The sequence below is a fragment of the Eschrichtius robustus genome, chromosome 9 (genome assembly GCF_028021215.1).
Source record: "Eschrichtius robustus isolate mEscRob2 chromosome 9, mEscRob2.pri, whole genome shotgun sequence".
NCBI lineage: Eukaryota > Metazoa > Chordata > Mammalia > Artiodactyla > Eschrichtiidae > Eschrichtius > Eschrichtius robustus.
The window spans coordinates 26,337,600-26,409,688 of NC_090832.1; the positions used below are offsets into that span (position 1 = coordinate 26,337,600).

At 41.8% G+C, this 72,089-nt stretch overlaps 1 protein-coding gene and 1 pseudogene across 1 annotated transcript; both read right to left on the reverse strand.

The window, feature by feature from the left end:
* Nucleotides 1–16,689: 16,689 nt before the first annotated feature.
* Nucleotides 16,690–17,172, reverse strand: LOC137769347 (ubiquitin-conjugating enzyme E2 N-like; annotated as a pseudogene).
* Nucleotides 17,173–18,119: 947 nt separating this feature from the next.
* TNFAIP3 (TNF alpha induced protein 3) lies at nucleotides 18,120–33,668 on the reverse strand. The gene is made up of 9 exons (XM_068551393.1): nucleotides 33,416–33,668; nucleotides 29,716–30,025; nucleotides 26,220–26,410; nucleotides 25,426–25,573; nucleotides 25,091–25,261; nucleotides 23,806–23,986; nucleotides 21,743–22,647; nucleotides 20,894–21,075; nucleotides 18,120–20,183 (listed from the first exon to the last, which is right to left on the reverse strand). The coding sequence occupies exons 2-9, from the start codon at nucleotides 30,008–30,010 to the stop codon at nucleotides 19,899–19,901; spliced, it is 2,358 nt and encodes a 785-aa protein (XP_068407494.1). The 5' UTR covers nucleotides 30,011–30,025; nucleotides 33,416–33,668; the 3' UTR covers nucleotides 18,120–19,898.
* Between the last annotated feature and the right edge of the window lie 38,421 nt (nucleotides 33,669–72,089).

Consider the following 72,089-nt stretch of genomic DNA (forward strand, 5'->3'; position numbering starts at 1 on the left):
ACAAGCATTCTCAATATAGTACTACCTGTTAAAAAACTGAGTAAGTTAAAGTTGGGCTGGGGATAGAAGAAAACCCCTCTTTGAGTTGAGAGTGGTAAAAAAGAGAAAAAGCAGAAAAAAAAAAAACCCTCCCCATAAGGGTATCAGGATTTCCCAAAAGGGTAAGAGGAGGCTGAGATGAGAGCGCGTGGGCGCTGCCCACGTTCAGGGGTATGCCCGAAGCTAAAATTGTTTCCAAAAACCCCCGCAGAACCACAGACAGAGACGAGCTTGTCATACTTATATTTAGAAACAAAGCAATAAATACATGAAGGAATTCCATCAGATGTGATCAAATTAAAATAAAAAGCTTCTCTCAACCTTAGAAAGAAAAATAAAGTTTTATATTCTAGTCATCTTGGTGAAAACTGCCCGGAGAAAATTCCTTTTTTTTTTCCTTAAACTCAGTGGGAGCAAGTATAACAATTTCTAGGGTGGGTAATTTTGCAAAAAGTTTTCCCAGGTAGTTTTAGTGAAAATTTTAGGAAGTTTTTTGGTTCCATTTAATGATTCAAGTTTAGAGTCTTGAGACGTGTGTGTGTGTGTGTGTGTGTGTGTGTGTGAGAGAGAGAGAGAGAGAGAGAGAGGATTACAGAACAGATCAGACGCACTGTTGGTGGACGTTCATATTAGAACATAATCTCTGGAAGGCAATTCGACAATATGATTTTTTAAAAAACTTAGAATTTTGCATTCCACTTCCAGAAATTTTTCTGAGGAAATCATCACAGAACGGTGCAAAGTTATAACTATTTATAGTAGCAAAAAATTGAACACAGTATGTATGCAACAAAATAATTAATTATAACACAAATATGCACATAATTCCATGTACAATGGAATATAATATAATATACATGGAATATAACTCCATGTATAATGGAATATAATATGCATTCATCAAAAATAATATTGCAGAAGAATTTTCAGTGATGTGAAGAAAGCTACATATATTATTTATGAAATATATCAGGTTACATAATTACATGTACAATATTACCTCATTTGTGTTAAACATATGAATTTATCATTAGAAAAAGGACCAAATGAGTAGAACATCAAAAAGTTTACAGTAGTTATTCACTAGAAAGCAAAATCTTTGAAAATAGGAAATAAATAGCTGTATTTGGATACATAGTAGGTTATTAAAATATATATTGTTGAATTTTATTAAATTGTGTGGTAGAATTATGGGTGATTTTGATTTTCTTGTTATGCCTATTTTCTAAGTTTTCTCATCTAATAGATATTATTTAAAAATGAGAAAACATATCAAAATATATGCTATAGAAAGTTTATGTATATGGACAAATGATGCAATAAATATACAAAAGGACTTCAATTTTTCAGTGGTAAAATAATAGAATAATGGATACATTTTAGTCTTTAATGTATCCTTATACATGTGCGCATACACACATACACATACAACTTGAAAATCATACTTTTTAATTGAAGTATAGTTGATTTACAATATTGTGTTAGTTTCAGGTATACAGCAGAGTGATTCAGTTATACAAATATATATGTATATGTATTTACACATATATATATATATATATATATACATATATATACTTTTTTAGATTCTTTTCCATTGTAGGTTATTACAAGATACTGACTGTAGTTCCCTGTGCTCTACAGTAGGGTCCTTGTTGTTTATCTGTTTTACATAGAAAGTCACACTTCTGATGATGTAATTGTTTTCATAGAGAACACAGAAGAATCTATAGAATTTATTAAAACAGAAAATTTACACATAAAATTTACACATATATATTTTTATATAAGAGCAAACAAGTTAGAAAAAGTAACCAAATTTTTGAAAAAGTCAGTAGTCATAAAAGCAATAAAAACCATAAGGTACATGGAAATACCATTTTTCAAAAGAGGAGCACGAATGCATTGGAGAATGCTGTAACATTTTAATTATTGAATCCAGGTGGTCTTGCTTCAGACTATGTGGTTCCCTCGAATTCATGGAAAAAAAAAAATTCCTCACTATTCTTTACTATATCCCTAAAACAAATTCAGAGATATTAATTATTTAAATATGGGGAAAAAAAGCTTAAAAATGTTTAGGTGAAAATATAGGATAACATTTTTATGACCTCTGGAAAGGAAAAGATTTTGCAGGTAAGATTTTTGCTTACAAAGGGAAAAAAATTAAATTTGCCAACATTAAAACTGACTTTCTCTTTGTGAACATCAAGCCAAAAATTTAGAGAAGGTATTTGCAACATATATGTCTAATGAAAAAATAGTAATAAGAATATAAAAAGGCAACCTACAAATTAATAAGAAAATGGCAAACAGAACAACAGAAAAACATTGGGGAAATGAACAAAACATGTGAGCAGACTTGTCACAGAAGAGCAAACTCAAATGATTAGTAAGTATATGAAAAGAATTTCAAATTCATTAGTAATTGGGGAAATTAATACCAAATTCAGAATGAGCTATCATTTCACACCTACCAGACTGGCAAAAATCAAAAGCTCTTTTAATGACAGCAAGCATTGATAAGAATGTGGAACAATGGAACATCTAAAATACTATAAGTATAAATGTAAAACTTCTTTTTCAAAATATTAAAAAAATATTTGGCATCATCGTGTAAGATTGAACATTCACATAGCCTTTAACCTGCCAGTTTTACTCCTCTGTATACATATATGGCACATGTGTACCAGGAGATTTAGACAGTAACGTTATTATTATAATTTTTATAACAGCAAAACCCAGAAACAACACATGCAGATAAAGAAGAGATTGGATAAGTAAATGGGGTATATTCTTACAGCTGAATACTATGTGGCAGTGAAAATGAGGAACTGCACACCATTCTTATCAGCATAGAGCATTTTGAATGAAGAGAGCTAGTTACAAAAGACATTTTATGAAGTTCAAACCCAAGCAAAATAAAGCAATACATTGTTTGGGGATAAATTCCTATGTGGTAAAACTGGGAAGAAAAACAAAAGAATCATAAACCCATAACAAAAAGCGAAGTGCTTTTCTCAAGAAGCCTACTTTCTAACTGGGGAGATGGCTTGATACCATGAACGAAATCATCAGTCTCTGGAATGATGGAGAAAAATAGGACTGGGGAAGGGTACAAAGGACTTCAAAAGTGTTGCTAATGTCTGATTTCTTCAGCCCAGAGGTGGGTATACAATTACCCATTTTATTATTGTTCTTTAGAACATATACATATGTTGTAAATATGCTTTTTTGTATTAAATGTTTATTTAGAGTCTTTTGTTAAAGAATACAAACATTGAAAATGAGAGAAAAATATTACACATTCCTCTTAGTGTAGCATTTCTCTTTTGAGATAGATAAGCCACATTTTTAAACTTGGCCGTGTGACATTTCTGAACATCGGTTTTCTTGTTTGTCAAATGGGAATAATACTTAACTCATAATGTTTTGTTAGAATTAAATGAGATTTTCTTTTTAAGCCCAGCTCACGGACTGCCATATAATAAGTTTGCAATATGTGTGGTTTTATTTATTTATTTAATTCATTATTAAAATATATTACAAGTTCTGGGACTTCCCTGGTGGTGCAGTGGTTAAGAATCTGCCTGCCAATGCAAGGGACACGGGTTCGAGCCCTGGTCCGGGAAGATCCCACATGCTGTGGAGCAACTAAGCCCGTGCACCACAAATACTGAGCCTTCGCTCTAGAGCCTGTGAGCCACAACTACTGAGCTGGTGTGCCAGAACTACTGAAGCCCACGCGCCTATAGCCCACGCTCCACAACAAGGGAAGCCACTGCAATGAGAAGCCCACACACCACAACGAAGAGTAGCCCCCGCTCGCCACAACTAGAGAAAGCCCTCGCGCAGCAGCGAAGGCCCAATGCAACCAAAAATAAAATAAATAAATAAAATATATTACAAGTTCTTTAAAAATGGAAAAAAGTTCTCAAAAATAAACAGAAATAGAAATTTCAATCTTTTGAAATGAAATATACTGAGGTTATATTAAATTAGTGCTGCATTATTTATGATATTGTGCCCAAATTTGAGGAATATGTTTCATCCAAATAACTCAAAATAGTTGCTGCACATCATCTAAACTTTCTCACAGCCTATTTAGTAAGGGACATTTATTTACATGGCACTTACATTTTGTCCAGTATCTTAGTGACTACTGGTCACTGACTACTTCTTAGTGACTATGGGTCTTCAGAGAGCAGGCATTGAAGATCATTCATATTAATGTTCACTTCTCATCAAAAGAAGATAAAGTAGAAAAGTGAGGTGAAGTTCAAAGAGGAGACTGAAGGCGACAGGTCTGATCAGACTCCCCTGACAAGTGCCACTTTAAATTACACAAGGATTTAGAGGCAGGCTGGGACCTGGCTCCTGCAAGGTTAGGTTTTTCTTAGCAGCTCCATCTGAATGACATCATTTGATAAAGTATTTTTTACAGCCCCAGAGAGGTGGGCTTGTGGTTGCTTCCATCGCCGAAAGTCAAACATTTAAACAACAACAAAAAAGTCAAGTTGCTAAAATTTCTGAACCAATAGAAGACAGAATTTCCTCCAATCGCGAGGAACCAAGAAAAATGACACATTTCCTGACTGCCCACTCGACTTCCCACACCCCTCCCCCAGCTCCCCTTTAGCAACAGAGAAAGAAATCACAGTAGTGAATTAATAATTCTGTGAGACAGACTTTCCTTCCCCCAGTGTGATTCAGCCCTGCAGCCCGAGGAGGGGTAGGTAGCGAGTTCTTTAACTCTGCGTGCTCTGGACCAGCTTTCAGTATTAGACATCTGGAGTTTTTGAAAATTAACACTGGAACAAAAGTGACTATCATACTCCATGTCCCCTTTACCCGCCCTCGGTCAAAATTTTATTTTAGTTTCTTTAAGGTCGCTTAAAGAGAAGAAAAAAAGAAAAAGAAAGAAAGAAAGAAAAGAATGGGAAACACTATCTAGAAATGTAGAAATCAAACCATCACTGAAAGCATGTTGTAGCAACTACCACCACCTGTGATTGATTTTGCTACAAACTAAAGGAAAAAGGTGTTTTACCATAGATGACAGTCCTTCGACTCTGTAATCAGCCTCCTTCCCCTGTCTTTCCAGCATATCTATTTAATCATGCTTGACTGCAGCAAGGTGATGCAATTGTTTCAATGTAATTGCCTTATCTAGGCCTGGAATGAGAAACCTCCTGTGATTGAGGAGATGGCCGTGTGGCCCCTTGGACATTAGAAGAGCAGAGAGAGTTTTTCCACAGTGGCTTTGCAGGGACATCTGTGGCACCTGAACCTTCTGGGAAGTGCCCCCCAAGAATCCACAGACTAGACGGGAACTCCAGGGTACTGGGCTGACTTTCTTGCCCTACACATTTCTAAGATAAGAGTCTAATAATAAATTCAATTTCCGGTCCCCATGTCTGCTTTCTGGGTTTTCAAAACCTGAAAGACTTACCTAAAGCTACATACCCACCCCCAGAGGAAATCCCATTCTCCTGTAGTGGGGCTGAGGAATCTCAGATGTCCTATTGACTCTAGTTTTTCAGCCTTTCACAGACATTCTTAGGATGGCATCCACTGGTGATACGTTTCTAGTGGGCTAGCTTCCCACTAACAGGCAGTGTGCGCTCTTCCAGACCACTAGAGTAAAATCAACACTCTGTGCTAAAACCTCACAGGATGCTCTAACCTCGGTAGGGTGAATTATGGTATTGACAACACAGCTGCATAGACAATTGTACAGGATGTTTGTCTCCCCGAGCAGAGAATGAGAGAATCCTCAAAACTCGACTTTCTGCGATCACTTGAAATTCACTACTGTTATTCTCCAGCCCATGACAGAACACTCTAGAAAGTGCCCAAAGCTGTTCACTCACAAAGGAATAAAGGAGCCGCAGATATGACTTGGGGCTGAAAGGTGTTTGGACTATGGTCCTCCTCTGAGGAGGAGAGCTTGGGCCTTGGTGCCCAGAGCAGCAGTGAGAGGTCACCTCACCTCCTTCCTACCTTCTCTGGGAAACCTCTGCATTGGATTTTAACATCACAAATCAATATGACCCTATCTATCAAGTGCATTTCACTGAAGCTATGTGTAAATTACTTGGATATAGACTGTTTTCCAGTTACAAGTATGTTCCCATTGTTAAAAGAGAAAATTGGCCCCAACCTTTTCTTGATAACGTTAACATTTATTGAACAATACTTGAAGAAGAAAACTGAGATTTAATCTTTGTGCATTCCATTCTTTCCCAGCCATCCCCGGAACTGGGGTAAATGGACAAAAATGTCTTATGATTTAACATTGCATTTAAAAATACTCTATTGGACTTTGTTGATATTTATAACTTCAATACCTTTTAGGAAGGATGTATGATGGTAACAGAGTGTACTTTTATTCTGTTGAACATACGCACACTCAGAATTATAAACATAGGAGCGTAGCCTATTTATCTACTTCTTTCATTACTTCATTAGCATTTCCCAGGTTTTCTTCAAAAACAGACATTTTAGTGGCTGTATATTAAGATAATTATTAAAATGAATCCATATTAAAGTCCCTGTGAATACCAGAGAGAAATTTTCATTGTTTTTTAGGTGAGTAGCTCATGTTTGAAAAGTCAGTACGACAATACATTAATGTATATCTTTACTTCCTGTTAAGTTTCAGGCACCTGCCAGTTCTTAGCTCCATCCTAGTCCTGACCCGGCTGGCCTGACCAAGCCAGGTGGCTCAACTCTACCCAAAGGTGCCATCTTGAATTTCTGTTGGAGCCAAGCCATTGTGCATGGGGTGGGCTCCCACATCTTTAGCCCACTGAACTGCATCCCTTCTCTTCCTTCTGGCCAGCATTGAGCTTGATCATCCCATGTCACTGGGCAGCACATCCTGATTAACACTGATATTCCCCATATGGGTCTGGAGCCAGGTTATGAACTGGATTCGGCTTTTCTGGGACCTTGGCAACATGCTTTCCTATTGCCAGATATTTATTCATTTATTCTATTAGTCAGTTGGTCAAGATGATAAAAATATATTGAATGCTTACTCTGTGCCAAGCTAGTGTGGGTGATACTACTGCCTGGACTTTGTGCTACTGCTGTGATATCATTCCAGAACAGATAGAGCCCAGTCAACCCTGCCAAGCACCTGATTCTGAAAATCACCACTGCTTAGAGTCCTATTTTGCCGCAAATTGGACCTCCTAGATATTGATACCATATCAAATTTACTATATCCTTTTGGACAGTATAACTTGAAAATCTGGCCACCCATCTTCGGATCCAGTTCTATAGCCAGGTGAGTCCCCATCAATTCCGGCTTCCTCTCCTGTCTTCATCTCCCCTTTGCCAAGGTCCTGGCAGACTTTTCAGTAAGCCTTGTTGGGTTCTGACCTTCACAACATTTATAGTTTACAAAAATATCTTCCCATCCATTTCCCCATTCTAGTTTTAAATCTTAAAATAACTCTATGAGGTAGGATGGGAGACTTGCTAAATTTCTGTTTCATGAAGAAGAAATTGACTTTAAGAAGTCAAATGACTTCTTTATATTTACATAGTTAATAAATGGCCTCTTTAGGACTTGAACACAGACCTTTTGTCTTTTATTTCAGTGTTCTTTCCACATGACAGGGCTGACAATGACTAACCTCCACTTTGAACTGACCTTACAATTCATCTCAGGAGGCAGCCAACTTTCCACTATGAAAGATTAATATATTAAGCCTTTTAGGACAACACTTTAACCTCCAAATAATTACTCAAAAGATAAAAATGTCAGATACAGTACAGTTAGAAGGATAAAAACCAATGAATGTGAAGGGCCTTTGAGAACCATCCTTTAAATTTCTCCTGCTCTAGGGCCATGTGAAAATATGGCTCCTACTAAACACAGATCTATCAAGCGGAAAGCTCTGTACTGCATTTCTGCAGGTCTAAGATGACTTGGCTATTTCAGAGTAGAGACGTTATCGCAATACATAGTGTATGGGTAGTGTCAGTTGCTACCATCTTTGCTGGCCCTTCCAAGCTTTCTTTTCTATATAGGGCCTGAAGGCCTAGAAATGACATTTCCCAGCCTATCTTGCCAGCAAGTTTCTTATTTAGAGTGCCCCTCTGAGAGGAACTCAATAAAGATTTAAAAGCAAAAGAAAAGGAGAAATCCTCTGGTGATAGGTGTAAGTAGTAGATACAGGCAGAACGCAAATGCAATTTTTGCATCTTCCCACTTTTTGAAAGTCAACAGCGATTTTTTCTGATCTTCTCTCCCCCAGCTATCCTATCAGTTTTGTTAGTATCACATTTCCTATATTAACTCCCTTCTGGCTTAGAATTTCTAGAGTGGTAATTTTTTCCCCCTAATCAAATGTTGACTGATTACAGCACTTTCTCTATGGTGCTGTAATTTTGGTGTCCAGGTTTGTTTCTTTCTCTGGATGGGAGCTCTTGAAGACATGGATTTGTCTTATTCATCTTTGTAACTCAATGCTTGCAATATGGAAGGTGCCGTTTTGTTAAAATGTTGTTAAAAGAGTACACAAAGAATAAATTTGAGTGGGGAGAAGGTGAGATATTTTGGAATAAGCCGAGAAATGTATATCCTGAGTAGGGAAAAAAAAACAAATCTTCAAACTGTTACTCTTTAACTTCAGGCTTGTTTTGTATGGGTCAACTACTTAATTCACACTTAGAGCACTACCTTGATTAAGAAATTCTATGCAATAAAAGTCTCTTTTGAACACAGTTGGACCACTTAAGAAATCACAAAAATATTTGTACATCCCGTAAATTGGCATTGACATCCTTGTTAGGGTTCAACTCAATGGTGATGTGTCTTCTCATGGAGGGTCATTAATGGTGATCATGACAAGCGAAGCTGCATATATTTTATTTTTTTCATTTTTTGGCTTATGGTTGAAGGTACAGAGGGCTGGTCCCAGGCAAAATATGAAGTTCTGATCTCTAATAAACAAATTAGACCTCAAATACTGTCTCGATATTTGTTTCTAAGAGAAAGTCCAAACTCTGTGGGACACAGAAAAAGAAAGTTTCTTTACTTTAAGAAATTCACATTGATGATAAGTTAACCAATAAGTACAAAGTAGTGACAGAAAGTGCATAGAGTTTAATGGGAACACCTAGGAAAAGCAGCTAACTCAAACTGGAGAGTGCAAGACAGAAGGCATTTCTTTGATTATGGAACTCTGGAGTTGAGTCCTGAGGGCTGCATAGGAGTTGGCTGGGGAACAAGAGTGGGGTGGGTAGTGGGAATGGCAGGGGCAGGCTGTAGGCTCATGGCACGTGGGATTCTATATGGGTGTGCACGTGTGCAGAGAGTCACGGGCCCAAATCACAAAGGGCCTTGTGGGCCATGCGAAGGAGCTCGGACTTAGCTGAAAGCCCGTGGAGGGCCATATAAAACCAATCCTACAGTTGAGTGAAATTCTGCTGAGAGTTCAGGGACTCCGAGCTTCATTCAAGTCCTTGTCCCTAAAATCCTCCTGGTCTAGGGTGTTGCACAGGCCCCAAGGGGGGCAACATGATTAGATGGACATTTACAAAGACCCCACTGGCTTCACTGTATAGAATGGTTTGCAGGGGCCCTAATTGAAAGCAAGCGGTCCATTTACCAAGCTGGTACAATGGTCCAGGTGAAGAGCAATCTGTTGATGAGCATGGGAGCCTAGAAGAGCTGATAGATTCCACATGAACAGACTTTAACCCTTCTTCTCCTCTTAAAAAAAATTTTTTTTAATTAAAAAAATTTCTGCTTCATTTTATTGTTATTAAGTAATATTTTAAAATATCATCCTCTATTTACCTAATGGTTTGGAACATATGCCTACCATATTATTATGACATCTTTAGTAAATTCTCTGACAATCAGGTATGATCTTTAAAGTATTTTGGATATGGAAGAGACATGAATGTATTTTCTCAGACATGGAATACAAGTTGTCCTTTCTTCAAAAATACAAAATCCCACATAGACGACAAAAGAAGCATAAAGTCAGTCTAAGTAATATGTTTCCTAGTTCTGTGGTTAAATAATTGTGGTACATTTTCCACAGACCCACAGACTATTCTGCTGCCTCTAAGGGTGTGTAGCTTCTGCTGGACCAATGGAGCTGATCCTTCCGTAGGTTCAGAAGCCTCTGTGTCAACAATTTCCTTTTGGCTCTTCAAAACAACTCCTATTTTTTTTTCTTTCTTTCTTTCTTTTTTTTTTCCCCTGTGTAAAAGATCATCCCTTTTAAATATCTATTCATTAAATATGTTTTTTTTTACCAGCAATAATTTTGCATGCTTTCTTTTCCAGTCTGTTTATGGGTATTGGAAAGCTGTAGGTCTCAGTCTCAGATAAAAATATCATTCTCCTATTTTGAAAGTATTCTCCATTCTGAATCCTGTGTTTTAAATAAAATGTAACTTCAGGCATGAGTTAGAAAACATAATACTTTGAAAACTGAGGAACAGGTAGCTAGTATTTTTACTTTAAAGTGCCTGCTTTAAAAACCACACACCTGATGATATCTTGAAATTCTCAAGAAGATATAAAACAACCACCAGTCTTCTATCTAGCCATTTTTAGTTTGTTTGCTCAAGATAATTATGAAAAGTATGAAGTGCTAGCTACTTCCTATTTTCTGACTCATTATTCTACTGGAAAATCTAACCATAAAACTGGAATTCACAGAGAAATATTATATGCTCGTGAAACTAATTCAACATTCAGCCAACATTTTCATTGATTTCACCTTCATCAGACTGCTGGTGAGAGGGCATGTGGAACCTCCTGGACCTGGAGGATTTCAGGGGCAAGGACTTGAATGAAGTCCAGGTTCCTAAAACCTGAACAGACTTTCACTGAATCATAGGATGGGAAGATGTTAGGATACAGATAAATAGACGAGCACTGTTTTATAGGCAGGAGGCAGGTTGGAGGTGGGGAGAGGATGGTGAGAGAGGGATTTATTCCACCTTTCTCAAATCATTTCAGGGCTCCATGTTTCCTTTTTCTTTTCTTTCTTTCTTTTTTTTAAGGTGTTGTTTTGATGTGGACCATTTCTTTCAAAGTCTTTATTGAATTTGTTACAACATTGCCCCCGTTTCATGCTTTGGCCCTTTGGCCGTGAGGCATGTGGGATCCTAGCTCCCTGACCAGGGATTGAACCCGCACCCCCTGCATTGGAAGGTGAAGCCCCAACCACTGGACCATCAGGGAATTCCCTCCCTGTTTCTTAATATTAGGAAATTCATGCTTCTGTTCGCTATGATTCCTCATGCTATAAATGATATCTTCTCTTACTATGATTCTTGTGTGGACTGACAGCCAGATGCCATTTTTAATACAGTAAACTATACAATGATATTTGAAAATCTCATTCTAATAAATTCTATGGATTTTCCAAATTACCACCTTTTAACCCAAGATTCCTAGGTAGTGACTGGAGGGGGTTGTATCTTGGAAATGGGATATCCCTCTGTGTGTTAAATAATAAAGCAGTTCAGAAATGTACAAAGTCACCAGAAGAGACAGACTGTGGCCTAACTGAAGGTGTTGACATGATTAGAGGAAAGCGAACCAATCAGAAGGCACAGGTGGTGACACAAAGAACAGGCAGGGTCTCAGAAGCAGGCAGGGTCTCAGAAGCAGGCATGGTCCATCCCAGCACCATATGCAAGAGACAACATCATGGAGAACACCTGCGGTGCCCAGAATGAAGACTTGACCTGTCAGAGACCTGGAAACAGGAATATCCCAACATTCAACAGAATGCATCATGGCATGACATCAGTCACTAGCTCCCCTGGATCTAATTCCAGCCTCACCAGGACTCCTGGTAAGAATGATTCCCACAGAGTGAGCCTCTGAGCAGGGAATGCCTTGACCAGAGGTGTAAGTGTTTGTTTGCCTTTGGTAACAAATTGTTCTCACGTAAACTATCAGTGCAGTAGCGTATCTCTGATCTTGGTTAACGTGATATTGCCTCTGGAAGATGGAGCTTTTATGCCATTTTGTGCCAAAGAAGACTCACAATGATAAGAAATGCCAAAAAAAAAAAAAAAAAAAAAAGAAATGCCACCTAGTAGGGGTTCAGATGACAAGCTGGTCACCTGTGGAAAGCGCCACCTGAAAGAAGGCACCATCCTCTTTAACTGCCTCAGTTGCACACTAACTGTACTTGTGTGCCCTTCCTCTTATTGTCTCTGTGAAAATTGGACTCTTTGGGCTACTAGTGATTCCAATCCCTGGCTGCATATTAGATTCACCTGAACTTAAAAAAAATGCAAAACTCGAGAGTGCCCTCCCAGGCCAATTAAGGATGGGAATATCTGGGCATTGCCTTGGTTTAAAAACTGTCTGTGTGATTCTAATATGTCCCCAGGGTTGAGAGCCATGAGTTTGATTATTGATAGAAAGGGGGAGAAGTTCCCCAATATATTTTTAAAAACATTTAATGAGCATTTTACGGACGAGAAACCTGAGGCTCAGAAACATGAGGCAATTTGCTCAGGTCTGTATCGCTAATAGGCAACAGGGCCAGGGTTTGAACCTAAAATTTCTTTTACAAAATATCAAGTTCTTTCCATGATATCTGGGCTCATGCAGAAGAGAAGGTAAGAGCTCTGCCAGATTCTGGTGAAGGGAGAAGATTGAGGGGAGTGAAGGCAGAAAGGGCTTCTGGAAAGACTTCCCAAGAAAAGACAGAAAGGTAGAGACCTTTGCAGAATGTTCTCCAGCAGCTGTCTCCAAAGAGTGTGCAGAGGACTCACTGGGGGCGTGAGAGGAAAACGGTAAGATTTCTCTTAATTCGTTTTCATTTCTTGGTTTTTTGCATGTTTTACAAAGCACAGGATACACTGATATGGTAATATATGTCTATAATTTATAAAGAAACATATCCACATACAGTGGGAGTACATGCTCAAAAAATTTTTATGGTAGGGGCACATAGTCAAAAAAGTACAGAGTCCACTGCTTAGAGAAGATCTTCTAAACCAGGGCTGGTGCAACCCAATCTGCCCAGGCCCCTGCCCTGCAATACAGCCGGCCCTCCCTCTGTATTTGTGGGTTCCACATCCGTGGATACAGAGTGCTGACAGTAGGACACACCATTTTATACAAGGGACTTGAGCATCTGGCATTTTGGTATCTTCTGGGGTCCTGGAACCTATCCCTCGAGGATACAGAGGGACGACTAGATGCACTGAACTCCGGGCCGGAGGCGGGGTACAGACGCGGGAATTCTCAAAACATTTCTTCAGGTGTTACTAGTGTCATGAGAACGCTTGGTTAAGAATCATTGTTCTAGAGCAGAGGTTCTGAAAGTGTGATCTGGAGGCCTCTGGGGGTCCTTAAGACTCTGTCAGGGACTCCGTGAAGTCAAAAAATATGTTTATAACAATACCAAGGTGTTATATGCCTTTCTTGCCCTTAGTCTCTCATAAGTGTTCAGTGGAATTCTCCAGAGGCTCCATGACATGTACTAATGTTGTCATTCTGGAAGCTAATGGGGTGTTTGCTTGTGTATTTTGTGCTTTGAAGTTTCTTCAGTTTCAGTTTCTAAAATGCTAAATATAAATAGGTATAACACATATACACAAAAAATCTCTGGGGTCCTTAATCATCTGTAAGAAGGCAAAGGGGTCCTGACACCAAAAAGGTGTCCTATTCTAGAAAGTATAGAAGGCCAGGAGATATATATATAATATAGTGGCAGAAGACAAGAATGAACAGTTAAGTTGGTTCAAATTGTAAACAGCATTGCATAGCGTGTTGGAATTGGACCCCAATGGCTTTTGATCTCATACCATCTTTAAAAACATTTTTGAGCATGCATTCACAGTATGTGTGTTATTTTAAATTAATTAAAATACACTATTATATTATATAGAACATTAAAAATCAGAAAATATAGGAATTTTAAAACAGATAAAGATGAATCAAGCAATATTTTCAAATAACTATTTTTATTAATGGTAAAATACCTTCTGCTCTAAATAAGAAATAAAATTTTTAAACATGTTTTATTATTTTTTAAAAAATCATCTATTGCTTTATAACAAAGCCATTCCAAAGTCTGATTCTAAATTCACTTTGTTGTGATCCTTGACTGAGCTGGAAAAGATACCTACAGAAGATAGAAAAACAATAGAAGTTGGAGAGAAAGAAAAAAAAAAAATCGTTGTGCCTCCTTATTCATAATGAATTAAATTTCATTTCCAGCTATCAACTATGCAAAAGTTTTTGTCTAAACTTAGCTAATAAATTTCAATCTTCTTTGATTTCAATTAGTTGGGAAGGTGTAAAGATACATCCATATTTCCAATAAACAGGTTCAAAACCCCCTGTAACTCTTCCTTTGGATACTTTTTAACCAGACTAGAATATTTTGTTTCCAAGTTTAAGTGTGCAGGTAAGAGAGTGTCTAGGTGGCACAGCTATAGCAGTTTCGGTAATAAAATCACTTAACAAAGGATAGGTCAAATTTTATTTGTATCAAGATGCAGGAAGTCAGTGAATGAAGGCACTATTGCTACCCCCTCTGAGCTGAGCAACTCACAGTTACTTCAGGACTGCTTGGGTGACAGTGACCCCCCTGATGTTGACAAGGGGAGAACACCAGTAGTAATTCATATATCAAATATCAGCAAAATGAACTCAGAGGTTTCCTGTTTTCTTCCTGCAACTCCTGGTTGCACGCACCCGGCTTTAGGAACAGTAGAAAGCCATGGGGGAATTTTAATTAAAGGAGAAGCATTACCAGGTCTGTGATTTACAAGCATAGGTAACTAGTAAGAGATTGTCTAGAAAGGAGAGAGACCAGAGGCAAAAAAAGACAGCAGGAGGCTGGGGTCCAAGCTGGAGCAGCAGGAGGAAAGGGGGGAAGAATGGATTTGCGAGACATTTTGGAGACACACTTCACAGAAGTTTGGATGTGGGAGGATGGGGAAAAAGTCTAGAGGTGGCAAGGAAGCTGATAATGCCCTTCCCTGTGCATGGAAGGAAGAGGGCAGGAATAAACATTACGCGTTCGGTTTCGGATGATCTGAACTTCCACCCATGTGTGGTATGAAGGTGATATTCCACAGTGTTAGAAGTAAAGATCTGGGCAAGCTGAAGCAAAGTCCGTTCTTTCCAAGTCTTATTTTTCAGCCCTCCACGCCTAGGTCCTTTGCCTTTTTGGAAAGTCATCGATTTCTTTGAGACTTTGAAGAAAGCCACTGGCCCCACTTCAGAAGGATAATGTACACACCCCAATATGAAATTGTACATATGCTTTATAGAGTCCCCAGCCCTGAGGTCCATCCACCACTCCAGATTGGAGATGTGCCCTAAGTGGCTCCCTTGCTGCCCTCCAAACCTGCCCTATTTCATTGTATGTGCCATTTCTCTGAGTCAGAGATAGTTTGCTAATTATAAGTCACTTCCTATTTTAGAAATCCTGATGACTTATGGTCAAATGCTTATGTTCATCATACTGATTGAAGGACTGTAATTTTTAATGTCGGGTGAGAGACAGAGGAAGAATGGAGAAAAAGAGAAGAGGTCAATTCAAGGCTCTGTGATTTCTCTGGGTAAGCATTCATACAGCTCAGATAGGATGGGGTGTCATGGGACACACACAGCATCACCTGTGAATGATTCTTGCCTGATTAAAATGAATCTAATAAGAAGTCTAGAAAGACAAGTGAAATGACACCAGAAGAAAGCAATCTGCCAAATCCAGAATGTGAGTTATTCTACAGAACAAATGACCTAATCACCTTAAAAAATAGCATGAAAACTTAAAAAGGGGGAGTGTCACGGAATAAAAGAGCCTTAAGAAATGTTAGCAATCAAAAGCAATAGGACTCTGTATAGTGGAAAATGTGAGAAATTAGAATACAAACTTAGAATTGGATGGTATTAAAAATAATTTAGCTGGGTGTAATAATGGTGGTTATAGAAAAAGAACCTATTCTTTTTTTTTTTTTTTAGAATAACAAAAAATATTTTACTAAAACATAAGATTTACAGAAGTTTCCAGACAAGCCATACAAAATGGTCACAAGCTTTTTCTTGAAGGGAGGATTCTACACTTGACAGCAAAGTCACAGTGTTATTAGTGAGGGCTGTGATCAAACAATCAAGCTTGTCCATCTACAGTGTCTAAATAACGTTAGACTTGGCTAGAGAGCATATTCTAAAGAACTGGTTAGCTGCTTTTAACCAATGCAATTAGATCACCATAAAGAGGGGGAAAGGAGCCCATAAAATTAAAATAAAACTACCTTCCCCCCACCACCAAAAAAAATAATAATAATAAAGAAAAACACCCACACCCCTGCAGCTAACCCTGACAACTACCTTCATTCACAGTGCTTTATACTCAAACCATGATGGGGAAATGAATAAAAGCAGAGAAGGGCCACTGCTTTTACACGTTTCGCAACAATCCAGATGACACTTCTGGCCTCTGCTCATGCTTTACAACAGTGAATCAGGACAGGACATAGATTTGCTAATGTGCATTTAATCACCAAAGGACTGAAGATGTCTGGGCTTTTATTCTGTAATGTTTCTAAGACTGTGTCCATTAAATGCAAACAAAAAAGGAAGTCTTGGCAGAACAGGAGAAGTGATGTACACTTGATGATCGGATAGATTTAAATATTATTCATGGCATATAGCCTAGTTCATGCTCTAGCTGTTTCTATGGCTTGGGCTTCGTTGATCTTCCACTGCTCCGCTACATCATCTGCTAACAGATCATCTGGATTGGGGGCACTTAACAAAGCCTGGATCGATAGCAACTGTGCGGATCTGCACTGCTGGGGACCACTTATCTTTCAAAACATCTAAACATATTCTTCCCAACTTGTCTACATTAGGATGATAAATTTTGGTCATGAAACGTACTTTAGGGGCTGCCATTGGGTATTCTTCTGGAAGGAATAGTTCAAGTTTAAAAGTCCCTCCCTCAAAGGGGGAATCCTGAGGGCCAGCAATGACCACATGAACATAACGGGCGTTGCTCTCATCTGGTTCTGCTTTAATGCCGGCAACTGGCTCTGCCAGCAAACGCTGGGTTTCCTTGATAATCCTGCGGGGCAGCCCGGCCATCTTGTCAGATCCCGTGTTCGGCCTCTGGTCTCAAAAGAACCTATTGTTATCAATTAGAGATACACACTGATGTATATGTGAGTGTGAGGACACAATATCTGGAATTTGCTTTAAAATAATCCAGAAAAAAAAAAAGAGGTGACAGATGAAACAAATTTGGCAAGATGTTTCTAACTGTTGAAACTGGATGATGGATATATGGGGGCTCATGATACTCTTTATCTGTTTTCTTGTATGTTACAATTTCCCACAGTAAGTTTAGAAATAATTATAAATATTTCTTTAAATGCATGGTTCTAAAATCTGGCTGATGATCAGAATCTCCTGGGCAGCTTTAAAAAAAAAAAGAGAGACTCCAGGAGCTGCACAGTCCTTCGGGATTAATCTTCTATAGGTACACTTGTACTGGGTGGAAGAATGGGCCATTTATAATTTCCCAGGACACTGGTGCCACCGGCGCTCATGGCCAGCACCGTCATAGGTCACCTCTTCTAAGATCTGACCCAGAAGTCTTACACTCCTTCCTCCCCTCTGATTTCTTTCCTTCCTGTCTCTCTCTGCTCCTCCCCCTTGTCTTTTCTCTCTGTACTTCAGTAAGGCTGAGGGCAGGAAACTGCAGAGAAGCACAGGGAACAGGCACCGGCACGTCTTTCCTACTTCCCTCTGGGCCTCCATGCCTTCCCTGTTAAACCAGATGCCTTACCCTTAACAGTCAGTTCTCTTAATATCTATGGGTGAGAGATGTACCCCCAGCCCAGGTGTTCCTTGAAATAAAGTTGTTTGGGAAGTGTGGTCTTAATGTTGGGGCCTTTTTCTTTCACCATTCGTAAACAGAAAACATCAAAATTTGTTCTTAAATAATTTACTTTTTAATCTTGACTTCTGTGAAAAGTTACATTTAAATTTAGGCAAACTTGAAGAAAGCCAATAGAGAGTCAACAGTTTTCTATCAGAGACAACTAAATGTGCAAATTTCAAATGTTTTCTATAATAAGTATAAATAATTCCATTTATTCACATTAAGAATGAAAATGTTGATACATATAAAATATTAAAATAGCAACTTCAAAAGAACTAAATGAAAACACTGAAGTTTATCTGAAATCTTTAGAAAGACATTATAAAGAGATCTGTCAAGGAAAAAGGCTTATGGTATCTCAAGGGGAAAACACATCACGTAGGACAAGTAAAGACTATGGAGAGTTAGTTATAGATTGCCCAAATTTTCAGGTCTTAAGTCCAGACCCTCGAAAAAAAAAAAAATAGCAGCCTTTACCTCTGGGGACAATGTGTTTCCCTTCTTTTTTCTTCTAGAACAAGTATGAAAGCAACACAAAACACACAGAGAAACTGCAGGCCAAGGACAGAAAGAAATTTCCTCGTACTCATGGTTACAAGGTTGTGCTGTCCCAATGCTAAGGTGGCCACGAGGTCACTGCCCTGCACCCCAGCACACAGCATGAACACAGCAAACAAAACCATCACCAAACGCTCTATATTTCCCCGTGACCTTCTCCAATCTCATCCCTGCTCCTTCCCAATCGTCTCTCTAAGGAGGTAGGATACGCAGAAGCATCTATACACTGTGGAGAACGGTTTCTCATCGGAGGGCTGGGAAGTGGCTCTGGCCAAAGTTTCACGAGGAAGCGTGAGAGTTTAATGAATTTATTTTCGATGCGACTTCTTCTTTCCAAAATGTGTGGCAAAGGTCGACTCCCCTACTGTGGTCAGGAGTTTGCTGTGTCTATAACATGACTGAGAGCCAGTATGTTATCTCAAGAAGACAGTATAGCAATTTCTGCAGACCAGAAGAAACAGCTTCACTTAAATAACCTGAAAGTTTGCAATAAAATAAATAAAGTGATTACACAGACACAAAAGTCTGCTGGTGGAGTTCACGTGGACTGTGTCTAGAGTCGTGCTTGCCCCTACAACAACCAGAAAATAGGTTATTATTATCAGTCAGTCTTCTTACTTAAACTTCTGGGGCAGCAGCACAACGTAACAAACAAAATTCCCTCATACATAACACAAGGGGCCATTATGCATGTATACAGGTTTATGCTCACCTCAGTTCAAGTTAACCTTTAGAAGTAAAGACAGTGATCACCAAAAGAGTTACACATCTGCCCACTGAGAATACTCTGAGTTTTACAAGGTGCATATCGTAAGGAGCAGCTGGTGTGCTTTTCACCGTGGACTTGTTCAGTCCCAGCAGCCTCAGCATCAGTCTGTGGACGGTTCTGCTTCTGCCGGGTCCGTGGGAAAGGAACGAGGCAGGGAGGGAAAAACCATGAACGACTGGCACTCCGTGTCTGCCCGTTATCCCTGAGCTTCCCGAGCTTCCGGCACAGGGCCTGCGGGCCTCAGCTCGCCATCTCCGAGAACTGCTGATGGAGGGCAGGGGGACTGGCTCCGAGCTTCCCAGCCCGCCTGACCTGCGTCTTTCCCCTTTTCTCGAAAGATGACGCAGCAGTCCTGGCACGCGTTCTGAGTCCATGAGGTTCCTGGCCGCCTGCTTGGAAGGAGAGGAGGAGGAGCTCTGGGCTGAAGCCCACACCACCTGCGGCCAGTCACACGCTTCAGATGCCAGGCCGGTGACCGAGAGCTTCTTTCCTCCCCTGCTCAGAGACACCCTGGGCCCGCCGTGCAGGGCCGGACCCTCGGGTGGCTCCGGGGGCGCAGAGAACACAGCACCGTGCGGGCTAAGGCTCCAGGCCCCTCCGGGCCGGGGCTGGCCCCCTGGGTCAGGTTAGCCGTACATCTGCTTGAACTGAAAGCACTCGTTGCAGTAGCCGTTGCACTTGGTGTTGCCGAAGTGGTCACAGGCGGGGGCCCGGCAGCGCTGCGTGGGGGGCTCCTCAGGGACGGGCTCGGGCCGCCGGGCGCTGGTGCCCACGCGCTGGCCGAGGCGCTGGCACTCCATGCACAGCTCCTGGCTGCAGCAGGCCAGCACGTCCCTGCAGGTGGCCCGCGTGCACTTGGGCCAGGAGGTGCTCTGGGTGGCTCGGGGCAAGTCTCGGTGCTGGCTCGCCCTCTGGGTGGAGAAAGCAGAGAGAACCACTGTCACGTTCATTGTTCAGGGACCACACGGTGCCATCTCATCCGACGGTGTGGGTTCTACAAAGGGCTGGGTGTGGTGAAGGGCATCTGCCTGACCAAGGGGACAGGGGGAGCCTCCAACGACCTCTCCTCCCCATCCCATGACAACAGACCTGGCCCCAGGGAGGCCCGGTGGAACCACCAACCCTAACACGGAGGCCGGCAAAGGCTGGCCCGGCTCGCTTCCGTCTGGATTAATACTAAGGTGCCCTCATTTAGACCGATTCCCTACCACCCTCCAACCAGCAGGAGAGGCGTCTATCAATGAATGTTTGCTTTTCTTATATGCCAGTAAGTGGAGGCACCCGGGATGTTCTGCCTCTTCCTTCTATCTCATAATAAGAGGATTATTTAAGAAAGTCTGCACTTCTGCTACAAATCCAAGAAGTCTCCGATTGCCATTTGGCTTTTCGGAGGCTTTAACGGGTTTTATTCCACGGCTGGTTTTATTTGCTTCTTAAAATGAATCTAAAGTAAACTTAGGCCATGAAAATCAATAGGAACTGCTGCGCTTCCAGCCCTGGGGGCCAGGCTGACTTTTCCCCTGGTTTTTCCCTGGAACTCAGCAGGGAGGAAAGCCTGCTTATCACTCCGGCAAGGAGGCCGGGCCCACAGGAGAGGGGGAAGTCCCTCAAGATGTCTCACCAGGTGCTCTTCAGTCCTTTTCGCTTCATGAAATCTCTGATTCTGAGCTTCGATGAAACACTTCTGACAGTATCCTTCAAACACACTGCTTCCGAGGGCGCCGCATTCCCTGCCCAGGCAGGGGACAGTGTTCTGGAACCTGGAGGCCGTGGGGCTGGCTTTCCCTGAGGCAGGGACAAAATCTACAAGAGAGCAGAGGTTCATCAGCAACACGTACGGTTCGCCAGGCGGACAGATGCTGACGTCAGAGAAACAGACAGGTTCCTAATGCAGATTAGACCAGCTGCGCTCTACCTACGAGAGCAACCTTTCAGAAACCTAGCAAAATGACCAAGAGAAATAATACTAAAATAAAAACATCTTTGACTTTACAGATCTCTCCCTTTGGAACATGCCGCACTGGTCAGTCACAGTAACAGAACAAGCAGGACATAAAGTGCCCGTCCTTCTTTCAAATTTGAGATTTCAAAAACCACAAATGGACTCTTACAACGTCAGTGAAGGCCGCTCTCTTTCCAGCTACCGCTCATCAGGTTTTGAATTTTCCCTAGTATGCCAGAGTTTCAAAAGAAGTCTCGTTTAAATTCTACCTTACAAACACTACACCACATGACCTTATAAAAACAAATTCTCTGAACTCTACCCACAGGGCTCTTGTGGGTTTTGGAACATGCTGTTCTGTGCTTCTGCTTCCACGTGTGCCGGCAGAGCCACTGTGACTGTCCCCCCATGCAAGGCACACTCTACGCCACAGCCCCTTCTTGAAGGGGCTCCCTTCTTGAATTTCAGGGGCAAACTGCCTTCTACGTGGGGTTTTGAAACAGGGGTGAAACCCATCCTCTCACTCACGTTTATTTTCTCTGTACTCGATGAAACACAGCGTGCAAAAGCCTTTGTTCTCTGGAGTCCCAAAGTACATGCAGCCCGCTTTCCTGCACTTGCTGGTCCCCGTCCTGTCCCCTGGAGTCCGTGCGGCCGGGGAGCGGCGGCCAGAGGGAGCCTCGGGCCCGGCTCTGCGGCAGGCGTGCGGGGAGAGGCTCTGTGCGAGCTGTGAGGGGTCAGACTTGGAGCGCTGGTGGCAGGAGAGGGGGCTGCTCGAGCTGAGGTTCGGGGCGGGCTCGGCTGTAGTCCTTTTAAAGCAAGCGCTGCAGATCCCATTAAACGTCCTGGTGACGTCCTGGAGGCAGGCTCGGCACTTGCCGGGGTCGAGATGCTGCGCGGGGTCCGAGCGGTGGCCCGCGGGGAGCTGCCGGGCGTTGTGGCATCGCTCGCAGAAGCCATTGTGCTGCATGTTGAGGGTGAAGGGGCAGCCGGGGCTCCTGCACTTCATGGCCGTGGTCTCGCTGAACAGGAAGAGACTGGGTGCTGTCGGAGGGGCTGAGTGGGGACCCCCGGCGGGCTCCTCGGGGCTCCAGGCCTCCCCCCGGGAGGCCCCGAGCACCAGGCGGGGCAGCGCCTCAGGACCTGGCTTGGAGCTGGGCTTTGGGGCTTTGGTTTGTTTCTTTTGCCGCCTCTCCGAGCACTCGTGGCACAAAGGCTGGGTGTTCACGGACATGAAGAAAGGGCAGTTGGGCGTTTCGCATTTGATGTCCATGAGAGAAAGCTGGGGGACGGAAGGTTCCAAAGGATTCTGGGGGTGCGTGTCTCTCCGCCCCTGCTCATTGTTTTCCTGCCACTTCTTGTACTCGTGCTGGACAAGCTCAAAGTAATCATCTACCAGGTTTATTTCTTTGGGTAAGTTAGCTTCATCCAACCTAAAGACCAAAAGGAAAAACATGAGACTACACACATACACACACACACACACACACACACACACACACACATGATTTTACACCACTAGATCATAGAGCAAACTTTTAAAATGTGGACTGTGGTGATAATTTCATAACCATTCATTGAAACGCAGCCTATGACGAAGACTTTGCACCTCTAACGTAACACAGTCCAATACTGTTGAGAAGACGTCATTATTTCGAGAATCAGTCTTATTTAATTAATTTTGGTCCACCCCAAATTATAGATAATTCTAAAGAAAGGGCTACTCAGGGGCTGCTTCTACACTTAATTACCCTCTTCCTCTTTGAAAAAGTCACTTTTACTTTCTAACTTCTCAGAGATCAAATTTCTAGTGAAACATTATTCAGGGTATTCATTTGCGATGAGCTTACTTTACAGTACAAACTACCTTGTAATGTGTTCTGTATTTTGCTTTATTAATTTATTTTATTAATTTTAAACGTGCACCTGGTCTCTATTGGCGGTAACTGCCACCAGCAGTAACTAAGAGGCATACACACCATCAGGCGCTACCTACTGACTTCCGACTCTGTAATTTGTTCATCTCCACTCTGAGAAACCGATTCTCTTAGGCCTTCTCGGTCTTGTGCATTTCAAGTTCTAGGAAATAGGCATCTCTTTATCATCAAGCCAGTGTTTACAATTTTGATATCTGTACAACCTGCACTCTGGGTCTCTCCTCCCCACCCCATGCGGCAAAGTCACGTGCCTGCCACATAAACACATTCTACAGCTCAGTCTGTGTCTGGTGTGTCTGCCTTACCCAGAAGCCAGGAGAATGAGTGTTTTGTTTCTAAGAATTTTCGCTTGCTAGTCTAGCACTAGGGCAATTAAAAAAAAAAACAACCCATCCTTGATGTGAACGCACTTTTTAAAGCCACAGGGCTGACGCTCAGCATCCAGATATGCAGAAAAATCATTTTGGATAAATTACTTGTTCCCATTTGAAACCCAAGTTAGTGCTACCTGAAGTGATTGTCTCTGACTCACACACAAGCCCCTAAACTTGTTTCACGCTGGAGGAAGCCAGCTTCAAATAACTCTACTGTTGGTCTTTGGGGTAGCAGCAGCTTAAAGATGACAAAGGATAGAGCAAAAAACAAACTGCTTACTTTGCAGCGTTAATTAAATGGGTGGTGCCATGGTCCCAGCCTTGAACAGGGATTTCTATCACCATCAAGTACTCTTTCAGGAGCTTTTCCTTCATCTCATTTTCAGGATCTGTCAAAAAGTGAACTTTTAAGTCTTCGAATCTTCCTCTCTCTCTGTTAACAAGTGGAACAGCTCGGATTTCTGAGGGAAAAAAATAACACGTCAGCAAAATATGATTCTACTAAATGAGATTATGTGTGAGGCCATATATATAACGACTACATTTTGAAAATGCAGAAAGGATACAACTACAGAGTGGAAAAGTATTATCTAGCCACAAAATCAAATGGGGAAACGAACTGTGCTAAACTCTAATAAAAAACACACGGTTGGGACTTCCCTGGTGGTGCAGTGGATGAAAATCCGCCTGCCAATGCAGGCGACACGGGTTCGAGCCCTGGTCCGGGAAGATCCCACATGCCGCGGAGCAACTAAGCCCGTGCGCCACAACTACTGAGCTTGCACTCTAGAGCCTGGGAGCCACAACTACTGAGCCCATGCACCTACAGCCCGTGCTCCACAACAAGAGAAGCCACCGCAATGAGAAGCCCGCGCACCGCAACGAAGACCCAATGCAGCCAAAAATAAACAAAATTTTAAAAATCCAAAAAAACCCTACACGGTTTCCAGGAGGCCCACAGCATATTAAGCAGCCTGGAGACAGTAGGTCTTACTGGTTAAATCCCACACTCAGAACCAGACCGACCTGGGTTCGAGTCCTGACTTTGCTACCATCCATCTCTGTGGCATCAGGTAAGTTATTTAACTTCTCTGGGCTTCCAAGTGCCTCATCTGTACTATAAGGCTATCGCATCCACAGGGATGCTGTGAAGATGAAGTGAAATGAAATAATGTACCTAAGCCTTTGTAAAGTGCCTTATTAGCTCCTCATTAAGCTACTACAATAATAGCTAACCTGCCAGACATTTACCTGCCCCATGCGAGGCACTGTATTATGGGCTAATTAAGAAATGGTAGCAGTAATATATATTATCTCCTACTTGCCACTAACATGCTGAAAGTACTTCCCAAACTATAGACAAAAAGTTGCGGGCACATTACGATGACTGTTATTGCATCACTGTTGCTAAACAACTGACAGAACACTGTATTTCAATAAAACTAATACACTTAAATGAGACTTTCAATAAGGAGCAAAAAAGCAAACCCTGACGTTCAGGAGGAACGGGGTGTACCAGTATCTAACAGCAAGTACAAATGTGAATAGATGCTCAGTTTTCTCACCAGGTCCACTGTCCTTCATGGTCACCAGGGGTACAAAGTGTTGGCTGTCGTAGCCGAGAATGATGGGGTATCTGTAGCATTCCTGCGCAGGCCAATGGAGAGGCAAGTAAATTCCGCCCACCTTCAAAGGAGCGAAATTGGAACCCGATTCCAAACTTCTCAGCATTTTGTCTGTTTAAGGAAACAGAAAGAAACAATAAGGCCCTCCGTGGCTTTCATCAGATTCCATTCAACTATGGTCTCCTGTAACTTTGGTAGCATGGGTTTTGCTAAGAGGTAAAGCGCTAAAGCTGAAAAGCACTTAAATACAGGTAAGCCCTCAGCAGGCATCTCACCTGAAATGACAATGACCGGCCTTCTGAGGATGTTGCAAAGGACAAATATGTGTATTTCTTCCAGTGAATTATACTGAAGTCCACTGCGGGCCACTGGTATGTCCGTGGATGCCATTTTGACAAGGCTGTCCCATTCATCAGTCCAATTCTAAGGGGACAGAAAGGAAATCATTGAATGTACTCTGCACTAAAAAACAATTCTGGCTTCACCCTATAATCAATCACTTGTATCACTCAGCTTACTTTTACCCTTTCTTGAAATTATCATTTAAACGATCACCCTTTTGTCCCCACTTTGGTTTTCTTCCCTTACTTTTTTCCACTACAAGGCAAACTCAAAAGTAGGGGAGGACGGGGACAGCACCTGCTTTCAAAAAAATCCCTGATGAGGCATAATGTCAACGCTCCTCATCCAAATGTGCACAAAAATCCCAAACTTGTGACTGAAAATGGGGAGGCACCCGTCTGAATTTGACTGGCTGGCGCTCAGTAAAGCATGAGAAGGGCGATCAAACTGAAAAACAACTAAAACGCCACAGGGAAGCCCAAGATCAGAAAGATCATTCTAAAATGACTCCCCAGCTGGGAAGCTGCTGCCCTGGAGCCCCCCAGCAGTGACAAGAGCCTCAGGTCCATCCCACAGGAGGCTTCTGGTGTTTTCCATCGACTCTGCTTTGCCAATCTCATGTGACCCGGCAAATCACATGCTCCTTGAGAGCAGGGACTGGCCGAAGGTACTGTTTTGCCACCGTGGAGCTCTGTCAATAGATGCTTGATGAGGAAACACAACATACCCGGGTATCGTAGCAAAGCCCCGTTTCCACGAATTCCTGAGACTTAAGAGACTCCAGCTGCCAGCGGAATTTAAAGTTGCGGGTGTCCGTCTCCTTGAGGGTGCTGAAGAGCGCCTTCCTCAGGACCAAGTCTGTGTCCTGAACACCCCACATGTACTGGGAAGCAGCGTGCATGAGGCAGTTTCCGTCACCTGAGGACAGAAGGGAAGCAAATTCAAGCAATCGGACATCTAAGGCCTAGCAGGGGTTTACAGAATAAACTAGCCTTACGGCTACCATGCGGGGACCCAATAGCGCTTGTGAGAAACGCCAGTGGTTTAATGTCTTAGTCGAAGGGCTAACTGGTAACATTTCACAAGGTGATGACAGCTTTAACGAAAGAAAAATATATCATTCTTTGAACTCTTATTTTTAATGAATGATACTAACAGAGCCAAGGAACCAGGGACCGAGAGTCAGGGGCCCTTGGTTCCAGCCTGGCTCTGCCCTAACTAGTTTAGGTGACCTTGGGGGGAAATTCCTTAACGTCTGAGTATTTTTCCTTTGGAAATGAGGACATTGGATTATGATCTCTGAAGTCCATTCCTTTCCAACATGCCTTGATTTTCTGGCTAAGACGCTGGCACTATTGCTCTCTGACTCTGAGAGAGAACCCCCAGGGTAACATGCTCAAACTAGGAAGCTGGTCTGGCTCCATTTACTAGACAGGGACGGTCTGGCCATGACTCAGCGGTACATGACTTGACCGTCCCACCACAGCCTTTGGGGCCTGGGAGCTTCCTCTCCTGGTCTGTAAAGTGGGATTGAGAAGACTGAATTACCTACTGCCTGCCCACCTCACCCCCAGAAATGCCTTGTGTGAACCCGCCTGTTAGCAATTAGAGTCCTTCTTCAGAGTTAAAGAGGGCCTCGATGTCTACATTTGAAAATAACTCAGTGTTTAGGGCTGGCACTTGAAGAATTTTGAGCCTTTTGAGAAAAAGATAGGTCTAATTTTATTCTATCACTTTGTTACTTTTATAGGTTAAAATCCACAATTCATGAGACTGCATTGCTCTTTGAACTCCAAAGAATAAACATTTTGGAGGTCTGTTTAATATTAAAAAAGTTAACTCCTTAGTCTCTTTTGGGAAAGTGCATAATTGTTTTTATAAAGAAAAGTTCAATCGTGTTCTTACATTGTTCTATGGGGCAATAAAGCTATTTGAAATTTTATCAAATCTTAATTATAGTCAACTGTAAACAACAACAACAACAAACCCTCAAAAATATATCTGCGGCCAGTACCCGTTCAATTTACACACTTAGAAAAACTAGCTAAATAAACATTCAAACAAATGAACCAAAAAGATCGCTCAAGGCTTGTGTCTTGGCAGAAATGTAGCAACAACTGCATTCTGTTGAAATTTCCCCTTTGCAAAATCTAGAGCAAAGATAAGGCTTTTTTTCTTCTTGTGCTTACTTTCAGTTCTTTATTGAGATGCACCAGCATAAAATTCCCTAAGTAACATCTGGAATTCCCCAGCGCTAAGTTATTTGACTAGCAATTGAGCAACAGCTATTGTACTTTTTGTTCTGGTGTGTAGACATTTAAAGTGCGAAGTGCGCCCTGGACTTTCCAAGTGGGTGTGGTCAGGGTGAGCTGGAATAGGGCTACTCATTATACAAGTGAAATCGCTGCAGCCAATAGACGTTGGAATTTTTCACATGAAGTTTCAATTTTATGCCACCTACTCCCTTCCTCATTCACCACAGTCTCATATCCTCAAATGCAAACTTGTGAATCACCCCCTCCCCAAACAGACCATTGACTTTGTAGAGCCCTCCTATAGGGGGAAGGCTTAAAAAAAAAGTGCTAATAAAAATCAGAGAGGAAAAGTCATTTGTTTCCTTCCTTCCCCTAAATATCTTTTCTTCCTTTTCCAGAAATTTAAGGAACTTTTTTGCAAGTGGTGAAATAAAAGGATTCTGAGCCTAAAAATCCTTACTTCTCAGAAAATGATATCAGAATGCACTTGCTTTTGTAGTTTTGTTTGGAGCGTGAATCCTTGATTTAAATGACCTATCTTTGCAAAGCAAGTATTTACTTTTTATATTCCATTTTTTTCTCTTAAGGAACCAGAGCAAGTTAACCCTAAAATCTCAGTTCAGTTCATGATAATATGGTTTTTCTCTTTCTACCACATTTCTAATTTGGCAGAATCTCTTCTTTCCAACTCTCCCACCTCTTTTTGTAACCAAATGGGAGAGAGTTAAAACCACAGACTGTCAGGAACATAAACCCCTTGATGATGACTTAACATAATTACCTACTTCTAAGCATCACTTGACTTAATGCCAAGAACAACGTAAACACTACATAGCCCCAGTTTTCTTTCTATGTTTCTAAGAATCTATGCTTCAAAAATAAAAGCAAGATGTTGAGGTAATGCTAACTTCCAGAACCAAAGGAAAAAAACATGTCCCTCAATCGTGCCAAGTTACCCAAGTCAAAAATGGCCAAAGTGAATGTTGCAATTTATTTAAGTTGATGTTCTTATCATCTCACTGTCAACAAGGATGTACTAATTTTGCCCTTCGACGTATTATTTTGATCGGGATGGTTTAGGGTTGTCACTGATCTGAGGACAGGAGCCTTTTGAGAAAAAGGCCTTACTTAAGACCATAAGCAGTCTACTTGCTTCTTGTAATAATTCGCTACATTTATAAAGTAGAATTTTGTATCTGCATGAAACAGTATGTTCGAACGTTTCTGTGATGTGCATGCTCTTGCTCAAAGGAAATAAATAAAAAACAAAACAGTAAAGCTTAGAACAGGAAACACCTACTAGTCATAAAAGGCCATTGGGAAGACAGTCACAGACAGCAAGAAATGCAGTACAGTACTAGGAATCCCTAAAAAAACATGAAGTAGAGGTCTAAAACCTGCACTAAAAATCTCAAGTATCTTTCTAGTTCATATCATGGGATTGTAGGCAACAGAACCCAGGTAAGGGAGGAGCTGACAACAGTCACTGGTTAACCCATAAAATGTCACCGATTCAAGAAGTGTAAGGCCATCATCACAAGCATTTTCTAATGACAGTGGGAAACGCTACCAGTTTTCACACAATGCTTTCCTTTTGAACTTAAAGCCTTTTGATATTTCCATTACTGGCTAAGGAAGTGTATTTCACAGATGATTAAACAGTTGCAAGAATTACATACAGAAGTCATACATACATACCGTACACATATACTTAATAGGTGCATGGTGTCTAGAAATGCATTCTTAAAGCCTCAGTGTGCTCTGCTGTCTAACATACACTAGAAAATATCCTTAATTAAAATATTCACAAAACAAGCTTGCTTTCGTTACGTGCCCCTTATAGAATCTCTCTACTAAGGTACCTACGGCCTTAAGAGATACGATTTGTACTGGTGCTATTACCTTCTAAGAAATGGGCACCCAGGCCGGTGGGAGCCACCCCAGCCCCCAGACAAAAGCACGTCTTACCATTTGTTTTCAGCGCCACAAGCTTCCTGACTTCTCGACACCAGTTGAGCTTCTTCTGGCTTTCCAGGGAGGCCTGGATGTTTCTGTCGATGAGAGCATTGTGGATGATCTCCCGAAACTGTGGACAAAACTGGCAAGTTCTGAACATTTCCAGTGTGTACCGGTGCATGGCTTTAAAATGGTGAATGATTCCATTGGTGGGTTTAAAAATATCTTCTGGAGTTCTCTCTCTTATCTTCACAGCTTTCCGCATATTGCTCAAATACAAAGCCAGAGGAAGGAGTTGCTCAGCCATGGTGCCCTCCAACACCTGAAGAGGAGGGAAAGAAAACCCCATGCCGTTAGCTCGGCTTTGATATGACTCCTATATACCTGCCTGCAGGAAACCCCAGTGTTTGATCTTGTCATCACCCGAAGCGGTAGGCAAAAGATCTTAGTCACCTCTACTCCCAGGATACTAGCTGCCCCCAAAGATGAACTCACACCGGACTGTTTTAAGTTACATCACTTTTAAAGATTAGTCTAAACAAGAGAAGGAAGGCGGGGAGTGGGCAACGAGGAGGAGGGGAATAACCCATGTTTTCAGTAACATTTGTCAGGGAGCCAAGCCTGTCTGTCAGCAACAGGTATGGTGCCTCGTAACCGACTGAAAATCCCACTTCATCCTGATGCCGCTCTGGGGCAGCCACTGGATTTTAGGCGCCCTGAATGCCAGTTACAGGCACAATGTAGTCCTGACAAGTCTGGCTCCTTTCCTAACAGCACCACCGAGCAACCCTTGCTCTTAGGCAAAGTCTTGACTGACCTCTTTCAAGCACTCCCTCCCTATACTGGAAAGATAATAAATATTTTGTGAAAAATCCTGCAATTTTATGCCGCCACCTAGGCTATTGATTGGACTTTTCTCTTTAGTCTCCAAAAGAAATATTTATAAAGCGTTTACTTGTAAAATGTATTATAATATACAAAGAGTTAAACTGAATGTTTTATAACCAACAAAAAAGCTTATTCCCAGCAAGATGTTTTGCAATCTTAAGAGCAAACAGTCAGCGGTCTTTCAGAACCTCTCCACTGAACTTAACAACATCAGAATAAAAAATAGAATAATAATAACAATAATAGAATAATAAATTCTATACTTCCAAGAGCAGATATTGGAAGTACAGAACTATATTCTATATAATTACAGAATTAACTGTATTACTTCAACTCAACCGTCAACCAAATTTTATTATCGTCCTCCAGGTACCAACACTCAGGTGGATTTCGCACCCTGTCTTCACCCTGAAATCTTCAAGCACAATGAACTGGTGGAAAGAAATAAAAGTCTGGAAGCAGACAAGGAAAGAAGTTTCAGCCAGAGGGACCACTCAGGACAAATGAAAGAGGAGGGGGGCAAACCCCAGCATCTCCAACCCATGCCAACAGCATGGAATGATGGAATGATGTAACGTGGGATCTTTACAGAGCAGAGCTTTGTGGAGAGCCAGCTCACATTCGCTGGCCCTTAGTAGGGTACCTTGCCATCCATCCTAATTTCCAAAATGAAGACAAAGACATTTTCAGAGCATGAAGAGAGCCCCTAGGAAGTTTCACTGCATTTGTTGATCCCACTCCTGTGTCATACTCTTTACCAGGGCAAGCCTCTAGCTGAGAAAGAAGCTAAACCAATGTAAGAGGGAGAAGAAACCTAGATTACAGAGAAGCCAGTCCTGGTGGGTCTCAGCTCTCTCAAAGCCATTGATAAAATGGTCTAAATTCTCATGGCCCGCTCCAAGGAGAGAGGTAGACTAGAAGACTCTGAGGTTGCTTCTAGAGGTGGTAGATTTAGCTCAGGATTCCTTATCTGATAGCTGGGTGATGCCTGGAAGAAGTCATTCTCTGGGTCAAACGGTAATCAGTGCTTTGATGTCAGATATTCCTTGCAGGTGGATTTGGGCAAAATCATGGCAGGACCACAGACACAACGAAGGGACAAAAATATCACACACACTTCCCCTTGGTGGCATGGCAAATGCCTCTTTCACGATGTCATTCATTTGTCCATCCATCACTCAACAAGCACTGCCTGACCACATACTTCTACTGCCTGACCATCAGCTTGATGCTGAGGCTAAAGATAAAGACAACCTTATTCCCCGGCTTGAAATCACATGACCACCTTAGTCTCCATCCACGGCAACTGCAGTACCGGTCCTGCTCAGGTAGGTCCCACACCATCCAGGGGCAGGGCTTTGCTGAGAAGCCCGGTCTTCCAACACCCGCCCTTTGCTAATCTCAGGACACCACTCCTGTGGTTGCAGTGCCTGCTTCTCTCACAAGGAAACAGACAGGCAAGAGGAAGATTTGAAACAAGCTAGTTGTAGCTTCTTTTTGCTTTTTTGACTCTTCTATTATCTTCTTCTTCACCTAAGATCTTTCAGCAAAGTTTTCAAATAGTGAGAGCTGGAACCATAGGCAAGACATGCAAATGTCAACATTTGAAAGCCCGGTGTCACCTCACTCATAGGTTCAGCCTCGCACGGCCTGCAGAACTGCCTCCTTAAAAGAAATCAAAACCCACCGCCCAACTGCCCAGGACTTGGACTTCTCCACACTTAAGATTAAAGAATAATCTGACCAGTGATAAAGAATTTCTGAGCTATGACTGTAATGTCCTTATATGCAAAGACATACAATATTACCCGTAACACTTCTTTCATGTTTGTTACGTCATTGGCTTTTTATCAACAAATATCGACTGTTTAGAAAGTACCCCTCCAAAAATTCAAAAATTGTACAAAGAATTGGAAAAAAAAAAAAAAAAAAAGAAGCACTTTAGACCACCGAGACTGAAGCAGTAACTGGCTGTTTAATACTCTGGGACATTAGGGCTGTGGTCCAGAGGACCCTGAAACACTGGTTCTCTCAGAAGGCTGCCCTGAGATACTTGACCAGAGCGGCTTTCCAAGGAAAGAAGATCAGAGGCAGGGAGAACTGAAAACAAAGCGGTCTCAACAAGTTCTGAGCTCCTTCCTTACTTAATACCACGGCTTTCCTGAAAGGCCAGGTGGCAGGATGTGGGACGACCCCGGCTGACAAAGACAGTCTGACTGGGGGATAGGGGCCTGCAGATGCTCTAAACTGGAGCCCCCAAAGGCAGGCCGACCACCCACTGCTACACGCATACTTCTCTGACACTGCTTAACTCTCAGTGTCTGCAAGCCGTCCCCGGGAAGTTGAGCTGACCTGGCTCCCCGCCCCCTGGGTTTTGCTGCCCCTGAGACATCCCACACCTTTGGGCTGGTGCTACAACAATCTGGAAAGAGGCCACAGCAGTTTGCAAGGGCTACGTAGCCGTAAGCATGCAGAGCTTGATTCCAAAAAAGACAAGCCAAAGAGCAAAGCACCAATGACCACCCGCGACCAAGCGGCCCCGGGGGCGACTCTCCCCGCAGGCAGCTACCTTTCAAGTTCTCTGCATTATCTGCAAGAAACAGCTGGCTGGATCCTTGAATCCCGGCTGTCACCCCAACATCTGGCGCGGCCCCCTCAACTCTCAGCAGATCAGAACCTACAACGGGTACAAACGGCCAACAAACTCCCCTCTGGAACCGCTGCAAAACCAAGGCCAGGTCGACGGGGCCAGCCCGCGGGTCGCTGCCAAATTCGCACCCGCAGCCCTTGCCCGGGGGAGACGGCACAGGGACGCGGGGGTTACCTCTTCGGGACACGCGATCCTCTGCAGAAACCCCAAGTGCAGGTCAGGACAGGCGTGCGCAGCCGGCTGGGGTCACGGTCGGGGTCGGGGCCAGGTGGAGGCGGCGCCCCATGGACGCTCTGCTCGGGGTTAGTTCGCGGGCCGCGCCGGCCGGGGGTGCGGATCTCTTCTGCCGCCGCCGCTGCCGCCGCAGTTTCCCCGGCGGCCGCTCTTGCTGCTCCGCCCCCGCGGCCCCTAGCTCGTTGCACTTGGCCGCCACCAAGGCTGCAGACTGCCAGTTCTCTTTTTTCCCTTTCTGTTTTACCGCCCGCGGACAGCCGGGGATTTCCACCCAGGGACTTTCCAGTCACGTGACGCGGGCCGGGCGCCCGGAGCCGGTGGTCTCCTGCCGCTAGGGGGCGCAGGAGACGCGGGAGGCCCGATGCGCTCCGCCCCGCCCCGTCCCCGCCCCGCCCCGCCCCGCCTCGCCCGATGCCCGAGAAACTCCTGCGCCCCGCCCCGGGGTGTCCCCGCGTGAGTCACCTGGGCATTTCGGAAGCTGGACTCAACGTCACATCCATGTGGAAATCGCAGTGATGGGAACTGGAAATGAAATAGGTTCTTTTTCTCAGCCGTTTTTCTGCAGAAAATCATCAGCTGTGGAGAACAGAAGGGAAATCATAAAGAAAGAAAACCCTAAAAACCACCACAGGCCTGCGCTGGGTTTGCAAAGCTTGGACTGCGCACGTGATGAGCTCGTAGGGGAGCGCCCAACTCTGGGCCCCCGGGGGGATTTCGAGAAAAAGATGCAGTCACAGCCCTTGGTCCCCATCCGCAGCATTCGTGCCAGCCCCGGACCCCAGGCTGCTGCGATGCCGTTTCGAAGTGACGTCAGATCTCGTGGCCCTGCAGCCTCGAAATTCTCAGGGGCAAAGCCAGTCTTAGATAAAATTAAGAATCAGAACCACTATAACCCCCGTCCTTCACTTGATTGATTTCCCATCTCCATTTCTGCGTACCAGGGGCCCGGGTGGCATCCCATTCAGGTAGCATATCAGTTGAGAAATCACTTCTAGTCCCTTCCTGTCCTTGCCACGTCCCCCTAAGATCTTATTAGGAGTCTTTTCAGCCCCCCTCACACCCCCTTATTAAATAGCATTCTAAGGGCAGTGTCTTCACCTAGAGGGTGTCCTGTGGAAATAGGTGTCAGCCCCCTTGGCTGTGCAGGAACATGAGTTGTGGAGAGGGGGCACTAGGTCCTTTTACTGTCTTGGTCACCCCCTTGGCTCGGCTCATTTTCTAGAATGACTTGACTAGAACCAGACCGAAGTATTCTGTACCACTGCCCCCTTGTAGACTTAGGTATACTTGTCAGGCCATATAGCTCAAGTTTTGAATTATAAAAATATACTCCTCTCTCCAGTAAGAACCTGCAGAGCGTGGGCTGGAGGCTGCGTGGAGTGTGGCACTTAGAAGAGAGAGTCAGTAGTGACCAGGGTCCCAGGGCTGGTGCTGGTCATTTGAAACCGATGGCTGGAGTTTTTTCCAACTCCAAACCTCCTGGTATTTGTCGTCCTCTCATTCACAAATGTTTTCAGCTGCCAACACTCAAACAATGGATAGTCAAGCTAGTAATATAATAATGATAACGGTGATGATACTGCTTATCAAGTCCTTACTATATGCCAGGCTGTAATTTGCAATGCATGTTTGCAATGCATTCTGCCACTGAAGTCTCACAACCCCACTTTGCAGATGAAGAAACTGAAGTTTAAGAAGCTTACGCCATTTGCCCAAAGTCTACACAATCAGTGGCAGAGCCGTGACTGGCGCTGGACCTGCCTTACTCCAAAGCCCACACTGTTAGGTCCTCTCAGAAAATAATCACTCTCAGAAAAGATCCTACAAAATTTAAAGTCTCAGGGCCTCTGTTTGTGGCCCTGGCCACAGCCTCATAAACTTACAGCACTCACTTGACCAAACGTGGACCCTGGGCAGGGGCAGAATGTGGTCTTGGGACCCAGACAGGGCTTGGGGTCATCCTCAGCAAACTTTCTGAGCTAGTGGAGATGCTAAAAGATGATGTATGAACACCCTCAATCCTCAGACCACTCTCCCTTCGTGCTCCTTTGGAAACAGAATTTGCCTGCTCTTGTGCATCACGGTCTGGCTCTGGCCCCTCAACTCCTCCTGTAGCTTCCATTGCCCCTTTTCTGGTTTACATCTGCTCCCTGGTTAGGGAGGAGTTAGGAATGCAATAGCAGGCGTAACAAGCCTGAAAGACCACACTCATATCTGTCACTTCTAGTTGTCCTGAGATCGCTGCTATACCATCTTGCCTGCCAGGATTTGTGACAAGGTAATGGCAGTCAGAGGCAGGAGTGGTCTGTAACCCTCAGTTTAGCTCTACCCCCATTTCCATAGTTCTACCACTGGAATGATGGTCTCTGTGAGGATGCATTCTTAGCCCTGCCCGTCTCTAGTTTTTACTGTTCTTTCTGTCTTCTAAATCAGAGCTCTGGCTGTGCACTTTTCCTTTTCTAATACTTAACACATGGGCGAGACCAATAAGAATTTTCTTGGTAAATCAGAAAGAAAGAGTGGAAGAGGAAGGGAGAGTATAGAAGGAGAAACTCCTTATCAGAAAGGGGATATAAAATTTGGGGAAATCTGTGGAATGAATTGAAACCAGAGAGATATAAAAGCCTTGCAAGGGACTTTAATTTCTGCGATAGACCTTATCAAGATGAACAGAACTCTGCAAAGAGAAAGGAATATTTATAAACATTGAGTGGACACATAGGAGAAAAAAAAATGTCTCCTTATAAAGAGAGAAGAGGAATTCTGGTTATGTGGAGTGTTTTGGTGAGTTCCCAAGTTAGGTGTCATTTTTATTGTGGTGCCAACATTCACATGTCGTGAGCTTCATACAATGAGCACACATGACCTCTTGGAGTGAGTCCGTGGGACTGTGGGCTGTGTGCCTGTACCACATAATGAAAAAAATGTGCATCCCAAGATAGTGGGGTTGGAGTGGAGGCGGGTGGGGAAGGGGGCAGGAGAAACCTGATTAAAGAGAGGCAGATGTGACAGTTGGGAAGAGGACCCGTATCTGGCTCACCGCAAAACTCAGTCCATGGGGGCTTCCCTGGTGGCGTAGTGGTTGAGAAGTCTGCCTGCCAATGCAGGGGACACGGGTTCGGGCCCTGGTCTGGGAGGATCCCACATGCCGCGGAGCGACTGGGCCCGTGAGCCACAACTACTGAGCCTGCGCGTCTGGAGCCTGTGCTCCGCAACGGGAGAGGCCGCGATAGCGAGAGGCCCGCGCACCGCGTTGAAGAGTGGCCCCCCTTCGCCGCAACTGGAGAAAGCCCTCACAGAGAAACGAAGACCCAACACAGCCAAAAATAAATAAATAAACAAACAAACAAACAAACAAACCAAAAACAAAAAAACAAAAACTCAGTCCATGAGTCTTTCTTAAGAAACAGCCACAGTGTATTTCTGAAAGTGTATGGAATTCCATGGCATGGAAATCATGGGTTAAACTAAAATCGAACATTTTGTGTCTGTGGTACAATTGTTCCCCTTTTCCTGGCATTGTGCTCTGTTGAAAAGGAAAATCCATATTAAACGTATTTTGAAATAGCCTTATGTAAGTATGGCAGTTTAGTTATTGCAGGGTAGCTTTAAATCCTGCTTCAAATTTTAATAACCCTGGGCTGAGATTTGAGATTATTGAAGTGTGATGTTTGTACTTTCAAGGCTGTTATCAGGACTAGTTTTGAGAAGACAATAGAAGTTCTTTGTGGGCTATAACTCCAAGGAGAACTGGGATAATGATGTCACAGGTTTCGTCACCCTATGGATGCCAAATTTTCCTGAAATGCTACTTCTTATCTAGGGACCTCAGATCCTCTACAGGGATTATCTGGGGTGAATGGAGAAGCCAAGACCCACACAGGGAAGGGACTTAACTGAGGTAACCCAGTGAGTCACTAGTAACAGGAACAAAGACCCTCCACTAGAAGGGAGGGAGTTGGTTTAGTGCCAAGTACAACCCCTCTTTATCCTACTTTGCCTGAAAGCATGGGGTACTGAAATCTGAAACTTGTCAGAAAATTCATTCCCCAATGAATTCATTCCCCAATGAATGGTTTAACTTTCTGTCAACACTTGGCTGAAACACTTGGCAAAGTAATTTTATTTTACATTATGAATGTAAATATTCCATTCTTGGTTTCATTTCCGTTTCTGTGGAGGCTTCTATTAATGACCCAGTATGAATGATGGCCCAAAGATCTAAAATGGGTTTTATTAGGAACCAGCTGGTGTGTGGGGTTGGGTTTAGTAGTAAGCTGGATGTTAATTGAAATAAATTAGTTCCTGTTATTTGGAATAGTGCAAGCCATTGTGAAAATTTGCCTTTGATGCGCCGCCTTTTTCTTCATTTGTCTCTCAATTCCCTTTGTCCAGTTTGGGGTGCCCATAATCCTGCTTCCTTGTCACCCCTGCCTTCTCTCCTCGCCTACTCCCCATCAGCATAAAAAAGGACTTTGGCTTTCATTCTCTCCCAGGGGCCTGTTTTCTGGGACTGGCTAATCTAATAAGGTAATTTGTGTCCATTTTCAAGAACAGATTGCAACGTGTAACTGTGTTATATTTCTTGAGAAACATTCCTATTGACACCAGAACTTCCCAGAGCTTAAAGGTGGAAATTCCAAGCGCCTTAGCAGGCTGGAGGAGAAGCAGCTGTATTTCCGTGATTCTGAGAATCCGTAGTTGCAAGGCACACCCTGGATTTGATATCAACATGGTGGGTGGGGCAAACAACCGCATCCTATTAAATGTACACATGTTCTTTCTTTTACTCACTGATTATAGCCTACATTTATTGACGTAATTACATTCCCCCTTCTTCACCGTGTAAAGGAGGAAAGACTTTAGCTCTGCACTCCTAGGTTCTATAGCTGGGTCTACGAACTGAAAATAAACTGAAAATAGGCAGATTAACAGGAGAAAAGGTCTACAAATTTATTAATTTTTAATATTATGTGCATGGGGCATCGCAAGAAATAAGTGTATGTACCTGAGATGAACCAGCCAGACATTTTCTTCTTTCTTATTTGAATGAGTAAACATCAGCAGGGCAGAGGACCCTCTGATGGTGTGCTTATCACGTATGTTTATGCATGTGTATTATTCTCTTGATTATAGGGAAGTTGACTAGTCTCCCAAATGAATGTTTAGGCGTTTTAAAATGTTTATTCATGCACTTTAGTTTTAAAAATTCATTTGTAAATGAGTTTATCATATGCAAAAATATTAACCTTTTGTTCGTTTTATGTTACTGAAAAAAAACACTCTTGTTTTCCGAACTGGGTCTGTTCTCATAAAGTCTTAAGACTTTAGCTTTAATTGGTTTCTAGTTTTCATTATAGAAGATTTAGAAACGTAGAAGGAAATTTTACAATTGCCATATTTTTAATATATGCTTTGGAGGCTGCCTGGGTTTTACCACACTTGAAATAAATCTGCTGAATCTGTCTTGAGACACATTCAGTTCTCTAGAGAAAATGGCTAGATAGGCATCATGCTTCATCTCAGAATGAAATGTAACTTTTCTCCTGGAACAAGTGACTTTCATGGTATTTTACAGAAGTAACCCCATCCCCTCCCCCCCCCCCCCAACTCAACTTGTTGCATTTCAGCTCTGAAATAAATTCTTAGGAAGAAATACCTTGATTCTTGAAGCTTTCATCGTTGGTTCTTGGCTTCTCTGGTTGAACCAAATAGTACTTCTTTGGTTGGTTCTCAATGATGTCAAACATTCAAACCTGGGCACATGTGAGATTTGAGATTTAAAAAAAAAACATTTTTTTAAATGAAAGAACTTAATTCATATATATGTTCCTGGCTTTGAACTTCAGGAAAATTATTGTACTGCTTGGGTGGCTTGAAAAATTCTTGGCCCTGGGCATTTTAACTATAATCGCTTAGAAACGCACAACCTGTTATGTCTTATCCCCTGACTACAGTCGTTTGCTTTATGATGACTGAACTATCCATGCAGAACTCTGCATGTGGCTGTGCTTTCAGAGTACCTTTCTAGAGCTAAATCAGATGATGTGAATGGAAAACTCTCTATGAGAAAATATAAATAACCTCCTAAGCTAATGATCGTTTACTTTAAGCCTTAAAGCATCTATTTGATATTTTCTGAGTTAGCACTTATTTTACTCTAAATTTTTAAGGGGGTAATTTCTGATATAAATCATTTTAGAAACTTTAGGAACTTTAAAACTTTCAACTGAGCCAAGAGATTATTTTTCGCCTTCTTAAATTGGTCTCATTGTGCTCATTTATAAAATGAAAAATTTGGATGCACTAATCCCTAAGAGTCATTCCAACTCCAGCATTTGATCCTTCTGTGGTTCTATCAAGAAAATTGTATATGAATTAATAGTCCAGTGGGTTTCATTTAATATGGAAATGTGTGTACAGGGTTTGAATCACACTGCTGGGTTCAAAGCTCAACTCAGCCACTTAGTAGCCGAGTGATCTTGGGCAAGTTACTTCACTTCTTTTCCTTTAGCTCTATATTTGAAAACTGGAGATAATAATAAGACCTAGGGTTATTATGAGCATTAAATAAACGAATACATGTGATGTGCTTAGAACAGTGACTGGCACATAGTAATGTTAGTTATTATTAATTGTTCATCTTCTTGACAGAACAATTTGTTTTATTTCAATGTTTGCTTGGAATTAAACATACTAAAAGGTACAACAAGGCATTTCATGTTTGTTTGCCATATTTTGTGGGAAGAGTATTACCTTTATTTTGCAAGGTAGTTCAAGAATTCCTTTATACATTTACTTTTTTTTCCACAAATATAGAATTATAGAACTATTTAATATTTGTGTTTGATGGGACTTTTGAAACCATCAAGACTGAAAATTTTCTTTTCTTTCTTTTTTTTTGACAATGTTTTAGTTTTTTAATGAACATTTTTTACCCAGCTTTATTGAGGTATAATTGACCAAAAAAAAGCATATATTTAAGGTAAACGGGATGATTTAATATATGTATATAGTGTGAAATGATTACCACACCAAGCTAATTAACACATCCATAATCTCACGTAGTCACCATTTTGTGTGTGTGTGGTGACAACACTTAAGATCTACTCTCTTAGCAAATTTCAAAGTATCCAATGTGTAAAATTATTTTTCAATAAGACATTTTAATTTTTTGCTTCATTTAAAAAAATAGTACAGTAAACCAATTTTAATTCATATACTCTTATTTTTAATCCACTGAATATATTTTTATCAGGACCAATTATTTTATGTAAATGACTTGACTTCTTGTCCACATCATAATTTACTTCTTTAAAAAATAAAAATTGTATATATTTAAGGTGTACAGCATGATGTTTTGGTATACAGATAACATATGGTTTTCTTGGTGATGAGAGCACCTGACAGCTACTCTCTTAATCAAGTTTCCAGTATATAATATAGTATTATCAACTATAGTCACCATGCTGTACATTAGATCCTCAGAACTTATTCATCTTATAACTGAAAGTTAATACTCTTTGACCAAGATCTCCCCCTACACAGGAATCTTAGAATTCCTTGGAGATGATTTGAAGGTCATCCTCAAGTCCATGCAGGATGGGTGAGGAAGGGTGGGTCTCCATGGTCACACCTAATTTCCCAGAAAGGCCTTGCTTCCATCTACTTTGTATATTGCAATTCCTGATAAGAATTAATCTTATTTTGCACATATCCTCATTTTACAGATGAAGAAACTGAACCCCAACAAGGTATAGTGATACGCCCAGGGACACATAGCAGGTTAATAGCAGACCAGAAATAAACCCCAGGTTTCCAGGTGCCCAACAGACCGCATTCTATACCATGCTGCCATGGAAACTTCCAAACGGATTAAAGTAAACACAAACTCTCACAGAACAACCAGAAAACCCCTGAGTATCTCTAGGAAACCAGCACATTTTTGCTAAATAGGGTTTTCCTCCACTTGATAAAAGCAGTAAAGACTAAACCAAGGGAACTAGAATTTAAAAGTGAAAATCTATAGAAAGATGAATAATTGCTTTTTAAAGGAAGCATCCCAAGGGCCAAATAATTCAAATGTGTCAGGCACCATGGGATTCAGGGATGAAAAGTTCCCTACAGTTCTAAAGCAAGCATTATAATTTGAAGTTTCCTGACAGTTTTTGAAAGAAGAGAAATACCTTTCTTTTCCGGGCCAAATGCCAAGTTAGGTAATTACCCCTTGCCCACTTTCTTTCCCCAGGCTGTTTTAATTAGATAAGAATTCTGCCTTCATTTCCTTTCGTAAACTGAGTTGTGACGTTGCCACATGTCTTTCAAAGGCTGTTAATGCCCTTGTTTGCTGAACACTTTTCCCTTCAGAATGGAAAAGATTTTGCCGTAAGTACTTGGCTCGCTTCAGGGTACAAAATGCTTTCCAAGGGTTAGGAAATACTAGATCCCTCAGCTTCCAACACTAGATCTTTCAGCTTCAATTCTGCTCCAGAGACCCAGAGAGAAATCAATAAGCCATACCTTCCCTGCTAGTCCTGGTATGTCTGGCAGACGTTAAGGGGAAAAGCTTTAATAAATTGCTCAAGAAACAATGTTAACTAGAGCGAAGCCTAACCGTCAATTCCACACTCCACACCCTCTCCCCTCCTCCTTGAAAAACTGCCCAAAGAAACAGTGGATCCGTAGAGTCACAGAAGACATGTAATCCATTGACCTCACCCTCTTCTCAACAGCATGACTTTTCCACAACAGCAAAACGGCAGTGCGCATGTAAGCAGGGCCTCGTACTAAGAAAGAACGGGGTTCTAGTACCAACCACCCTATAACAGCAAGGTTATTTTAGGCAAGTTACTCAATTTCACAAAGCCTCTTTCCTCAGGCTTACATATTTTTTCACTTAAAATATCTTGGAACTGACCCATATCAGCACATGTGATCCACTTTATTATAATTTTTTTAATGGCTACACAGCATTGCATTATATAGCTGGACCATTATTTAACTACTGATGGACATTTAGGCTGCTTTCAATCTTTTGCTCTGGGAGGCAATGCCGCAGTGTGGATGGACCATCGCACACACAGGAATACGCCTCTGTAAGATACACTTTTATAAGTAGAGGTGGTGGGTAAAAAGATCTCTGTCTTTGAAAGTTGGGTAGACAGTGCCGAATTGTTCTGCATTGTGGTTGTCCCTGTATATTCTCACCAGCAGTGCCTGCCAGTGCTGTTTCCCATGGAAATCTTGTGAAACTGTTGGGTAAAAATAGCATCTCATAGTAGTTTTATATTCTCTTGTCACGACTAAGGGTGAGCAACCTTTCACATTTTAAAGAACCATCTTTATTTCCCTTTCTGTAACCGTCAAGTCTTGTGCATTTTCTCTTCGGTGTTGGATTTCTTCTTATTAAAGTATAAGAACTGTTTATGTGGACTTCCCTGGTGGCACAGTGGTTAGGAATCCGCCTGCCAATGCAGGGGACACAGGTTCGAGCCCTGGTCCGGGAAGACCCCACATGCCATGGAGCAACTAAGCCCGTGTGCCACAACTACCGAGCCTGTGCTCTAGAGCCCGCGAGCCACAACTACTGAGCCCACGTGCCACAACTACTGAAGCCCGTGTGCCTTGTGTCCGTGCTCCACAGCAAGAGAAGCCACTGCGATTAGAAGCCTGCGCACCCCAACAAAGAGTAGCCCCTGCTCACCACAACTAGAGAAAGCCTGCGTGCAGCAACGAAGACCCAACGCAGCCAAAAATAAATAAATACATTTATTTTTTTAAAAAAAAGAACTGTTTATGTACATGAAAAATAGTCTTTTGTCTGTTGTATGAATTGCCAGTATATATATATATAAAATATATATATAGGATTTTTAAAATATCATATTTAGAAAGTCTTTCTCATTCTGAAATTAAAAATTAAAATCTCCCAACTTTCTTCAGAATATTTGTGACTTCAATTTTCACATTCAAATATTTGATCCATCTGAAATTTATTTTATTTTAAGCTGTGAAGTGGGGCTCTAATTTTATTTTATTTTATTTGTTATTTTATTTTTCTAGGTGGCCACCTTGTTGTTGCAAATCACTTATTAAATAATACATTAATCTCCAACTGACTTTATCATAGTCTAAATTTCTGTACATATTTTAACATATGGTTGGACTTACTACACTGTTTTACTGATTCTTTGTCTTTTGCAAAGAAAACATTGTTTTAACAATTAGAATGTTTAATACCTGATAGAGTATCTAATAATAATATCTTCTAATTTTTCGAAGAATTTTCCTAGCTAATCTTGCTTATTTACTTTCTCATATGAAGAATTCACTTATCTAGTCCCTCCCCTTACAACAAAATTAATTAGTTTTTTAGGGAGGGGAGTGCATTGAATTTATAATTTTTAAAGAAAGACTATATATTTATGATGTTGAAACTTTTAATTCAAGAATATGGTACGTCTTTCCATTTAACTATTTTTGTGTCCCTCAGTAGAAGCTGTCAAAAAGTGGAGATAATATGAAGAGGGGTAATAATGATACCTACCTCAAAGAGTTTTTGTAAGGATTAAATGAAGATAATACACAGTGCCTGGCCCTTCACATGCTCAAAAAATATAATATATGACAAATGCACACTTTATTGCCATACCCTGGAGTGACTAATCTATTAAGATAAATTAGTCTCTCAATAATCTGAAATTTCCATGATTATGACTCATACTTGGCTCCACCCTGAAATAGAAATGATTCCCCTGTCTTTGTCATTCTTCCCTCTGTCCTACTCACCTCTGTGGCAGGTTTTGTAAGGTGACTAGAAGTCCCACTGTGGGCATCTGTGGCATCCTTGTTGGATATGAGTTAACTAAACAGGTTATGGCTGCCGGCTTATCCAAGGAGGTATCAGGTCACCCAGGCAGAGGTGACTGGATAGGACTTGCATTTTACATCTCTCCTGACAACTGTGTGCAGGATGAAGAAAATATTGCCAAATACTATATAGATTTTATTTCTGTTTTGAAGGTACAGAATCTCCCTCCATAGGATAGTAGAGGATTTGATTAAGATTGCTCAGCTGTCAATAAAATGGAGGGTCTTATTATCATCTTCTGATATTTGGTGCTCCATATCCATGTATTTTATACACCTTTATGGCACACTCATTTTATGCTCGATATTGAGCTTAAAGTTTTATTTGTTTTAGCATGTTTAATCTTCACAAGTGGGTATCGTCATCCCATTTTCCAGATAAAATAACAGGGTCAAGTTTACAGATCTAGCAACTGACAAAACTGATACCAGAGATTTGTTTATCCGAAGTCTGTGCTATTAACCACAATGCTTAATTTAGCAGAGTTTGAACAAGTTAAACAAAATCAACTGTAAAATAAATTGAAATACCATTTGACTGCATGTCTGAGCATGCTCCTTCATCTGGAACGGAAGCATTGTCATGTTAGGTATTATTAGTGTAGGTATTCTTTTTGTTAATAAAATCACACCTCAGCTGAGGGGTACAGTGCCTGGTCCTTCTTGAAAATAAACCTGAAAAAGTCCTGGGGGAAATTAATGATCTTTTTAGCTGCATTTGCTTTCAGGGAACAAGATTTACATCTTCATGTGATCTGAATGTGCCATAGAAACAAGACCAAGGAGGACTCTATTCAATTATTTGTCTTCCTTTTCCTAATGCCTTAATTTGATACGAAATTCATTTGTGTCACACCTCCACTTGGCCTTTCCCAGGTAACCTATCCAACATCTAAGAAATATTTCAGCAAATAAGAAAGATGGTCCACCGAATTACTTATTCCCTGGGGGGAAAAGCATGTGACCGGTGAATCAGGGGAAATTGACTGCCCAGGGAAGAGCACACTCAAGGCATTTCAGCATGAGTCACAGGACATAGGACTGTCCCATGATCAAAAAAGGTGAATGAACAAAGCCAGAGTTCCTTTTATAGTTTCCATCGATGTGATCAGCTTAGGCTTGTTTCTACGCAGGCTGCTTAGGCTTGTCATGGCAAAGAATGAGGGATCATCACTAAAGCATACAGAAGAATGCTCTGTCAGAGAGGAGACTCCTTCCAGGTGTGGAGGGCCCAGAGCTGGGGGACCACCATTGAGTGAGAAGGTCAGCATTGATGAAATCCCACAGGAGGAAAGGCCTAGAGTCCGGGAGCAGTGGGAGTGGAGATCCACATGGTCACAGCACTGGCAGGAGATGCTGGCTGGACTAAGTGTCAGAGGACCTCCGTCCTAGAATAACTGGGGTGATCAAGTCTGGGACTTGGTCCTGGAGGAACTGGAGTATTTGGCATTTTAGCAAGGCAGGTTCTCAGGTGAAATTAATACCAACTGGGTTGTAAGGGGAAAACCTGTTCCTAGGAGCTATATGTGAGTCTTCAGGAGGCCCTCTGCTTGGCACATAGGAGCCATTCAACTAAGTATTTGTGGAGTGATTATGAGTGTTAAAGCAGAAACCCTGTTTCTGAATGTAGGACGCATGGTGCCAGCAGGTCTCTGAGTGGAATTGACCTGATGCTGGGTCACCTGTACAGTGACTAAGGACGTGGTTATCCCAGAGCCTAGGGTGGGACTGAACATGCAGGTGGTGGTCGAGGGTCCAGGTGGGGGAAATTAGGAGGATGAGGAGTAGGCAGGCAGTTTCTTACCCATTCTTTGACAGCTTTACATTGTTATTAGGTCTTCACTTTTGATCAAATACACTGTCTTAGCCCTTTTGGGCTGAGATAACAAAAATGCTTCGTAGTTGATAAACAACAGAAGTTTATTTCTCATAGTCCCAGAGGCAGCGAAGTCCAAGATAAAGGCGCTGGCAAATTTGGTATCTGGTGAGGACTCTCTTCCTGGTTTAGAGATGACCATCTTTTCGTTGTGTCCTCACATGGGGGAGGGGACAAGGGCTCTCTCTGGAGCTTCTTTTATAATATAAGGGCACTAATCTCATCCATGAGAGCTCTTTCCTCATGACTTAATCAACTCCCAAAGACCCTGCCTCCAATTACCAACATATTAAGGATTAGATTTCAACATATGAATGTGTGTGGAGGGCACATACTGAAATGGTCTGCACTTTTGATCAAATACGTCGAAAAATTTTGCCAGTTTCCTCAGTTTCCATGGAGCCAAGGTGGTGGACGCTTTTAGGTAAGTCACATGCCCCAAATACCCAGGGTTCATGATCTTTGGAGTTACCATTCAGTTTCACTTAACTGCTTGTTATGTGACTGTCACTGGGGTAGGTCCACCATAGACAGTAGCTCTGCTCCTCTACGTATTCCTTAAAGGTAGATGGTCTTGGATCCACTTTACAGCTGCGAAACCTGAGGATTAAGTTGCATGTTAAGCCGAAGGCTACATAGACAGGAAATGTAGTGTCAGGCTCAGAATCCACCATCTTTCCCCAAACCTCTGTGACATGGTCCTTTCCCTAGACCAGTGCTGCTCAAACTTTCATGTGCAGATGGATTACTGAGTTAGAATGAAGATTCTGGTTCAGATTCTGAGATGGAGACCAAGACTCTGCCTTTCTAATGAGCTCCCTTGTGATGCTGGTGCTGTTGGTCTCTGAACCACACAGTGAGGAGAAAAGGTCTAGAGTGGGGGTGGCTGGATAGTAAATATTTTCGGCTCCGTGGCCCACGTGGTCTCTGTCACATCTATGCTGCTCTGCCAGGATACTGTGAAAGTAGCCATCGACAATACGTAAAGAAATGAACGTGGCTGTGTTCCAATAACCTTTATTTATGGAGACTGACACGAATTTCACATAATTTTCATATGTCACAAAGTACTATTTTTCCTTTGATTTGCTTTCAACCGTGTAAAAATGTGACAAACATGATCAGCTCATAGGCCATTGTTTCCTGTCTCCCATTCAGTCTAGAAATGTAATGGCTTTGCTCTGACAGAGGTGAAGAACTTACCAAGGAGGATGGTCCAGGGTCTGAGGTTTTCGGAGATTGATGGCAACCGCAAGAGTTGGCAGATGGGCAGCTGAGATGGGAGAGCAAAGGCCTTGGAAGTCAGATCCACCTCTGTCACAGGCCTTGTCACTTTCAGTGAAAAGCCTTTAAATCTTAGTGTCCTAGTTTCCTCACGTGCAAAGTGGGACTAAAAAGAGTCGGGTTATTGTGAAGACACAAAGAAATGAACTAATGCACAGAAAGCTTTTGTGATACCCGGCAGAGATGAATTACGATGTTAGAATTCCAATGTTAGCATCAATGACTGAAACAGGATGTGAGGACAAGAACCTACCAGAATCTGACTGGACCTCAGAGCCGATCAGCTCAGATTACGTGAGAGAGAATTTGCTGATCACACTGTAGGTACAAACAGCCATCCAATTTTGAGGAAAACACATTGAGGAAGCAAGAACTAAGTACAGTTTTCTAAAGTGGGGGTGAGGTCAATGCAGAGCCCGTATGGAGATGTCTATTTAAGACAGACAAGGGAAACCCTCCAGAGGACTGTTGGCATGGTTGGTATTAATTTAATAATAACAATTAATAGCTGATACAGCATTCACCATGTGGTTGGTAATATTCTAGTGTTTTATAAGCAGTAATCTATTTAATCCTCATGATCACTTAATAAAGTAGGCACTATTATTATCCCCATTTGACAGATAAAAAAACTGAGACAAAGAGAGGGTAAGTAACATGCCCAAGGCCACCCTTTGTTTAAGTGGCAGCGCTGTCGGGTTCCAGCATCCTTGCTCTTGATCACCACGCTGGAAGTGTTCACTCCAGGAGTTCTAGGGTCTCTGGATGAAATTAGCTTGGCGGGGCACAGGGATGTGGTGGGGTGGGGAATCTTCTTCCAGGGCGCAAACGGGGTCAGGGGCTTTTACAATTCTTTTATGCCTCGGGGGTGTGACAGATAGCAAATCTGATATGCTCTTTTAAATTTTATATTTATTTATTTATTTATGGCTGTGTTGGGTCTTCGTTTCTGTGCGAGGGCTTTCTCTAGTTGTGGCAAGCGGGGGTCACTCTTCATCGCGGTGCGCGGGCCTCTCACCGTCGCGGCCTCTCTTGTTGCGGAGCACAGACTCCAGACGCGCAGGCTCAGCAATTGTGGCTCACGGGCCTAGTTGCTCCGCGGCATGTGGGATCCTCCCAGACCAGGGCTCGAACCCGTGTCCCCTGCATTGGCAGGCAGATTCTCAACCACTGCGCCACCAGGGAAGCCCTGATATACTCTTTTTGTCTATGTATTTCACAATTGCTAACCACTGAAGCCAGAGTCCTGTGGTAGTCTTAGGCGTACTGTGCAAGTTTAGACTGTTCTGTATCTTGATGTAGATTCATTTTCAGAAGCGGGTGGAGGTGGCACACATATTTTTGCCTCTTTTCTGTGTGGGTGGTGACCCTAACCTCAAATGTGGACTGTGCAGAGGCAACATGAAACAGGAAGATGCCTGCTGTGGATCAGAAGGAAAAGTCACTTGAACCAGGTCTTCCAAAATTAGTGCCTCTGATTACTTGGATCCTATGAGTCTACAGAAAACTTTGGGTGATTCCCCACATCGTGACTATTGCTTTTCCCATCAATTACATTCTAACAATTAAACAGATCTTTTTGCATTCAATTTGGAAAAGGAATTTTTAATAAGGGTATTCCCAACTCCATATACCTCAGAGAATTTGCACTGGAAAATTCTCTCACTCTGTGTGCCCATATTTGGTAGTTTCCTCATCAGTGAGATCAGATTTCCTGGATATTCCAGAATTGCCGTTACCACTTTTATTTTTTAATTTGCGAGAAGAACACTGAACCTAAAAATGTTATGTTACCTTTTCTTAAAGGATAAAGAACTGCATATCTTTATGGTTATAAAAAACTGTATTCATAAGCTTTGACTATGATCTGGTGTCAGCTTTCCCTGCTAAACAAAACATTCTCAAATTCTCTAAATTCTCCAAGAAATCCTTCCAGGTGACTGTATACCTCTGCATTATTTCCAATAGAGTAATAGGTATGTCTTGAATTCTAGCCCTGCACATAATTAACATTTTATTCATAGAAAATTATATATAATGATAATAATATTTTTATTAATATAATGATAATCATGAATATAAGGACTTTACACATAAGTGGCATTTGTGATGCCAGATTAACTTTCAGTTTTCTTTTTTACTGATTTAATTCCTAGATATTTAAAAATGAAATCTGTTTCAGCTTTATTAGAAATATTCCTTCAGCGGGTAAAATGCAGAGCTTGCCTGCATTTTATTCCATTATATTATTTTATTCCATTTCTATGGAATATGCAGCCAGGAGAATCATCGGAAAAAGTTGTTTAGTTAAATGAGAGTCAAAGAGAAAGTCCTGAATTGCTTTAAACATGCTTTGTAGCAATTTCCTAATATGTTTTGAGAGTGCAGTCAATTGTAAAAATACATGGAATACCAGGAGTTCCTAGCCTCAGTCTGGCCTCACTCATAAACACCTTATGACCTTTAGTAAGTAACTGGGGACCCATCCTTACAGCAGTAAAGTGTTGATTTTGTGTTCCAGAAAGAGATTGTTCATAATTCAACCCCCAAATACCGCATTAACTAATATTTGCTTACATGAGACTAGAAAAGAAAAACCACAGAAAAAAAAAAGGTTGCTGAAATACATTTTCCAAAAATTTTTTAAGCTGAAAAGAAATTCTTGAGGCAAATGATTTTTACAGGTGTTTGGACATTCAGTAAAAAGAAAACCTGACCAACATCACAGTTTGGAGAATACAGAGTAATTTAGGTTATTTTAAGCTTTGGTTCACTTCAGTTAAATGATAAGGAATTTATTAGTATCTATTAGGAGATACTGAGATACGTGTAGCTGCCAAAAATCTATACCAAGCAATCCAGTTCTGTATACAATTAAGTGCTATTTTGTGGTTCCAATAATCAAATTCTATCCAATTCAAAGGGGGAGACAGTAGCAAGGCAAGTAATGACCTCCTCTAGGCGGTCAGGTCTGAAACGGCAGGGTTGATGTCAGATGGGTTCTGGAGAAGGGCAAGGGCCTTCCAGCAGAGGCCCTTGTGCCAGAGTTACATGTGCCAAGTCATGGAGGTGAGAAATGAGCCCAGAAGGTTAATGCGAGAGTGAAAAAACTTGCCTGAGTTGAGTAGAAAAAAAACTGGACTCAGCCACATTGTAGGGGCCACCGCAAGTCACCAGAGGACCTCAGCTTTGTTTAGGGAGGGGAAAAGGGAGTCTGAGAAAACTTGAAGCAGGGAAGAGCTGTGATGAAAATGGTATTTAAAGAAGGTTGATTTGGCAGTGGTGTACCTCGGCAAAGACTGAAAGGTAGTCCTTTGGGTAGAAGCTTCTTCTATTTTTTATATAAAACTAGTGTCTTGATTTGGGAGATTAGCTATTTCGACACCCAGTGAATCAATTACCTTCACATTCATTTAGACAGGTGATCCAGTAATTTAAATTTATTTAATGCAATATTGTTTCAGTGTTTTATATCAAAATACTCCATACAATTGTACTGTGTTGTTTCTGGTCCTTTGGACCAAGGGTAGATTAAAAATAAATAAATGGGTACTCTATTAGGAACGGAGTTGTATTGGTAGACAGGGTGTATACACTGTTTGCCCTCAGAAAGCTTGACCATCGAGAGAGATTGGCTGTAAGCAAATCATGACAGAAATAACTAGTTACAATGGTGGTAAGTGCTGAGAAGGGCGGGGTAACATGGGGAAGTCTAAGAGAGGGTTCTAACGCAGACTTATGGCCTGAGGACTTGGGGAAAGTCTCTTGGGGGAAGTGACATTCAAAATGAGATCTGATTGGAGTGGAGGAAGGGAGAGTAGGAACTGAAGTGGGTTCGAAATTCTGAGAAGAGGAAATTATATTTGTAGGGGCCCTGGGGTGAAACGGAGTCCAGAGCATTCCAGGAACTGAAAGAAGGCCAGCTGGACCAGAGTGGCAGGGCACAGCCTGGGCAGGATGGAGAGAGACTAGGAGGGGGCTGAGGGCACCGGGCCTCGAAAACCACAAGAAGGGCTCTCAGGGCGCTGCTCTGTCTCCCTCAATACTGCCCCTCCCCTCTCCCACCAGGAGACCCAATTACTTCAGCATCCACATTTCACATCAATTCTTCAAACTTACTGCATGACTTCAGTGCAAGTAAGCTGCAGCTGAATGCGGCCACGCCTTGAACTGAAAGTCAACTAACTGACAGTGCTCCCTCTGTATTATCCTAAATCCTGAAATTCTCTGTGTGGCCATGGCCACTTATCCCTCTGTCTCCCGCTGAGCTGCTGTTTGACCTCAGAGCGCCTTCCACTCCCCTCACTGTTTCTGACTCTCGTTCACTCACTGGGCTCTTCTCCGACTTCTGCGTCTCATCCCCCAGCACAGAGCTCAAGGGCAACCACTTTCAACCAAACCCTTCTTAGTACCTTTTCGCTATCCTTCTGCTTGGCCTTCTATGATTCTCACATTCCCATCCCTCGCTCCAGAGTAAAGATAAACTCACTTTCCCTGCTCCTCTCTTGAACTTTGCTGGGAAACCTAGGTAATGTCCAGGTGGGTTTATTACTCATTCATGCTTCTACTTGACCCTCGTGTTACTTGACAACCATTTTTGGTGTATTGCTTATTTCATTCCTCCTAACAACTTTCAAACTTTATCCTCCTAACCCCAAGCCTGCTTTTCTGTCACATTCGCTTCCCGTTTCTGTGACTGGCAACCCATCCATGAGTCACCCATGCCAGGAATCCAGGGGTTCTCTGGACTCACTTTTCTCACTCTGACTTTCAGACAGTTGGCTAAATCCCATTAATTGTACCAACTTAGTCTCTCTTTTCAGTTTCCTTCCCTCTGTCCCAATAACTGTTTCTCAAATTCAGATGATCACTTTCCTTGCCTTAACTGGTTTCCTTGCCTCTCATCTGGAATTCTTCCAATCCTTTTTCCACATGGCCTCAGACCTAACATCTAACCTTGTCGTTGCTTTGTTTTAAACTGGGACTCGCAATGACTCCCATTACCTACAGGAGGAAAGCCCAACCTTAGGGACAAAACAGGGCCCTCTGTGGCCTGGCCTCTGCCCACCTCTCTGACTTTTCTTTTCAGGTGTGCCACCTCCTTCTCCTGCCTCCTTCCACCCTTGACTCTCATGTTCTGGCCATTCAAATTTGCCCTTCTTACTCTAACCCGCCATGCTGTTGTTGCATGCCTCTGGACAAGGTGCTCTTCAGCCCACAGTGTCTTTTGCCACCCAGCTTACTTCCCAGAGACTTGATATTTTTTCAGATTCAGCTCACAAGTTTCAGGAAGCCTTTCCCGAGCCCCCTTCTCCCCTCCTCCATAGGTGGTCCTGGTCTCTCCTTCCTCCAGGGCCCCGGTCCACCGAGAGCATCTTTCTATCAGAGCACTTATTATACTTAGTTGCAATAATTTGTTTTCAGATCTCTGTTCTTCAAAATGGTTATAAGCTCTGTGTATTACTCAACTTGGCCTGCTTGGTCCCCTGTGCAGTTCCTGACCTACAGTGGTAACTCTTTTTTTTTTTTTTTTTTTAAATTTAATTAATTTATTTATTTATGGCTGTGTTGGGTCTTCGTTTCTGTGCGAGGGCTTTCTCTAGTTGTGGCAAGCGGGGGCCACTCTTCATTGCGGTGCGCGGGCCTCTCACCATCGCGGCCTCTCTTGTTGCGGAGCACAGGCTCCAGATGCGCAGGCTCAGCAATTGTGGCTCACGGGCCCAGCCGCTCTACGGCATGCGGGATCCTCCCAGTCCAGGGCTCGAACCTGTGTCCCCTGCATTGGCAGGCAGATTCTCAACCACTGCGCCACGAGGGAAGCCCTACAGTGGTAACTCTAAGACGGTCTCATTTCTCTTGTACTTTGCTCCATAAATTATTGCTACTCTAGCTTCCATTTTTTCTTTTTCTACTTTGATTTTTCCTTCCAGCCTACAAATGGGCTCTGTCTCTCCTATTAAAACCAAAAAACCCACCTCTCTCAACTTTCCCCTGACCACCCTAGGATAGTTTTTCCTACCACACCCACCCCGACCCCACTCTCATTCACTGAATTGTCTTCTTTTTTTGTTTTTTTTTCTTTTTTTCTTTGTTTTCTTATTGAAGTATAGTTAATTTACATAGTAATATAGTTAGTATAGTTGTGTTAGTTTCGCGTGTACAGCAAAGTGATTCATTTACACATGTATATATATACTCTTTTTCAGATTCTTTTCCATTATAGGTTATTACAAGATATTGAGTAGAGTTCCCTGTGCTACACAGTAGGTCCTTCTGAATTATCTTCTTAATTGCCCTTATCACAGCACTATTAATTTATTTTTTTGTTAACTCATTTTTTTGTCCACACTAGGAAGTAAGCTCCTTGGGGGCTGAGATCTGTCCCCAGTGTCTGGCTCCCCAGTGCATTGTGCTAAGGCACAAATTAATTTATCTGTTGAATAAATGAATGCATGAGTGGATAAGTGAATGAATAAATGAAACTGCTGCTTTCACTGCCAACCCCCTTTTGAATTCTGCACTTCCCATGCTCCTTCCAACCCATCCTGGATTTTTTCCAACCTACCCTGCTCTACTGAAATTGCTATTTCAAAGTTTGCCAGTGACTCCTTTATTAGCAAACCCAATGGCCTTGCCATTTCTGTGGCATTTGATAAACCTTCCTGGAAAGTCTATTACTGGTTTTTGGGAGAACGTACTAACTTGGTTTTCCTCCCACATTTCTGGTCTCTCCTTCTCTGTCTTTCTCTGGCTCCCCTTCCTTCATTCAACTTCTTATATTTTTTCTGGGAAGTAGATTTTTTGAATGCTACATGACCCATCCCAGAGATTTCAACTGTGATCTCCAGGTGAATGAGCTGCAAACGTGCATCTCTATCCTTAGCCTCTTCCTGAGTTCCAGGTTGGCCTGCTTCATATTTCCAAATGAGGGCCCTACTGGTAACCCCATATTCACCACAGTTCAAAAACAAATCTATAAACGGCACACTTCCTGTGTTCCATTTGTCAGCCAATGAGAGCACAGTCCCGCCACCCTCACTGAGATAGATTTACACCCTGGGAATCAGCTCTGTTCACTCTCTATGGTACCTTCTACTAATCACTCACTGAGTTCTGTCAATTCTCCTGTTGCCAGGTCTCTTCCTTTGATCTCCATCCTTTCTCTTCCTTTGTAACCCAGCCTTCACATTACCTCTAAAGCAATCTTTCTGAAATATCAGTTCTGATCACCTCAAGTCTCTGCTCAAAAAACTGTGATTGTATAGAATACTTTTGGAAGAATTAATAAGAAAGCATAGTATTTGAATTTTGTACCATGACCATGACTTAGTATTATAATTTTGTCAAAGTCTAATTTGAAATTCTTTTTATTGCCTACCAAATCAGTTTATAAGCTTCTTTACTAAACCTTCATGTCCATCCACAATATAATCCCAATCTAACTTTCCAACTTTTTTCTTCACTTACTCTGTATTCTAGTCAAATGGATTATTCATTGTATATGCTCATGTGTATTTTTTTGATTCATGGTTGAACTGGTATAGTAGGAAATTTGTGGAATAAAAAGATGCCTTTTAATTTAATTACCTTAAAGCTTTGGTCGTCAGTGATGTTAATTTGCACATACATAGCTCAGAAAAATAAACCCGAAGTACCTATCCATAGATGTACTCTGTATTGGAAATTTCAAATTTACAACTATACCATAGCACAACTGAAGTTCCTTAAGATATACTTAACTTTGAAATGGGAAGACTGGTGTCCCCCCAGGACCTCCATGCATACCATTTTTCAGATGCCTGGGAACCACCACAGCAATGATAACTCCTGTCCAGCCACTTTACTGTTGGGCTACTGTTTTCCCAAGTCAGATGATTCCGGGGTCCGGGGTCCGTGGTCCGGGATCCAGAGCATGGGGGACGCCTTGCAGTCAATCATTCTATTTTCCCTGCTATAGGTACCAAGTCTCAGGCAGGCAAAGCAAACAGTTTTTTGTGCCAGCCAACCATCTGAAGTGTGGACCCGATCACTTGCTTTCTTTTTTCTCTCTCCACTCTGTTAAACACATGCCCTGCTTTTTCAGGATGCTAGTTTTCCCAATTAGCCAGAGGCTGACCTCAATCTGTGATTGCTCAGCTTTGCCCCGTCACAGGGGGAGCATCCATCTCCAAATCAGAAAAACAAGCTGTACTCCTGCCCTCTTTCACTAGCTCTGGGTTTCCGTTGCTCATACCCCCAGCTGTAATGTTATCAAAGGGAAACAGAACTGCCCGTCCCCCTAGCATTCGGTTGTCATCTCTCCCTTACCTGGCCATGGGCTATCTATTAAATTCCCATCTCAAGGATGAATGAGCATTTGGAATACATTTTAAAATATTTAAAAATCATTTTATTGTTTTCTTTTTTACTAGAGAAATGTATTAGAAAAACAATATATTTTTCTAATTACTACACAATTTCTCTTCCACTGTACAACCACAATAGTATAGCAGTCGGGTGATGTGTATTACATAGGCTATTCCAGGAAAGCTAACAACCTTTAATAATTTTGTTTTTATAGGAAAACATATTTTAGGTTTCAAACAGCCAAGTGTATGCACCGTTTTGGAACACACAATTACAGATGTTATGATTTCCACTTTCCAATGTATGTATTCTAGTATATGTATATTATATACACATAAATATAAATATATTTACCTATATATGTTATGTATTCTAATATGTATGTATATTGTATATACATAAAACTATTTATTTACATATAGACAAAAAGACTGGATGGGAACATAGGAGAAGAAAAACTGTTAACGTGCGAAGCGGTGAAAACATATCCTTCTTAATGTTATATTATTTATACAATTAAAAAATAACCTCAGCAATAGATAACTGCAAAGAAATGTTATCATCTCCTCTCTAGAGGTTACCCCACTCCATACCCACAATATATTTTTCTGTGTTCTCATAGCATCTCACATATATACCTTAATACAATAGTCTTATTGTAGCATAATTACTTGTTTATACGCCTATTTTTCCAATGAACTGTGAGTTAGTTGGAGGTGAAGTCTTCCTCTTACTAGTCTTTGTATACTAGTTCAAATACGAGCATGTGGCACAGAGTACGCGTTTGCATTGTGTACATTACTGAATGAATGAAAAAAATGACTGAATAGGTACATTTCTTCACGTGGTCCCACATTAGCGGGGAGTAACACATTCACATATCTAGCCAGCTATGAGCAGGATACATGAGTATCACCTACAGTGTCTTAAAACGTTGGCCAAAGAAGAAAATAACCTCCTTTGGAGTAGGAATGTGCAAATAATTTACAAGTGAGTCTGGAGGAAGTGTGAACAAGAGATTTTGAGTTGTGTTCCTTTGGTATGTTCCCTGACTTCAGGCCTCAGACATTTTCAGTTCCTCAAGTTTTTTTTTTTTTTTTTCTTTAAATTTTCCTAAAGTCTGTTGAAATGATGAAATTGTTTCCTCTCTCCAGAGTTTTAAAAGTTGTTGAAATGAACGCTTATTACTCTGACAGTTAGGATTCTAATGGGAGTGTTATCGATGGTGACTGTTTAAGTGGAAATGGAATAGAGATTCAGGTTAGGGATAAAGACTTGAGATAGGGCTTCAGGGCCATCATTTAAGGAAGCAGATGAGACTCAAAGAGAGGAAAATGTGGGGAAGCAAAAGTGGGACTAAAGAAAGGGTCGTTGGGAAAGCCCGTGATAAAAATGAATAAAAAAAACCCTCAGTCAAACAAATAAAATATTATAAACAGAGCAGCTTAAATCAATTAGTTTGGTATTTCCTACACCTGCTTGATAACAAATTTCACCAGGAGCTATTTGTTAACAATAGAGATTTCTAGATTTCTCTCATATCAGAATCTTCAGGACAGAAACCTGGAAATTGATACTTTTAATATATGGTCCCTGGCGATTCTTAGAAGCAGACAAATTTGAAAAGCATTGAATTAGTTCATTACAGTATCCTGATGTGGAATTTAAAAGGTAAAATCCACAAGTCCTCACACCTAAATATCCACACATACATCTGTGCCTATGGAGGCACTGACTGTTTGATTGATTGATTAATTGATTGTTCCTTCCAAAAGGCATAGTCACTAAATGTGAACGTCTGTGATGGGAGTAAGACTGATCATCACTGTGGGGGAATTAAAGGAAATAGGAAATTCAGTCTCAAACTCTACATGCCACCACTTGATATTCACAAATTTCTAATTCACAAATTTAGAAACTTCCATGGATGTTTTGACTATATTACCTAACGACAGAATTAGGCAGGTTGTGTGCGTGTGTGTTTTGTTTTGTTTGTTTGCTTTTGAACACTCATCAAACAAAGTTGGAGAGTCAAGTTGAGTCATTTAGTCCCTTAAAAAAGTCCCTAATCCCTCTTCCACTTGGGAATTTTGAATCTGAAAAGTTCAAGTATTTTATGTATGATATAATCTTTCTAGAAAACTATTTGCACAAACTCCTACACTCTTCGATCTGTGCATTCAGTGTATTGACACTAAGCCACATCCGGGAAATCTCTGGCTTGAATTAACTATAACTTTGGTCCTCTGATGATTTTCCCAGCACCCCTTTACTTTTTAGATCAGTTTCTTTTTGATACCAATTAGTGTCTTATTTCTTGAGAGTGAAGTTTCTGAGTTGAAAATAAGTATGTTGTATTTTCTGGGATGTACACACTGTACTTATAGTATTGTTAATAAATGAATATGACTCTACCTGAAACAGATTAAGAAAAATAAGACCACAAATGGAAGTTTATCGTGAGTACGTATGTTGGACTTTGTGTGAGGCCGTCACATGTCCTTGGGTCCTCTCATGTATTCAGTTTGAGGACAGAGCAAAGCTCTTAGCAGGTAATATTGTCTAATAACTCTGATAATAGATGTTAAAAAGTTTGTGAATATAGTAGGAACTCTTCCACTGGATAGTAAGCTTCTTGAAGGGAAAGACTTTGCATTACTAACTTCCCAATACCTGATAACACAGGGTGGCATTTAGTAGGTATTCATAAATATTGATCAGGCCCGAACTTGATTAAAAAATGCCAAGGAATTATTGCTTTCTCTGTGTCTGATCCCCAAAAGTGGGATAGTCAGCCCTTGTATAGGTTATTCCTCTCTGCTATATTTCAGTGGTAAAAAGCAATAACAACAAAAATCTTTGGTTGATAAGCTTTTTCCAAAGTTAATTCAGTTTACCTCTTACAAAGCTTTTGTCTATCTCCCATGCTTCATTTCCTAATGTGGCAAATAGTGCATTTCAGAGAGAGTTTTCTTGACTTGGTTTTACTATTAGTTAATACTTCTAAAATGTCCCATTTTCACTACCAGAAGTTGCTCATTTCTTGTTGGGAGTTGTGGTTATTGAGGAAGGGGAGTTCCTTTAAGGCTAGTAACACTTTGGAATCCCCAGGGATGGTCCATGACAAAAGAGCTTAGAATTCTGAAGCGATACCTGATAGCCTTCAAACCACAGCCAGTCAATCAGCTGAGTCATAGTCACCAACCAGGTCAGCCCGAACACAGAAAGGGAAAAAAGGATGAAATCCTCATAAAAGTACAGTGTACCCAGTAGAAAATTATTCAGTCATGCTTTAGAATTTTGAGATCCAACCCATTAAAATATTTCAAAACTTAACATTCCAAAGAGGCTGCCATATCAAGTATCTGCCATAAACTTTGCTGCACTATAAGCAACGTTATTTTTAATTTATTTTGTTGAACACATATTCTTTAAATTGGTTCATAACCTCTTCCTTAGTTTTTTTCTTCAAAAGAGATTTTTGCCGACGTCCTAAGCTTCAAATTAATTAAGGTACTTTTAAAAGATGTCTACATGTCCAATGTAATGCAAAAAAATGGAATTTATTTGAAAAACATAAGCCATCATATCATTTGTCAGAGGCTATCTATGTGAGTGATAGGTCTGAATGGACATGGAGATTACTGCCATGCACCTGGGTCATTGAAGAGTTTCTGGATCTCATGTGCTCATAAAGAGCAATAAAAACCAAGGGATAAATAAAATCTTTTTTTTTTTTTCCCAGAAATAACTTAGAAATTAGTGCTTATGAAGATAGCTGTGTATTTCTGGCCATTACTGAGGAGGGTCTTCCCCTCATCATCCGGCACTATGGCCCAGTCTCGGGCACACACACAAGTTACCTAACCACGGTTGTCTCGTCCATTTCTAGCTGCTGTCACTGCCACCTGCTCTAAACTTGGCTTTCATTTTTCGTATTGTCTTTAGCTCTCCCAAGCAAAAGGTAAGGAATATAGTGTAATACATAGTGGAATATAGTGTAAAGAATATAGGGTAATACATAGAATTCAGGTTTTGTTAGCTTGGATTTATATGCCAACTCTAGATTCCTGGAGGTGGGATTTGGGGCAAGTTACTTAATAGGTTCCCTCCCTCCCCAGCCCCTCCTCACAAGGTCACCTTGATCTCTAAAATGCAGGCGGTAAGACTTACCTTTCAGAGTTGTACAGTGGAGGTGAGAAAACATAATGTTAATTTTCCAGCACATAATAAACTAATAAATATTAACATCCTGGGAGGAAAAGCAGGTGGGGGGGGGGGCGGGTCTCAAGACCCAGAGGAAAGTCCTGGCTCCAGCACTTACTAGCTGACCCGGTTCTCCTAACCACCCCCATCTCTCTCAGCCTCAGTTTTTTCATTTATAAAATGGGCAGAATATTCCTTAACCTTCCTCACTGAGTTAAGTGGCTTAAGGAAACAATTTTTTGTGAAATTACTTTATAAAAACTATAAGATATTAAAGCGTTATGAATATGATTACAAAGTTTTGGAGAGTTAACTTTATTCCTATTGGGAATAGTATATATTCTTAACTGGAGCTCAATGGTTCTCTTCTGCTGAAGGTTGTGGCACCTCTTTTTTTTTTTTTTTCCCCTGAATGACTCATACAGACGGCACTTGCTACGAGCTATATCCAGGTTGTTGGGGGGTTTTTTCCTTTCTTTCTTTCTCTTTCTTTCTTTCTTTCCTTCTCTTCTCTTTCTTTCTTTCCCTCCCTCCCTCCCTCTTTCTTTCTTTCTTTCTTTCTTTCTTTCTTTCTTTCTTTCTTTCTTTCTTTCTTTCTTTCTTTCTTTCTTTCTCTCTCTCTCTCTCTCTTTCTTTCTTTCTTTCCTTCTTTCTTTCATAAGTTCAACTCTGTTCTAATCTCTTCAAGAACAAGAACTCAGTTTTAAACTGTGGGCTGCAGTGTTCAGAGCTTACAGCAGAGGCTGAGGGGAAACCCTCTCTGGGGCACCACAGTGAGCCTGGGAAATGCCAAGGCTGAGAAGTGAAGTGGACGTGCTCTTCTGTGACAAGAGGACAAAAAAACAAGAACCTGATACACTTGGAGAAATTCTGAGATCAAAAGGAACACTGAAGGGCTTCTGTTGATTTGCCCTGGTCTTAGCAAAGAAGGAAACGGTCATCAGATGAGGGAAATTCAGAGGAAGGGAGCTGGGGTCTTCAGAGAGTATATATCAAAATGTTGTGTCAACTCTAAATTCTACACCTCTTTCTCCCTGCGTGATGAACAAAGACTATGTGTAAATTTTTAAAAATCGCAGTGCCTGTCATGATAACTGGCATATAGCTGGCATCTAAAAAAAGTCTCTTGACCCTGAGATGCGTAGAAAATTATACAACTATTATTTTGTCATTTTATTATTTATGTTACATAATAATAACACCATATAATATGTAATAACATATACATAATATAGTAATAATAACAGCATTTATTAGGTACTTATGATATCATGTGTTTATAACCATATGATCATTATTTTCATTTAATACTCAGAACGGCTTTACTAGGTAGAAGCTATAATTATCCCTGTGTTAGAGATGAGAAAACTGGAGCTATGGGAGGAAGTTCTGAGACACTGACGTGGGGCATGGCACAGTGAGTTAAGTAAGAAAAAAATAAAATAATTATAGGGAAGAATTGAGGGCCCAGCTGAGGATGGAGCATGTGAGTTTGAGATGAAGTTCTCAGCACAATTATTATGTTTGTCTTAGCAATGCTGGGCAGCCTGGAGTGGCTGGTGGAAACCCATGGTTATGTAGATGTTACCCCCTTTGTGCTTCCTTGGAGTTAATGGCTATGAGTCACCTAACAAAGAGAAGTTAACAGATGGAGATAGGAACCGCTGAAATGTGTTCTCCAGCCTGGTGGAGACAAGTAATTGTCATTGGCTCTGGAGGATTTGAGATACTTCAAAGCTTCATCTAAGTGAGCTCCACCCTGCCCTCTCTAGCAAAACTCCTTGGCTCCTGGCCTGTATGACTTTAACTTCATTCAGGAAATTCTGGGTAAGAGGACTCAGAAGGGATCACTGGGAGGCTGGTGAACTTGACATCCTATACAGCCTGTGTTTTGCACAGCTCAGTTGTTTGCTAATAGGTTTGGGGGTAGAGGAGGAGAGAGGAATCCTCACCAAAGAACTGGGCCATTTGGGTGGAGTTGCTTGGGTCATTCATCAAAAGCTATCACACCATCTACCTCTCCTATAACCAAGGCAGGGCAAATATACTAGCTGTGAAGGTGATGGTTGTTCCCTTTCACCAAATCCAAGCCTGCTTAGAGAAAGGTGGGAGGGCTTGTCTGATCTTTCCTGTTCAGGGAAAGGGGAGACAGGTGGGTAGGACTTAATTGGTTGAGTTATGAAGCAATAGACACCTTTTATTTTAATTTCCTTGGGCAAGGAAGCATTTGATATTATATCAACCCCACACAGTTTTTACATTTGGTCTACAGAAACAGCTGATACAAATCATTGTTCTATTATGACTTGTTTGGATCGGACAATGCAGTGCTCTGAAAAGAAAGCAAAGAGGATAGTGAGAAGCTATAAAACGGTGTCAACTAAGGATCAGGTAGAAGAGGTGGCTACGTTTGCCTGGGCAGGGGAGGCTCTGGCACAGGCTCTCATTCTCAGCCATGGCTGCACATCACATCTACCTGAGACACTTTAAAAAGTCCTACTTTGTTCCACCTGGAGAGATACCGAATTATTGATTTCGAACACAGTCTGGACATCAGGAGTTTTAAAAGCTCCTCAGGTGAGTCGAGCTGAGAACCCCTGTTTAGGGGGCAGCGGGCTTGATTATGAAATGAGAAAAGTCCTCAAATGGGAAAGGGACTAGGTCTCCTCTCTTCAGCACCAAGAAAATGACTAGTACTAGTGGTAAGAGGTGATAGGAAGGCAGATTTGGGCTCAAAGGAAAGAAGACTATTTGAAAAGCTTTGAGCTATACTGAAAATGGAAGTAGCTTAGTGGTAAAGAAGCTTTGATCCCTACAGGTGATCAAGGCGAAGGTGGACAACCATCACCTGGGAAGGTTGAACTTGTCCAGTGAGGGCCCACCTGTGCCAGGAGGACCAGACGCATTGTCCAGCCCCCTCACCCTTCATCAGAGCAGCTCGGCTTTTTCTCTTTTTCTATATTGGGTTTCCCCATAAGATTTCCTTTGAAAAACGAGATCTGCTCAAAAGAAAAGTTTTAAAATCACTTAACTAGTTGACCTTTATAACTATGACCAACTCCAAAACTCTACAGTATTTAATCCTGTTTGATGTTTTCTAAGAAATCAGGCTACTGATTGATCCATTCTTCCGAAGTCTGAAGCGGGCAAAGAAGGAGCGTGTGAAGGGGATGGAAAGTGTGAGTAGAAGTTGGAGTGCTGCTCTTAACAGAGGGCCAGATGCAGGAGCCCTCAATCCTGTGTAAGCTTGCAATGAATCAGAGTCTCTGGGGATGCTGTGTGGTGATAGCTATTCATGACATGCAGCGGGATTGAGAGCCACGGGCTCCATGGGTGAGCAGGGAGAAGTGTTCTTCTGTACATGGAACCAAACGTGTCAAGCAGCCTCCGACACAGTGCTTCTTAAACTTCAGGTGCATCAGATTCACCTGGATGACTTGTTCAAACACAGATGGCTGGGACCCGCTCCCGGAGTTGCTGATTCAGTAAGTCTGTGACCGGGCCAAGAATTTACATTTTTAAAAAGTTGCAGGTGATGCTGACATTTCTGATCTGGGGCGCACCCTTTGAGAACGACTGCTCTGACAAAAGGGATTTACTTTAGACCTGCAAAGAACTTCCTCACGGCGGGAACTCGAGTCACAGTATGCAGCCTTGATAGGATGGGATAGCGCAATTCACCATTGCGGTCTTCCTTGCAGAAATATATTAACCTAGTCTAATCACAGGGGGAACATCAGACAAAATACCAATCGAGGGACATTCTACAACATATCTGACCAGTAATCCTCAAAACTGTCAAGGTCATCAAAAACAAGGAAAGTCTGAGAAACTGTCACAGCTGAGGGGAGTCTAAAGAGATATTAGTTAACTAAATGTAATGTGGTGTCCTGGATGGGATCCTGGGACAGAAAAAAAAAAAAAAGGCATTAGGGAAAAATCAAGAGGACGATGCATCAATATTGGTTCATTAGTTGTGACAAGTGTACCATATGTTTGTAATATGATAACAGGGAAAACCGAGAGCTGATCCTCTTATTTTATCACACTGCAGCCGCGCAGTAGGAATATAATCCTGGATAAAAGAGGTGACTGTTGTAACGACTTAAAATTCTTAGTAGAAATTTTCAACCTTTTGACTCTATTCATCTGGAAATCATCTCCATGGTGGCCCCTCTCTCTCTTTCCCTGCCTTCTTTTTTGCAGTTCCGAGAGAATCTGCTCAGGGTGGTCGAAGTGAAGGACAGTCAGCGTCCTTTCCCCAGGCAACATTTTGCTGCTGGTTTGTAGTTATGGATGACCTTATTTCACTGGCTTTGAGAGTGAACTTTCTCAAATTCGCCATGTATCATTTAAGTTTTAACGTGTCCTTGGAACACTGTGGGCTCATGGTGTGTGTGTGTCTTGGGGGAGGGTGCATAAAGCAACCACTCTCTGGACCTGGATGTTTGGGGTTTTTTTTTACTTTATTTATTTTATTTTTTAATTTTTTTGCATTGTAATCAGTATATTAAGGAGACATTCATACATTTCAAGAATTGCTTAAATTCTGATATCCAGATTTAAGCTTGTGAACATATGACTTTAAACATACAATTAAAGCTATTCATAATTTGCTATACTACCAACATTAAATTACAGTTACTTTGGAGCATAAGTTAAATGTTTTAAAGTAAGCCTGTAACATACCTGCCAAACACCTTCCTAACTCATACATGCAAATTACTTCTCCATGTAAAGTTCTCATCACTCTAACCTCTAAGTTACCCTGCTCCAGAAGTCAGTACTCTAAGGCTTACTTTTGTCCAAAGAGAAAGAAAGAAAAAAAAAAAAGTAACCAGGACCAATAGCTAGATATATTAAAAAACGATGGCACAGCAGAAGGGAATGCAATTCTACAAGTGCAAGCCCTCAAGAAGCAGCATGTTATATGATAAACCCCTTCTTTAGAAAGGTATCATTTCTATCACTGGACCTGTATGTTTGTTAATCACCCAATATTCATGTTGTTTCTCCAACTTGGCTTTAGGTCCCCTCAGTCTTTTGGGTGCTGGTTGTTTACAGTTCCTGCCATAGTATCTGGCAAGGTTCTGGATAATAAGTAGCAATCACACCTGGTAAGGAGATAATAATAATTCAAGGGCAAACTGAATAGCTCATGTACAGTTACAGTGGATAGATTGGTTTGGACCATTTATCTTTTCTTTTCAAGTGACTTAACTATACATTTGCAGAAGTTAGTGAGGAACTCAGAGGCACTCCTGGGGATTAGCAGGGGCTTAACTGACAGCTTTAGGGGAAAAGCTTAGATACCTGATTCATCTTCCATCCAGGCAGGGACTCCCAGGGGATAAGACTGCAGGGTTACATGTAACACTCAAAATTTGAAGCAAAAGTCTCTCATCCCCTGGAATTTTCTCTTCCTAAAATTGAGCAGCAATACTGGAAATAGTGACAACTAAACTTAAAAGAGCTCTTCTAGGGAACCAGGCACCAGTCTAATGAGTTCATTTCATCCTCACAGAGGCACAGAGAAGGTAAGTAACTTGCTCAAGCTCACACAGCTTGAAGTGGAGCCAGGATTCTAATCTGGGTCATCTGGCTCCAGAGCTCATGCTGTAAACTATCAGGCTTGCCTGCCTCTCTTAGAGAGGACACCAGGAGAAGTCCTACTCTTTTTTTTTTTTTTAGAGAAAGGTAATTTTAAATTTATTTATTTATTTTTGGCTGTGTTGGATCTTCGTTTCTGTGCGAGGGATTTCTCTAGTTGCGGCGAGCGGGGGCCGCTCTTCATCGCGGTGCGCGGGCCTCTCACTATCGCGGCCTCTCTTGTTGCGGAGCACAGGCTCCAGACGCGCAGGCTCAGTAGTTGTGGCTCACGGGCCCAGCTGCTCCGCGGCATGTGGGATCCTCCCAGACCAGGGCTCGAACCCGTGTCCCCTGCATTAGCAGGCAGATTCTCAACCACTGCACCACCAGGGAAGCCCCAAAAGAAGTCCTACTCTTGAGTAACCTGATTAGAGGGTCCAGGATCTGGACTGGAACTTCCCAGAGACTACCACATCTGTCTAAGGCTAGAAGGAGAATGTCCCATCACTTAGCTGTACTTCATGCAACCATCGCCACGAGCAACTGGTAAATATTGATTAAGCTTCTGTTCTATGCCAGGTACCATGGACACGAAGATGAAATAGTGACTGTAGTACTGCCCTCAGGAACTGTGGGGGAGATAGACACCCAAGCAAATAAGCCAACAAAAAATCCCAAACAGCTTCTAATAAGGGCCAAAAGAAAGAACTGTCTGAGCCCCGATGGTCAGGGACCCACCTTGCCTTGGGGAAGGATACACAGTAAATGACTCCCTTCCTCTCTCATTTAATTTTCCTCCAGCTTTCTTCTACTTACAACTGACAAGCTTAAATGGCAGAGATTTGAAGTTCTGTACAAGGTGTTGGGATGTTTAGAAGGGAAGTATTCTGTTAATCCGATAAATAGAAGAGAGGCTCCAACTCAGCAGATGCCCATTTGCCTTCTTCCTCCAGGGACCTTTATATCGTCTCTGTTTCTTCTTCCAGGGCAGGAATCTTGTATTCCCTATGCAAGTTCTTCTGGCAGCCTTGCCCTGCTGTACGTCCCTGTCTATCGCCATAACAAACGTTTGTCGCTGGGGTATTGTTGTTGACGCATTGCCCTCGAAAACTCCCTCTGTCACGGGGTCAGCCTCTTTCCGCTGATGGATCGTTATTATCTAGCCCTGTTGCTATGGAGAGCCGATGGAATCAGGTGTGTTTTTGGCCTACATCACTCCCGCCGGGGGCGCGACAAGGACTCTTCTGTACGTGATGCTTGGCAGGCCTGTGGCAGGCTGTGGCCAGGCTTTTCCTGTGGGTGAAACCTAATCAACCGATAAGCTGCAGATCGTATTAAGACCTCTGTTTGATATGTTACTAGCGACACACATGCTTCTAGGATTAATAACACAATGCCCTTTGACAATAAAGTTGTTGGGGAGGAAGAAAACACTCCCGGCACCAGATGTGGGATGAGAGGGCTTGTAGTCACATAAACACAATCTCATGTCACTGCCTCTCACCATAAACTGCTTTGTTGTCAGACTGCCTTTGTGCTACTCCTCTGATCTTGGCTTCCTACATAGCCACGTTCTCCGTGAGTATGCCCCATGGCAAGTGCAGCAAGCACGGTTTCCTGTTTCTAAACTTGTAGACAACCATCCGTACGTCTCACAGTTGTCAAATTTAACCAGATAACAGCAGCACCTTCTTGCTGCTTTTTTATCTTTAGCTTAGATTAAGAGGATCCTGAAAGTAAAGTTTTAGATTTTTTTTGGATAGAGTATTCTTAATTAATTTTGCTAAATTTTCATCTGACTCGCAATCTAAGAAAGAAAGTAAGTAGAAATTCATGTCCCCGTTCCTCAGGCCTGAAAAATCAGTAGTGACGAGGCTACAGACATGAAGATTTTAAAGCAATAAATGCCTTGTAGTTTTTCTTCTGTGTTTGCTGAGAGCAAAGTAGTAGCATCAGCTTTGTTTTAATTTGACTCCCCCAAACAGGAAAACAATAGCAGGTAAGTCATTGGCCAGAGTCAATGGGGCCCATGCACACTTTGTGGGTCAAAAACATTTGAATAGTTTTCACAATCTGTGTACACTCTTGCAGTGAAGTTGTTTCACTTCATTTATTGATGAATATTATTTATGTAGTACTACTATGGGCTAAGCACTGAACTAGGCTTATTCTCTTAAAATCTTAACATTTTAAAACGATTAAGATATATAACAAACATTTATGGAAATAAAATATGCTTATCCAGTAATTTGGAAATGCATTAAAGCAGAGGAAAAAAGTGTCACTCAGAGATAACCACCATTACTAGCCTGGAGTATATTCTTGCATTTTGTTGACTCTGTGTGCATGTGTATGCGTGTGCATGCATGTGTGTGTGTGTGTATTTTAAGTAAAGCTGGCAATATACTCTATACAATTTGTCATTTTTTTCTTTTGCTTAATTTTAATTTTTACAAACTCTTCATCAATAAATTTATTATTGGTTATGTAATGTTTATCTTATTTGTAACAGAGGATCAACATTCTTTTTTCTCTTTTTTTTTTCATGATCATGCTGTATGGATCACAGATTTCCTCATTTCTTAGTCAAAAGTCTGTCTTGACCATAGTCACCGAGGTTCTTTCGAAAAGTTAACCTCACTTGTGTTTTGAGATGGTTCTACTGTTCTCTTGAAGATATAAACACACACACACACACACACACACACCCCATCATCATCATCATCATCCTGGAGACTGACACAGGCTAAAACCAGGGATGTGGCCTTCTGGCTTTCAGTCCACTTTGACTGTCATGCCCTTGCTCCTTGCCATGCCCTAGTGGTGCATTCAGAAGTGGGACTGTCCTCCTGATGGGGAGGTTGTCACATCTTTACTAATGAATTCAAGACCTGGTACCTAATACTTAGCTTCCCTTAGCACCATCACAGCCATTCTCCCATCTGGAAAGACCTCTTCTCCTGGATGGGGGGCAATCCCTCATGTCTGTCTCTTCCTTCTCCAGGAAAGCGATTCCAGTTTGGTTCCTACTAGGTCCTATTGTGCCAAATAGAGTCTTGGTACTCCTTCTTGTTACTTAGGAACACAAAGACACTCTTAGTTGAGTTGGGAAGGGAAGGGTGGGAGTTGCCTAAGGAGAGGGTGGTAAGCAAAGCCTGGAACTGGAGACTTCCATGTCCTTGAGGAGGTGAAGGGAGTAAAATTACCTTCCGTATTCTTCTGAGTCTCCTCAGGTGATAGAACAACATGGGAACTATTCTCTTAATAGCTCATATTTTCATGTAATGAATGTGGCATAATTTATCAAACCAGTGCCTTCAGGATAAAATCTAAACTTTTAAACGTGATTTACAGTCTGTCGCCCTTTGGCTTCTGCCCGCCTCTCCTTGCCTGGCTGACCCAGCCCTGCTGAACTTCCAAGCTCTCTAGCCGGTTTTTCCTCCAGGGTTTGCATATGCTGTTTTCTTTTGCTGAAACACTCTTCCCTCTACCATCCCTGTCTTCTGCTGAACTTCACACACTTTTCACATTTTAGTTTAAATGTCACTTCCTCTGGTTAGGTTCTCTCTGCTCTGAGGTCTGGTAGCAAATGTCGTAATTACTCAGTTAACTGCTTATCTCCACCCAGATTATAAGTTCTGCAAGGATGAGAGCCATGTCTGTTTTGTGTTTGGATTCTGTTCCAGCTCAGCGTTTGACACATATTAGGTGTTCAGTAAGATATTGAAATGAGTAGTGGACATTCTTGGGTGTTTCTGGTTTTTATAAGTAGTGATTATTTGTCCATATCTTGTAATTTTTTAATTACTTTCTGATGATAAGTTCTTGGAAGTAAGATTACTAGGTCAAAGGACACAAACATCTTTGAGCCCTCTTGAGAAAAGACAGATTGCTTTCCAGAAAGTTTTACACTCCTACTAGTAGTGAATGAAATTTCTTGTTTCATTGTATTCTTATCAGCACTATTAGAAAAAGAAATGATTTTTTGCTAACTTGGTAGTAAGAAAGGTTCCCTTCTGCTGTTTCAATTTTGCCTTAAATAGTGAGATGGACATGTTTTCATCTATTTTTAAATTCATTTATATTTGCTCTATTGTGAATTGTCTGGTGTCCTTCGACCATTTTTATTCTGGAATTTTCATGTTTTTGTAATCACATTTTATAAACTCTTTGTGTTTTAAAGATGTTAGATTATTATCATGATATTCGTTGAAGATTTTCCCCTCTATTTAGATGTTTGTATTTTCATCTTATGTTCTTTCTTTTTTTTTTTTTCATCTTACATTCTTCTTAAGTTTAATATCTTCATGTGATCACGTCTGTCATCATTTTCCTTGGGATTTCTTACATGACCCTTAGAGTCCCTTCACCACCAGTGATCAAATATTCAGCTAATTTTTTTTTTTGGCATGTATACAGTTAGATTTCTTTGCCTGTGTGTGTGTGTACTTGTGTGTGTGCATTTATGTGCATGTGTCCTTGGGTGTCAGCCACTGGGAATTTAATGGTAGGTTGGGAGGATCTTCTTTTGCCAAAAGGCTGACCAATGTCTCAACATGATCTGTTGAATAATCTTTCCTTTCCCAATGATTTAAGGTGCCTCTTTTCACAAACGTAAGAACAATATTATTCTAGCTTCAGTGCGTCTTCCTGAAGTGGGACAGGGGCTTTTTCATCATTTAGGTTTTAGGGAGAAGACTTTTGAGAGGGAGGATACCTTCTGTGTTTGTCCTCCCCATCCCTTCTCCCTGGCTCTGCCTGCTGCGTACCGCAGTTCAGCTTCACTGAGGCTAAACTCTGAGGCATCTAGGGAAAGTTGGCGTTGAGATCTGAAACTGGTAATGACACAATGCATTTGCATGAAAACCCACTACGTCAATTTAGTCATGTTTATAATTGTCTTTTTGGCATTGGAGTAGAGCTTTAGTTCATCTGACATTGGATCTAAAAACACACAGCCTACAAACAGATACCCACTAAAAAGTAAGTGCTATGGTGAGAGACAGAGAGACAGTGTTGCCCTAACTAGTGTTCAAGAGACCAGAGTCTCTATGGTGATGGTTTCTTCTTTTACACAACACTGCACAGTTGTACAAGGGGGGAATGCCAGTCTTAACTAAGACAAGAGTCAACAAAATGTTTCCTTTACAGGAAGCCACTAGCCACGTACACAGAAAGGTGGGTGGGAACAGACATCTCTACATTAAGGTACTTTTCTCTCTCTTTCTCTCGCTCATTCATTCTTTCTTCCTTGCTTTCTTGCTTCCTTCCTTTCTTGCTTGTTGGCTTTCAGCTTAGTTCTATGATAACGTTTGACTTTATCATAGTTCTTTCAAGTTGGTCCCTGGGGAAATGAATCACAGAATCTAACATCTCAAGTTATGAAGCATTGTGGACATTCATTTGCTGTATTTTCCATAAATCAAAATTGGAAACAGAGACAAGTGGTTATTTTTATATGTCAAGAAGCAGAAACAGTGGGAGTGAAAGAATCTTGCTGCTTTAGGAAAGGATTGTAATTTATATCAAAGTGCTACAGGATTGAAATGGAAGTGTTTCAAGAGTTTCCCCACATCCTGCCCCAAAATGTGGATCTGTGTTTTGAAATCAATTCGTTCAATCTTTATCCTGAATTCAAATACAACTTTTTTCCCTTCCTGAATCCTAAACAAATATAATTAACAATCCTTTTCTTTCTTTGGGGGGGGTCTATTATAATTTCTGCATCTGGGGGTTTGTTTGGGTGGAGTTGGGGCGTTGCAAGTATTTAAAATGTCCTCAGGTGTTTATTTGCAAGTAATAGACAGCAAGTAACAAAGAGACCCATCTCATTCCAGCTTAAATCACGGAGACCCTGTCCCCACCGCCCATCCCTCATTCTCCACCCCCTTACCTTGCTCTTCGTTTCCTTTTCCCACAGCGTATATCACCCTCTAACACACCACCAGTTTACTTGTTATGTTTATTGTCTATTGCTTGTCTCCTGAATAAGGACAGTGATTCTTGTCTGTTTCATGTATTCTAAGTGCTTGATACCATATCTGGCACGTAAGCAGTCACTCAATAAATTTTTGTTGAACTCAATGTAATCAACTCGCATCCCTGAAAAGTCCAGGTTTCTGGTGGGTTGGGGTCATTCGTCTCAATGATGTCATCCAGAACCTAGCTCTTCACTCTCTTCTCTGTCTACTTCGTTTTTCTTAACGGTGACCCTATCCTAAGTCAGGCTCCTCTTGTGGTCCCCAGATGGCTCTAGCTCCAGGGTTTCTAATTCAAATACAGCAGGAGGGACATGGAGGCTTCATCTCGCATTCCTAGCAAAAGTCCTGAGAGTCCCTCTGAAAGAACTGGCTCAGTCGCGGTCATGGTGACTGGGGGATAGATGTGCTGATGGCTTAGCCCAGCACACATGTTCCCTCCTTCCCACCAAGATGGAATTAGCCT

What these genes read in the sequence shown, in the direction of transcription:
- TNFAIP3 (XM_068551393.1), bottom strand. Translation starts at nt 30,010, where the DNA reads ATGGCTGAGCAACTCCTTCCTCTGGCTTTGTATTTGAGCAATATGCGG. An exon ending in GGCTTTGCTACGATACCCGG is followed by an intron (nt 25,574 to 26,219) that starts GTATGTTGTGTT and finishes CTGTCCCCTTAG; the next exon opens with AATTGGACTGATGAATGGGA. An exon ending in CATTTAATTAACGCTGCAAA is followed by an intron (nt 22,648 to 23,805) that starts GTAAGCAGTTTG and finishes TTTGGTCTTTAG; the next exon opens with GTTGGATGAAGCTAACTTAC.